Source organism: Amblyomma maculatum, chromosome 2 (genome assembly GCF_055883805.1).
Source record: "Amblyomma maculatum isolate TAMU_Amacu chromosome 2, ASM5588380v1, whole genome shotgun sequence".
NCBI classification, from domain to species: domain Eukaryota; kingdom Metazoa; phylum Arthropoda; class Arachnida; order Ixodida; family Ixodidae; genus Amblyomma; species Amblyomma maculatum.
Window position 1 is genome coordinate 161,193,615 of NC_139345.1, and position 72,089 is coordinate 161,265,703.

The window sequence follows — 72,089 nt, forward strand, 5'->3', positions numbered from 1 at the left end:
TTGGGAAGGCTGAATGAACGCTGGTGCTGAAGAACAGGGAGCACCCAGCTGGACCTGAGTCCGATGGTCAGTTTGAAGTGTCGACGGCAGGGCAGGAGTTGCAGCGAGCAACTCCGACGAAGCTACCTCTGCCAGCGTGGTAACGGCAGCACTAGGCCTAGCCTCCATGCCGACCTGAGCTGCACTCATGCATGTGTAGCATGCGCTGGAGTTCTCGCAACCTGACGCCGAGAGGACGTCTGGAGCTTCCTCGGAAGTAAAGGATCCCCTTCTCTGGAGAAAGGACAGGCACTTGCAATGACGGCAAGAATTTTCAGAGAAGCGATGAAGCCACCTTAGCAGGAGTTATAGGTATATATAGGAGTTATAGGTAAGAAGACACAATGTCCCCAGTACTATTCACAGCTTGCTTAGAGTAAGTATTCAGAGACTTGGAATGGTAGCAGTTAGGGATAAGGGTAGATGGAGAATACCTCAGTAATCTGCGATTTTCTGATGACATTGCCTTGCTAAGGAACTCGGGGGATGAACTGCAAGTGAAGATTGATGACCTAGACAGGAAAATTAGAAAGGTAGGCTTGAAAATCAATAGGTAGAAGACTAAGGTAATGTTCAACAGCGTCGGGAAGGAACAGCAGTTTACATTAGGTATAGAAGTACTGGAAGTAGTTGGCGAATATGTCTACTTAGGACAGGTAGTAACTGCAGATGCGGACCATGAAAAAGAAATAAGAAGAATAAGATTGTGATGGAGCGCATTTGGCAAGCACTCGCAGATTATGACCAGCAGCTTACCGGTATCACTGAAGAGGAAAGCATACAACAGTTGCATCTTACCTCTACCAACATATGAGGCTGAAACGTGGAGGCTAACCAAGAGGGCTCTAATTGAGTTGAGGACAACCCTGTGGGCTATAGAACGAAAAATGATAGGAGTAACATTAGGAGATAGGAAGCGTGCAGAGTGGATGAGAGAAATAACTCAAGTTACCGACATTTTAGTGAAAAGTAAGAAGAAGAAATGGACATGGGCAGGACATGTAGTGCAAAGCGAGGATAACCGATGGTCGCTTAGGGTAACCAACTGGATTCCAAGCGAGGGAAAGCGTAACAGGGGGCGGCAGAAAGCTAGGTGGGCGGATGAGGTTAAGAAGTTCACAGTGGTCAACTGGATGCAGCTAGCACAGAACCGGGTAATTTGGAGAAATATGGGAGAGGCCTTCGCCCTGCAGTGGTCATAGTCAGGCTGATGATGATGATGATGATGATGATGATGATGATGATGATGATGATATAGGAGCACATATTTTTTATGTCGATCTTTGAACCTGCTGCTGCTTAATAAAAAAGACCAATAGAAACTACTCAAATAAAAGAAAAAAATGAACTGTAGCAGTAGGCCAGAAACGTGAGCATTTAATTTGTAAAAGCTCTTCGCAGAGAAATGCAGCATTAAATATGCAATTTGTCTGTCCGCACGCTTCATGAAGATAAGGTAATGTAATTGCTAAAACTGAAAATTAGTTGGAAACCTATTAATTGCCATGTGGCATCTGCTGCGCCGAAAGTGAGCTCTATAAACTACATAGAAACCTTTAGTAGTACATATGCAAAGTGGAAATAAGAAAAGAACTTGCTCAAAAATCAACTCCAGAAATGAGAGCCTACCAGCAGAGAACCACTCCATATGTGTTTTATTTAACAACTGCACATGCTAATCAACCCAAAACGTATTTTCCGCTATTGACAATGTATGGGCTTGCTAGTGAGGTTCTGTCAACCGTTTGTGGAAAATGGCGTCTTGTAGCCGAGCCTTTCGAGCACATCCTGGCATTCCTGCTCGATTTTGGCTATTACATTTCCCGGCAGCTCCTTCATCCAACTGTGTGGAACGACAAGAGTGTTACGTTTTGTTGAGTAAAAATCGCTTATATCTTCCTTGGTCGCTTTTGTGTGGTTTTTCAAGTACTCAGCTACTGAGGGCGAGTAGTCTAGGCCAAGTTCGTCATAGAGTCGCATTGTCTCATTTACAGCGTCAGCCGCCAGGTCTTCGAAGCGGATACGGTGCGTTCGGTTTGGCGCCATTTGCACGGTCAACTGTTCGAAGGCGTCGAGGTCGGCCCGCATCTGTGCGCACACTTCGCCAGCGTCCGAACATGCTTTACTTTGGGTGCACCAATCAAGCTTACGACGAGAGTTGTACATGGCACGAGGGTCTCGCACCAAGTGAAGCACTCGAACATTTGGGGCGATTTCTGGGTTCCTCCTCAACCAGTCCGAAACCTGAAATAAGAGAAAAGGTAAGCCTGGTAGGGAAGTTCTGTGCATATTATCTCCACTGAATAAAGCAATCACTGCCACTTCACTGAAGACTATTGTCTCCGCAACTGAACTCAACAGTTCTGGTTGGGTTTCCACCAGGCCCACCTGGCCATTTTTGACCGTCTGGAACTAATAGTTACTGCATTAAATTATTGTAATACACACTAAAAAAAATTGGCTTCAATATATAGTTCTTGTTGTGAGTAAGAATAGGGCTTACGCTGGAGCCGCATAGTCGTCGCTTGGTGCTTGCATCTAGCTGGTCTCACAGATCTCGGGCTGCTGTTACACCTACTTGAGTTCCCAAATTTTTAGAACTCGACCCCATAACCTACATTTGGGACCGGTGCAGCGTACAATCGAGCCTTTCGTCCTCGAACTCCTCAGACACACGTTACCACATTCTGCGATGCAAGCGGCACAAGCGGGCACTTCCGTTACTTGTGCTGGCGAGACCCCGCCATCTTCAGCGGCACGTACCGAACACAATGACGTTGAGGACCGACTCATAACCTTTGAGTGGGTGGGGAAAGGAAGCTCAAAACCATGCTTTTCTATCTCAACGACGTAGCAAACCTGTGGTACCTGAACCATGAGGCTGACATTGTATCATAAGCTGTGTTCTCAAACAGCTTCTCTTCAGTTTTCGGCCATCCGGCGGTCGGTAAGGAAACTCCGCGCTGAACAGTGCGTGCGCGTGCGTTCTCAGTAGGTCGGCAAAAACTTACCAAGTTAAATGGAGGTCGACCTCTTCAAGCGCGTGAACTCACAGATGTCAGAGTCCGATAAGATAAAGCACATTCTTAAAGGCCCCGATAACGACGCATTTCAGATGTGGCTAGCTTAAGACCTGCGCACTACCGCAAACGTTGTATATTGTGTCAAGGTTTCTATGACTTACGCAAATAGAGGGCTCTAACTTGCGACCTCACCGGGTACTTGAGTCGCTTGTTGGCCTGACAGGTTCAAGTGAGCAGTCTGCATTCCTGCCGTAAATTAAAAGCTTCATACGGGAATAAGTTGCTAGAAAGCTCTCTTCTTCCCGTCATGAAAAGCCCTCACCGCATGTGGCCCCCCCAATCTGCACCAGATTATTTAAGAACAGGTGCTGAACCCATTCGCAAGACCCTCACGCTGCCGACCATCGTCTGCTTATGCTCTGCCTATACAACCCGCCTATGTTCAGCCTCCTGGTCCTGTTCGAGAAGCCGCATATTTTTTCGACCGCCTGCTCAACAGGCGAACACATGGAGCACGAGTGACAATCGTCCAACCTGCTACTTCCGCGGCTTGCCTGATCATGCAGAACGTAGTTGACATCGACCTATAGGCGTCCCTTAACCGACTTCCGAAAGCTCCAGCCACTGGAGACAGTGTCAGTACTCCCTTGCAGCTGGACCATCCCAAGCCATCTACTGTCGTCTAACCACGTCGAGTCTGGTCAACGTTTACGTTCCCTGCGTCGGGGCTCCATTTCTCCGGTGAGACGTCGTTCCTCGGCCACTTAAGAGGAAAACTAGGGGCTGCAATTCCTGAGGCGAGAACTGTGCTGTCATTGAAATTTAAAATACCAAGTATATATCTAGGCAATTTAGGTAAGTTTTCGTAGAGGGTGTTTCTGTGATGGCGCTTGTCGCCACCGGCGCTGCGGTCTCTGTGATGGATCCAGTGCTCTGCGACTCCCCTTTATGATCGGTAATACGGACTGCAAGCGCGCACCTGATTCAACCGTCAGAAGCGTGTACGGATCGACTCCTCATCTAAGATATATTTTAAGTACGGTCGAGTTAATCATTTCGCCGTCATAATGGCACGCGAGCATCTTAGGCTGTGATTTCGTATCGCTCTACGACTCGGTCATTGATTGTTATCGGGATCAAGTAGCACTTCTTGCGATGCTCAGTACCGTGGTGAATACTGAACTTTATGATTCCGCCGTTTCTGACAAAGCTCTTGTCGCCGACAACCTCTCCCCTGTGACTGCTTTCGCGATACAAGGACCGTGTTCATGTCTTCCCATATTTCTCTTTTCCGCCACTGTCTGCCCCCACTGCATGCCTTGCTCACCATATCCTCCAGCCCCACTTCACTGTGGGTATCGTACCCGTTTTTAAGCCTTTTCGCTTCGCGCGCAGCTATGCATTGACACCTTGCAGCTTTTTGATGTTGTTTTCAGCCCCTAAGACAACGGAAGATCCCCGCCTCTCGACATGGATGTACTACGCCCACCTACTCCTGCGTCGGCCTGTTGTCGACCGATCACTTCCTTCGGTCTGTTGATACCTTCCTTCCGCCACCTCAGTGATCACAGTTTCTAGCGCTCCTTGAGGAGTTCCTTCCCCATTAAATTGTCTCCAACCTGCACTGGGGCGCTCGTCGACTGTTGATCACCACCTTGACACCGACGCCTTTGCCCATATGCATTAGTTCATATCGTGTTACCGACACTTAGCGCCAAGTCTTTGAAGAACAGGTGAATCAAATGTTTTATAGTATAGCTATTCAGTCCCATGGGCGTAAATGGTAGCCCCCTTGAAAAAGAAGGATGAAGGATGTCTCCGTTGGATTTTTCGTTGAATACCGCAGCAATAAAAAGATCACGAGAAAAGACGTCTATCAACTGCCTCGTATTCATGACGCTTTTGACTGCCGCTAAGGCGCTCATCACTCAAATGCGATTTTGTTATTGGCACAGTTCACGTGCAGCTGAAGATTGGGCCAAAACCGCATTTATGGCCCCTGCCAGCCTCTACTAGGTAACTTTCATGCCTTTCGGTTTATGCAACGCTCCAGCATTTGTTGAGCAAATTATGGACAAAGTTTTTCGTAGCCGCAATGGGAAGACATGCCTGTGCAATTTGGAAGATATCATCTTTTCGTACAATTATGACACGCAGTTATGTCGCCTGAAGAACGTTTTCATATGCAGCACAAACGCCGGCCCGCAGCTGAGCTTAGAGAATGCACTTTTGCTCAATGTGAAGACAAAATTTTAGGTCGCGATGTTTTGAATGACGGTGCACGCCCTGATCCCACCACATATCGTGTCGTGAGAAAGAATTCTCCATTAAGGAACTATAAAGTTTTCTCGGGCTTTGCTGTTATTTTTGGAGGTTCATTCGCGATTTCGCTTCAATTCATGTCGCCCTCCCCACCCGCCAACGCAGTTGCTCTGCAGCTATACCGGTTGTTCGGCTTGGTCACCTGCATGAGACAAGGAGTACAACACCCTGCGTCGTTCGCTCATGGCCCCTACCATTTCGCGCCATTTCGATCCGGCGGCTCCGACTAAAGTTCACACACACGCCAGTGGTATAGGTCTCGGTGCAGTGTTTGCACGGCGCGAGCCTCGCATCAACGAATATGTGATTGCATATGCCAGCCGTGCACTTCCCAGAGATGAGCACAACTACAGTGTGTTCGAAAAAGCATGTCTTGCCATTTTTTGGGCCATATGCAAATTTCGCCCTTACGTGTATGATCGTCCTTTCGAGGTCGTTACGGACCACCAAACCCTTTATTGGCTTTCGTCGTGAAAAAAAAAAAACCCTTCCTGCCGCTTGGCCCTATGGAAGCCGTGTCTCCAAAAATATTACATCCACGTCGTCTGCGGTCCCGCCATAAGCATCAGGATGCGAATGCCATGTCTTGCTCTCCGTTCGCGGCCGAAATTGATAACCTCTGTGAAATCAAGATTCTGGCACCGTCTTCCGTCAATGATATGCCTTCTGAACAGCATGAGTATCCTGGAATTTTCGGTCTTTTGGGCTTTCTCTGCAAACCATCGGTGGTTACATCATCCCATTCCCTGCATCATTTTCACATTTTGAATTAGAAGACCACCTGCTTTAGCTACGAAATTACCATTCTGATGAACGAAATTTGTTTCTCGTCATTCCTCTACATCTGTTGGCCTAGATTCGCTGATGTTTTCGCACTGATTTGCAATGAAATCGCGAGGAAGGTTTCAAGACTTACGCATGCCTACACATTCAGTACTACTGGCATGGCATGTACAACTTTGTTTTGAAGTACTTGCGCTCATGTCTCGACTGCCAACGCTGTAAAACACCCACTCATGGTAAGCCTGAGGAGTTACAGCCTCTCACTTGTCCACCTCGCCCTTTCCCACGCATTGAAATTGATTTAAACAGGCCTTTCTCGAACACTGCCTCTGATGCCCTGATAAAAGATGGGCTGTTGCAATTTATTATGACGCGGAATGCTGAAACCGCCGAACTACCTGCTGCGACAGACAAGGATGTGGCATCATTATTTCTGCGGCGCGGTTCGTCCTTCAACCCGGCGCTCTTCCTGAGCTGCTTAACCAACGCGGCCTTGTCTTTTTGTCTGCTGTTATCCAAGCTATGCTCCGAAAGTGCTACGTCATTCATCCGCACTGAAGTTTACACGCGCTCTATGTATTTCGGCTTTAATCACACAATTCGGGTTATCTGTGCATACTTCCTTGTTTTTTTTTTGTGTGTGCAAGTGTTTTGCGTATTTTTTCCATTTTAGAGGTACCGTCCAGCGGGCGCGTGCGGAGAGCGGCGCCCGTACCCAAAGGGTACCTTTTTTTGTTTTGGGTTAGTGTGGAGGTTCGGCGGCGGGGTAGCTCGCGCTCCCGTCGTCCGCTTAACTAGATTTCTGAATGAGGGGACATGTGTCCGGTGTGAAGTATTCCTGCGTGTGCGCGTTGTCTGTTTATATATTTCTTGAGAGGCTGGGGCCTCGCGCATTGAAGAACGCTGAGCTACAATGTGTTTGACTTGGTAGTGCGCGAGGCTCCGAGTGCCGTCGGCGGACCCCTTCGGGCTCTCGTTGGGTGCCTGTACATTGTTGTTGACTTGGCCACGTTTAACGGACAGTCGTAAATCTCACGCGCGTCCTTGACAGTGATGCCGATGGTGGAACGACTGGAGTTTAGACGCTTTGAAGATCTCAGTCCCGGCTACGGATTCTGCGAACGTTTACGAACAATGGCAGTGGGACAGCAAGAACGGCTTCGTGGAAGCGAGAGAGTGCGCGAGAACCGCGAGCTGCAAAGGGTAGCCCGGCAGTTGCGGTCCGAGCGAGGGAGAAGACGGACGTTCTCCTGCACACTCGCTTGGGACAACGGACCATCCTGAGCCGAAGGGCGGCCCAACTCAGTGTTTCTCTTCTCTTTTCCTTTCGAGTGGGCTGTACCGTTCATCTGACTGACATTTTATTTCATTTAAAAAAGTTTCTGTTATTTCGACCAATTGGAGCAATTCCTTTCAACGAAGCAGGAACGAGAAGGAAAAAAGACTAAACTTGAAAGCTGAACGCTTAGACGTTTACTGGCGCAGCCGATGGAATTATTACCGTCTCCTGTCAGCCTTCGGAGATCACATAGCTTTCGAACGAAAAAATATCCGTGCCGACAGACAGCAGCTGAAGTGGAAGTCTACGTCGAAAGAAGACAGTAAGCAATGCAGCAGCATATTGTCCAACGCACCGCGCCAACAGTGTGTGTCGACGGTCCGACACATTGAACTCCAAGGTGCGAGCGGCGCAGCAGCGAAGACGTCTAGCATTGCGGCCAACGGATCGAGCCAGCGTTGTTTGCGCATCAAAGGACAGATTTCAGGGCACCAGCCAATATACCAGGCAATCGACAGTGATATCAACCGCTGATGGACTAGCAGTGGACTTTCTTGTGTGCCGAATGTCACATCGAGGTTTGGCAGCGAAGAGGAGCAAAGCCCTGTCGCAAGGAACGAAGTCTATACCGAATGTCGACCTGAGGGAGAGGCGCAGGAACTGAATGCCTTACGTGGTTGTTGTGGAAAGCAGGACGGCTGCTCCAGTGGTAAGGTCAGTGACACTTTTGCTAGTTTTCAGAACCAACTAGTGTTCAGGTGCTTTGAAGCGAGGTACGGCGCTTATACATCGCAGAAACCACAGAAATGAGAAGAGAGTGATAAAGATAGCATGGAGTTGAGAGTAGAGGCGGTAACATGGGCAGGCAAGAGTACGTGAACAAAGATAATGTTACATTAGGTGGCGCATGCACTGACATCTGCATAAGGACGGAAGAAGAAGAACCTCGTGAGTTTTTGGGAAGACGACGTTCAAGCAGTGTCGGTTGGTTCCCGGTGGACGCTGCTGTGTTTCTGTGAGCTGTCTGCGGTATCATCTTAGACTAATCTCTGGGCCTTACCTTGCTACGTATCAATATTAATAGGGGCAGTTAGGGAAGGCAGTGATGCCGCAGGTTCAGTTGTGCGACGGCTGGTGATTGAGAGCTGCAGAACACCACATTTCTCATCGAGCGAACGAGGTAGCTGGAGCTGCAAAGCACTTTATTGGATGGCTCGCTAACGGATGGGAGGCAAACGCGGGAAGAGAGGTCGGCGCATTTAGCTAAACGAGTAAAGAGTTTGCTGACTCCAATTCCGGCTGGAGCGAATCGAGGGCATATTCCGTCCTATGAGGGGCTCGGCAATGTTAATAGTCATTTAGTTTTGCCCTTGTGACTAAGAGAATCTCACACTTGTTCTGAAAGCTCTCTTCCGGAGAGCTCGATAATTACGGTAGGGTCAATTTGTCTGAGCTGCGACTGTTCCGAGGTGATTACCTAAGGCAGTTCCAAATTTCGCTGCCGGCTGAAGACGAGACCTGCTAACACTTCGCGTTGCGAATCGAAAACTGCCATGCTTTTACATGGCGGCGCGAGGAATCGAGACATTCGAGAACCCGATTGCTTTGCATATAGCAGATCGCATGAAGCAGGCGCTGAGCACTCAGATTCACAAGTATTAGAAACGAGAGGAAGGGGGCGGCTGGGTGACAGCACACGAATTAGCAAAATAGGTAGAGGCTTTCGAGGATTGCGAAGGTAAGGGGTCAGGAAGGCACCAAACATTTGCAGGCAGAATCCCCTCTGGCAAGCAAGAACAACCGACCTCGTATAAATCCGCCCTAGCTGCGAAAGAAATAAAAATTGTTGCGGCTCAGCTTGGTTAAGCCCTGGGAATTGCGACAATTGGTCCTGCTTATACATAGCCCAACCAGTTCAGCTAAACACTCAACCTACATCTGGTTGAGCCAAACGTAGCCAGGCGGTATTGCTCTCGCAATTCCATGGGCTTAACCAAGGTGAGCCACAGCAAACGTGGTACAATGTACGCGCTCCTTTTCGAGACGTTTCTCTCGTTCGTCTGAAGTTTCTTGAGCGTGTAGCAACCGCTTAGTTTCATTCCAACGTTCAGTACTGGAAAGACTTGAGTATTCACTATCGTCAAGTGCACTCATTAAACTGATTTCAGACTCCCTATAGCTAGAACACGTTCGACGAGCTGCATCATGTGCCAGGCGTTTAGAAAGTCGGTGTTCCCGTTGTTCAGCAGTTTCCGCAGCCCTTCGTTTATTCCTGGCCTCGCATTGGCGAGCACTCTTCTTCTTCTGCTTAATAGTCGATGGCATGGCCAAGCACGGCGCGTGTCCACCGCCGTGTTCTCCGACTAACCGAGCTGGGACCCCTTTACTCTGCAGCTGGTATGAAGTCACACCGACTGTAGCGCCACTGGAGAGCGGATGTGGCAGCTGACATCGGACGCCGGCGGACGTGCTTCGCATGGACTCCTGCGAATTTGATCGACGACGGAATATATTGAAGGCGAACGATTCTCAGACTTCAAGAGACGATCGCCTGAGCAACGGAGCTTCGGAGGGATACCGGGTTTTTGAGGGTAGGCCCATTTTCTGGTTTTTATCGCCATTTCTGTGCCGCCTCCTGGCAGCCGAGCGTTCTGCCTAGCGTTAGGCATAACATCACAGCGTAGTAGGGGACTCCCCGACGCACGCAAGACGCCGGCACTGGCCAAGAAGACTGACGACAAGGGACAAAAGCAGAATTGCGTCGACATGACGGCCCCAGAAGCTGAAGCAGAAAAGTCAGGTTTTGAAACCTGCTGGTATAGACGAGAAGGAAAAAGGTACGTGCCGGTACAAGATGGCAGCGATGAAGGGCGCAGAAGCAACCCAGCCTAATGAAATTCAGGCGCAAACAAGGGAAGAAGTTGGCGGAGAAAGCGGTGGAAAAGAAAATGATCGATTTACGGAAAGGCGCTATAGTTTGTTGAGACATGTAGCGCCACCTGGCTGCCGACAGGAGCTAACAATGAGGCGGTGCAAAGCTGACGCCGTGTATGTTGCGGGCGCTGTGTTCCTTCTGCGTTCGCGTTTTGTTATCACAGTGAGTGTGATTTAATCATTTAGTGACTTCAATGGTCTCGTGCGATGCTTCGACTACTATGGATGTGAACAAGACTAAACTTAAGCGCAGGAGCGGCGAGAGACTGCCACAATCGCGAAGGAAACCCAGGCGTACCGCCTGCTGGGGAGAACCTGAGGAGAATGATGAGAGAAGAGGATAGTGGCTGTGATAGAGTAATGTAACCGAAATTTGTTTTGTTATGGGGCTAATGGCGTATAGACGCCAAGGAGCTAAAATAAGGCGATTGTCTTTTGAGCGGAGGAAACGGTACTGACTGGGAGTCGCACGCTGGTTGGGGCACTCTCTTCAGTACGCGGTCCACGCTGTAAAATTTGCTGTGTACTGGTATATGCTGTGCAGGATCGAGTGGCATTGTCGTTTTAAAGGACGTAGGGTGGGGAAAGCAACAAAGCCGCGGCATCTAATTGCAGCCGCATCTATTCGGAGGCGAAATAAAAAAATGCTCGTGGATCTGTGAACCTGATTTCTGAAAATATGTTCACAGCTTCCAGTCACAGATTTGGATAAGTATATTTATCTGTAAATTAGTTCTTAAGGTGCTTAAAACGTCGAAGTGTGGAGGCCACTGATACCATACACGCGGAGCATGGAACTTCGTTCTATAGTTCCGCGCCGAACATTTCTTGCACCGACTGCTCAAGCTGCTCAAGAGTCTCTTATCCAAGACGATAAGCCGTTCCGTCACTAGTAGTAACAGTAAAAAATCTTAACTCTAATGACCCCTTTTACAGAAGCTTTGCTGTGGAGACCAGCATTTCCTGCCGGCGTTTCCCAAGCTTGAGGTACGGAGGTACAAAATGCATGCCAGTTTTCGTTGATGACGCACGCTACAACCGCACAACTTGCAATTGCCACGACATGCGTAGCGGGCGCCGCACTTGCCTCCTGTAACCTCCGCGGCACTGTCGAAAGGTGCACCACGAGCAAAAGTGTTCGTCATGGTATTAAAATTAAAGCGAAACCGCGAGGAAATTATTATACTGCTGTAATCAAACAGCAAGAGAAAAAAAATAAAATGGCTATCAATCTCTTCTCAGGTTCTCTCTGCACTTTCAGTGTTTTTGTATGAGGTGTGAACGCAATAGGTAAATGAAAAGCTGCGTTTACAACATTTCCTGTTCATTTAATCATTTATAATTCATCATCACATATCCGACTGATGCCCTGAGGCAATAAATTTTGTTACAAACGGAAAAAAAACTGCGTCTATTTCCGCAAAATTCAAAGCTGTGAGCGCGGGTGCTCTGTTGCGAGTGGCGCGCATTTCGCGGTGACGTCTACATCGTTCACTTACAAAACATAGCCATTTTCGAACAGGGGGTGTCCTTTCGTCCATATTGGTTTCCGGAAGTAGCTTTAAAGACATTCGATCGCCTTAAAATCGCAGAAAATGAGAGCCGAGATGCTTTCTGCCGTACAACGCGAACGCAACCCGACCGCGCCGGCCGCCTCAGATTCCTTGGCGCCACCGTTGGCGGCGCTGAACGCTGCGCTCCACTGGCGCCGCCTGGCCACTGTAGGTGGCCTATAAAGCTGCTACTAAGACCGAGAGGAGGGCATAACGGTGAGGTGGGGGAACGTGCAAGAAGCGGAAGTGGCCGACGCACTAGCACAAAAAGCAGGGGTGGGTCCGAAGGTACTTATGAAGGAAGAAGTGGTCTCGATAAACATGACGCAACAAACTATCCTTGTTGCACCAGCGAGCTAGGCTGTGAAGTACCAAGACGTCAAGAAACTGACAATCAGAGGCAAGACATTGGAAGTGGACAACCATGCTCCGGTGCCCGACGGCGTGGGCAAGGGAGTCATACACGAAATTCCTATGACCATGAGCATGGAGCTAATCAGGGAAACATTGGACTGCGACGCGAACACGCCGATATTAGGCGCATGGAGTTTCGGGGACTCCAGTTAGCTGCTGATTCTCTTCGAGGGAAGCGAGGTGCCAGAGCGGGTGAAGTGCCTGGGATCATTCAAGGAATGCTGGTTATACAAGAAGAAGCAGGATGTGTGCGTGGCATGCTGCCGAATGGGACACAGAGCCGACGTGTGCCAAGACCCAACGAAGATAAAGTGTCGTGGCTGTGGCAAGAAGCCGGAGCAGCGACACACGTGCACCCCCTTATGCCGGCTGTGCGGGGGAGCCCACATGCTGGGCGAGAGCAAGTGTAGGAAGATATATAGAAAGCCGTACGTGGCGACGACAGATGCGAATAGACGAGAAGATGGGAAAGACGGAGAAGCGCACCCCAAGAACGTACCCTAGGGAAGACCCATATCCGGGACCAATTCCAGCTCCGGGAAGCCCTCGAGGTTCTGGTCTGGGGAGGAACTTACGGATCAGAAGGAGTTTCCGAGCTTGCCCTTCAGGGAGGATCTGAGACTACCCAAGGCGGGAATGCAGAAATCGGTAAGCTTTGCGAGCAAGATCTTCCAGGCTAGCCCAGAAACAGTAGCGGTGAAAAATGAAAATGCAGAGTTGAAAGCGAAAACAGGGAAACACGCGGCAGAACTAAAAAGGCAAGGAACGGAAATTGCGGAGATGAGGAAAATTGTAGCAGAATTAGTAAACAACAATCCGAGGCCGGTAGTACATCTCTCGGAAGCGGTAGCTCAAAAACCGCCGGAGGCAAAATCGGTGACAGAAGATGCAGAGGAAAAAATGGACACCGAGGTGGCTAGACCCCTTCGATAAAACGAAAGGCAGGCGAGACCGACCCCCTTGTGACGCTTGAGAGGAAACTAACGAGTAAATTTGAAAGCAAAATTGATAGGCTAGAAAAGCAGATGCAGGAAGTGAATGTAAGGTTCAACGCTCTAGGAGACATTAAGGGATTTTTAATGGACCAGATTCTTGTGGCATTAAGTGGCCTCACCGATAGGATGGCGAAAATGGACCGCGTAGTTTTTAACAATAATGGACAGAAATCATAATGAAAGATAATGGCACCATTTGGCAATGAAATTGCCGAGGGTACCGACGTAAGCGAGCGCTATTACAGCAGCACATGGAACATGTAGACAAACCAATTGTTATAGAACTGCAGGAAACCGGAGGGAATCATGTCAGACTGGCCGGATACCAAAGCTTCTGTAGCGATAGAGGTGAAAAATGCAGAGTGGCAAAATGATTATAACAACACTAAAGCACGACGTGACCACGGGAGACATACAGAAGCGGGTATTAGAAATGATCACGGGACGCAAGAGAATAAAAACATATTCCTGCTTAATATCTACAGCAACCCGAGAGAGGGGAAAATGAAATTCGGAACGATATTTAGAAATGCCATCAAACTGGTCGGGCCGAGTACGTTGGTTATCGCGGGGGACTGTAATGCGGCACACCAGGAATGAGGGTATGCAAGGCAAGATCCGAAGGGTAGACTTCTCCTTGAGAAGTCCCAAAACCTCAGACTAACCTTGCATACCGACCTGTGTGCGCCTACTAGAGTAGGTAGCAGTGTAAACAGAGACACCGTGCCGGACCTCTCCTTCCGTAAAAATACTGGCAGAATACAATGGGTAAACACCATGGAATATCTGGGCAGCGAGCGCTTCATTGTAGCCACGAAGCTCGGAGGAGTCAAGCTGAGGAAACTAAAAAAACTCAAACTGGCGAGAATTGTGGAGTGGGACAAATTCCAGGCGATTCGCAGAGGCCACAAAGCTAAGGAAATTGAAGATATAGGAGACTGGGCAAACCTGCTGAGGGAAGATGCCAGGGACGTGGAAGCGGTAGCCGAGGGTAAGATGCACCAGAGATAATGGACAGCAAACTAATGAGCATGTGGAAGGAGAGGCTCGAGAAGAGACTGAAATCTCAAAAATGGAACAGAAACCTAAGGCATTCGTTAACCAGACACATGAAACAATTGGAAAGGTATGCGATCAAACTGAACGAGCAAACTTCGTACGGCAGGTGCGACGAGATGGAAAGGAGCATGAGTCTAGCAAAGACGTGGAATATACTCAGGCATCTCCTCGACACGAGCAAATCCAAAATGGTAGCGAGAGTCAACCAGGTGAAAGCGACACACGCATTCCTGGGGACGGACAAACAGCTGATGGACAAGCTCAGGGACATTTACCTAGGGGACGCGAGGGAAGTGCGAAAGGAAGAATATGGAGGAGCGGAAAATGAAGAGCTGGACGCGGATACTACGATAGCGCAGATCAGAGCACTTATTGCTGGGCTAAGAACTCGCTCGGCCCCTGGCCCGGATAAAATATCTAGTGACATGCTCAGGAACCTAGACAACGCCTCGATGGAGGCAATTGCACGATACATGAACAAAGTATGGAAGGAAGGTAAAATGCAGGAGGAATGGAAACAGACAGAGGTGGTTTTGATCCCCAAGCCGAGGAAGGAACCAAAATTGGAAAACCTAAGACTGATCTCGCTGACGTCGTGCGTGGGGAAAGTCATGAAGCACGTAGTGCAGACGGTGTTAACGAGATACATGGAAGATGGAAACATATGGCCGCACGAGATGGTGGGATTTAGACCTAAGCTCAGCGCGCAGGATGTAATGCTCAGACTAAAACATGACATTATAGAAAAGGAATGGTTAGATGCCAAGGTGATCCTAGGTCTTGACCTCACGAAGGCCTTCGACAACGTCCGACAAGAAGCGGTGCTCAGAGGTCTGGAGGAGGTAAACGTGGGCAAGGGAACATACGAGTATATTAAGGACTTCCTCCGAAATAGGAAGGCGGTGATTGAATTCCAGGATGCAGAGTCCCCCAGCATAAGGCTGGGCAGCAAAGATACCCCGCAAGGAGCCATACTGTCCCCTTTCCTATTTAACATAGCGATGAGAGGTCTCCCGGCCACGCTAAACAAGATCCCTGATATAAACTTCAGCATGTACGCCAACGACATAAATGTTTGGGTGAATAGCGGAAGCGACGCGGATATTGAGTGGAATTTGCAAAAGGCTGCAGACCTAGTGGTGAAGTATGCGGCCGAAAGAGGCCTGGCGTGTTCACCGCAAAAGTCAGTTCTTTTTGTATGTAATAGCATGGCAGGAACAAGAGAGAAGTAGAAATTAAAGTGGTGGTGGAAAACCTGGGAAGTGCCCAGGGTCAAAGAAATGAGGATTACTAGGCATGTTTATCAACAAGAAGGGCAACAATACCAACACCATAAAGAAATTAGCCACATATGCAGACCAAGTAGTAGGCATATTCAGGAGGGTAGCAGTGAAGTGGACACGACTAAAAGAAAGCAATCTCCTGAAAATGCCACAGGCGTACGTAATAAGTCGGATCTGCTACGCGACGCCGTACCTAAAAATGAACAGGACAGAAATTGAGAAGATAGAATACTGAGGAAATGCGTCAAGCAATCTCTGGGACTCTCCATATCCACGTCGACGGAGCGGCTTGAGAAAATGGGAGTTCACAACAGATGAGTTGAGCTGGCAGAGGGCGTGAGATTATCCCAATTGGAACGGCTCGGTCAGTCTGAAACGGGCAGAATAATACTCGAATCGGCAGGAATCCGGCCAGAACGTAGCACGCACAAGATGGTAAACATTCCGCCAGGAATCAGGATCAAGATACGCGTCTCACCTATGCCGCGAAACATGCACCCCCAGTACAACAAAGAAAGGCGAAAGCATAGGGCTAAGACCTGCGAGAGGAAGATGAGGAAGCGACCGGCAGACCAGCTGACTTATGTAGACGCGGCGTGTGGACAGCACGGGGTGGCTGTATCCGCAGTTGTCGACGGGGCAGGAGCATTAATGGTAGCGGCTACGAGCCGCACGAGAGATGCCAGCGCGGCGGAAGAGGTGGCGATAGCGCTCGCTTGCGTCGGTACCAAGGCCAGGACAATTTTATCTGACAGCAAAAATGTAGTGAGGAACCTTGGGAAAGGAATAATAATCTCGGAAGAGGCCAAACGCATCCTTGAGGCGAGGTCGATAGAACGTAATACATAAATAATATGGAAATGAGGCTGCACACGAGCTTGCCCAAGCTCTCTATCACCGGGCGGCCGTAGAGCAGCCCTCTCGCATAGACATGAAGGATAGCTTGATTTCATACAACGAGATCACGGAACATTATAAGCTGAGCAGGAGGGTCTATCCGACGCCCTATCGTTCCCTCGGAAACGAGAAGGCAATTGCGTGGAGAAGATTTCAAGGCGGCAATCATATAAGCCTCTTTGGGTATACGTGACAATTTCTAAAGAGGAAAAAGACCACTATTGCATAACATGCGGGGAGAAGGGCACTCTAGACCACGTAATTTGGCAATGTGCTGGCAGCCCGGGTGCCGAGCAAAATATAAATAGAGAAGCCTGGGAGACCTTGCTGCAGAGCGAGAACCGAGAACAATGTATCTTCACCAGACCTTAGTTTACGAGGCTCCTAAGTAGGACTCCCTTAGGCCTGCGTGTCGGGGGTCCAAAAGGAGTCCAATTTCTGCGGAAATAAAACGTTTTGATGATGATGATGCCATTGGTGAGCGGCGTGTTAGGCGCGGCGCGTGTGCACCACCGTGTTCTCCGACGAGCTGAGCTGGGGCCCCTTTTCTCTGCACCTGGTATGACGTCACACCCACAGTGGCGCCAGTGGTGACCGGCGCGCTAAGCGCGGCGCGTGTCCACTGCCGTGTCACACGAATGGCCAGCAGCGGGGAGCAGGGAGCCTCCTAAATCGGTGTAAATTAAAGTCTTAATCAATCAATTTGAAAATGCGCATAGCATTGCTTTCGCAATAAAACCAGGCTCGCCAAAATCCCCAGCATGCTTCATTTGCAATGGGTCACATTTTGCGCGTTCTTCTCCTGGTAACCCTAAAAACGTGTAGACGGGCGACACGCTCGTGAAACGCATGCCGGTAACAGCATTCCAACAGCACGATTGTGTGCCCTGCAGTACTTCAAAATTTTGACTCCCACTTCACTGGCCAGTGCCAGTACTGTGGGGAGGTGGCTGACACCAACCACATGGTAGGGGCCTGCCAATAGAACCCATCCCTTCCGCCCATTCCTAACCCTTCCCGGGAGGACTGGGAGGCGACCCTGCTCGGCTGCTGCGACCCTGCTCGGCTGCTGCGACCTATACAGGCCCAAAGGGCCTTAACGCGGCGTGGGCGGGCGGCGGCAACCGCCAATCGGGTCCCTGACTAGGGATTCCATCCAGTATTGTAAGGCCGAGGCCCCTAGGGCTCCGCGCCAAAGAAACCTCCTTCAAAATGTACAATGAGCATTTTTACCACCACCATGGCGTAGGAGCGGCGCGCGCCTCATGGGGCAATGCCACCGACTTTGTGTCGTGAGCCGCGCCACTGCAGACCGGAGTACTAGTACGCCTATTTAAGATTCGGTGACGTGGCTCTGAGAGCGCTAATCGACATAGGTAACGAAATAACGGCAATAAAAGATGGTGATCTACCTAGCAACCTGATGGATGAGGCGGCTGCTGTCACGCTCTTGGCTGCTTTTTGTGCCAAAGGGCAGGTAAAGCCCGTTCGGGCGCCGCTCAGCTTAGCAGCAGATCGGGGTTAGCACGTCACAGGAACCGCGCCGCTGTTGTGTGCCGTATTGAGGGAGGTAGCGTCCGGGGATGCCGACCGCATGTTCTCTACCGAGGCTTGGCAGAGGCTTGGCGCTCCAGTGTACCGTGTCGTTTTTTACGTCTAAGTTTTTTCAAGAGCTCAACGATGTTTGAATCTGGCAGAGGTTAAAGCACGTACGCAGTGGATGTTGTGAGGTGCCCGGCATGAGTGGGCAGGCGGATGTCGCCTTGGATGCAGGTAACTCGGAAGGAGATAAAACCTCCCACGTTGGTAAATGCCGAGAGAAACTCGATATCAGAGCATTTTATCGGTGCTTCAAACAAAAGATTCGGCGATAAACCGACAACGCGATTGGGGGTGGATGGCGGCAGGTTGAGGCCTGTGCATACCATTCAATGGGTCATATTTCACGGCGCTCTGGGCAACCAGAACAGTTACCGCCGTGTGTTGTTTCCGAGGGCAGGCAGATGGACGACTCGGGAAAATATTTTCATGTGGGTTGCGTTTGCGTGGTCCCGTCCTAAATGCCTTACATGCCGCGGCTGCCCTGAAGGATGTGAGCTAATGCAAGTTTTGACTGCCTTTATCTTAATTATCGTGAGCAGCAACTAGTGAGGTCACTGCAATAATCTTAGGAGGGGGCATGTAAAGTCGTCAACTGTGCATGCTTACTGGGGTTTTTCTTTTTTTTGTGTGTGTGTTTTGTGTTTCCTCCCATATCGAGGTGCCACGTGGGTGGAACGGCGCCCGTGCCCAAGGGAGAACCTTTTTCTTACTTTTGGCTACGGTATGGAAGTTCGGCGGTAGTGCAGCTCGCGCGCTCATCGCCCGCTTAAGTAGCTTTTTGCTTGAGGGGATGTCTGTCCAGTGTGAAGTGTTCCTGCGTGTGGGCGTTATCTGTTATAGATCTTTCTTGAGGGGTAGGGGCCTCGCGTGTTTAGCCTGTTTGTGCGCGAGGCTCCGAACGTCGTCGACGGACCCCGTCGGGCTCCCTTTGGGTGTCTGTACGTTATTTAGGGTGTCTGTACGTTATTTAGGGTGTCTGTACAGTGTCTGTACAATCTCTCGCGCGTCATCGACAGCGGCATGGCAGTGGCGGAGCGGCCGCAGGTGAGACGCTTCGGCGAACTCAATCCCGACTACGGATTTCCTGAAACTGTGAGGACGGTGGCTGTGATACACCATGGACAGTTTCGCGGAAAAGAGAGACTGCACGAGAACTGCGAGTGGCGGGGGTAGCCCGGAAGGTGCGGCCCTAGCTAGAGAGAATACGCACGTTCTCCTGCACACTCGCTTCGCGCAACGGACCACATAAGCCGAACGGCGACCCAACTCAGTGTGTCTCTTCAGTTTTCCTGTTGATTGTGCTGTACCGTTCATATGACTTTGCACCCCGCTTCAGCCGGTTTTTTAGTAGTGTGTATATTATTATCAAGTTTCGGGACAGCTGGGTATATTGTTGCGTGATAATTTCACCAAGTGGCGATACCACATGCGGTAGGGCTGGTCGTAGAAGATCTGGAAGTTTGTTGTTGCTCAGGTGAACAGGCAGAACTGGAGGTGGCGGTGACAGTATGATGTGGGATGGAGCTATAGGCCCAGAGTGCTCGTGTTCAGTGCAAAAGGGTGGTGTTTAGGTTAAGAGCATCACATCGTTACAGCCCCAGCTCATATACTGTGTTGAGCTGAGTATTCGTTTGAAGTGCCACGATCGGTGCGATGCGGTTTCGATACCATCTCTATTGACCGTCTCCAGACGATCTATTGAGCCATACTCAAGTGCTGGAACTGTGCGTGAAAAATGAGGCTTCGTTTTAGAACCTTTTTAACCAAATGTGCGACGTGGGTTTGAGTGGCACCGGATGTAGGAGCAATATGTCTGATTAGGCCCAAGACCTATATTGTCTGCTTTCTAACACGATTAAGCCAGGCGGTCAAGGTTCCCGACTGATAGATCGACAATCCAAGAAATTTCAATTTCAGGCTTTCTTGAAGTGGGGTTCCAGATAGGTGACACGGTTTTGCGTCGCTGCGATGGCGACATCAACGTTTGGCGACCGACGTAAAAGTAGTTTACTCATGAAAAGGCCTACACCGACATTAGCATAATTTTCACCAATATGCTTGAGGAATCGGCGGCCCTGGTTACCTCTTGCCTCTGCACTCTGGGAAAAAGGAAGTCAAGGAGAATGAGGAAGCGAATTCAGGATTATGATGTAATAGTAAATTAAATAATTTACGGTTGTACAATTTACCGAGGAGACCTCGAATGCACTTGGCAATAGACGTTTCACACTAAGTCTACCAAGGCTACAGGACCTCAATAGGTACGCTATGGAGTGTCACATGGGTCAGGAAAGTTCTCGGGTGTATGCTCCACAATATCGCCAAGTGAAGCACTAGCTAGGGCAAACACTTTTTTACTTAATACCTTAAATAACGACATTGGAAAGGCAAAATGTTGTTATTCCGGGAGAGGTTCAAGCGCGTGCAACGGCGGCAACGATTGCTGTCGCTACGCCAGATGACGCCACTTCTCCACATCGCGTTGCGCTGTCCGACTCTCCACGCCAACCACAAAGGGCGCCATTCTTCCGCAGGACATTGGGTTCTCCTCAGCCACACGCAATACATGACAGCGCCACTGGGAACGCCCGACGAAGAAGTAGTGGTATTGTGCTTACGCGCTATAATATTGAGCAGAGCTGCTGCGGCGGAGAAAATAAGGCTCGCCGAGTGGTGAAGCGCAGTTCGCCAGTTGTGACTGAGTCTCGGCCGTTTGTGTGGGTGTATGGACAAGCAATGGTGGATTACTTGCTTGGTGTACTTGCTGAGTTCAATGTTGTTCTCTCTATCGTTGCTTTATGGCTGTAATACCAATCCGGTTTTCGCCTGTTACAAAGGGATGAAGCAACACTAGCGTCACTGTGGCTGAAAATCCGTTATCTCGTGACCAATGAGCGCATGTGCACTGTCCGGTGAAAATTCTGCACTGAGTGAATCCGACGCTACTGCTTGAATGACTCATCAATTGACAACTGTGTTCACTTGAAGGCGTGGTCACCGCGGAAACTTTCTACGAGCATTGCTGCCGACCAACGCGAAAGCTGATGCCGAGAACGCGATCTCCATTGTTTATGGCAACAGAAAATGGGTCAACACGAGTGCATTCCTGCAGTAGGATAATAAATACGTAGCACTTTCATTTTTTTTCTGGTTGGAATTCACAGCTTATGCAAAACATGAATAATGAACAGGAACTGTGAATCTATTATTTTGGCGAAGTCTAATTTCTTTAAAATATTTTTTTCAAGTGAGAGAAGCCTTCAAAAAGAGCGAATTTTAGTGCCCGTCATTTGAGACAGAGAATTCTTGTAGAGAGAGTGGCAATCGGTCTTCGTAAATATACAGTGCATTCCCTGTTTCAAACATTCTTATTCTTCAAAATATATTTTTTGTTGCATTTACTAAAACCGGTTTAATAAGGGATGAGGAAAATACCCAGCATATGCAAGGATGATTCCTAACAACTACGCACAATCTTATCAGCTGCGCTCCAAAAACAATATCAATGGCGGCTACGCGTTGCTTAGTCAAACGGGTTTTTCTGTACCCCCGCAAGAAATACTGTATGTCATTGTGTTCACAGCTAAGATCAATCAGTCAATTAATCAAGCACCTTTCATTTTCTTTGAAAATGAGGAGTACAGGACTAAAACCTCGAAGTGCTTGCCGAGTTCCTGACCACTTTCAGGCCAGCAAACAGTAAGATAGCGGCTAGTTATACATCATCATCATCATCAGCCTGATTATACCCACTGCAGGGCGAAGGCCTCTCCCATATTTCTCCACATAACCCGGTTCTGTGCTAGCTGCATCCACTTGACCCCTGCGAACTTCTTAATCTCATCCGCCCACCTAACTTTCTGCCGCCCCCTGCTACGCTTTCCTTCCCTTGGAATCCAGTTTGTTACCCTCAGCGACCATTGGTTATGCTCTCTTCGCACATGTCCTGCCCATGTCCATTTCTTCTTCTTAATTTCCACTAGAATGTCGGTAAATTGAGTTATTTCTCTGACCCACTCTGCACGCTTCCTATCCCTTAATGTTACCCCTTACCATTTTTCGTTCCATAGCCCTCTGGGTTGTCCTTAACTTAAGTAGAACTCTCTTGGTTAGCCTCCACGCTTCAGACCCATAGGTGAGTACAGGCAAGATGCAACTGTTGTATACTTTCCTCTTGAGCGATACCGGTAAGCTGCTAGTCATAATTTGCGAGTGCTTGCCAAATGCGCTCCATCCCAATCTTATTCTTCTTGTTATTTCCTTTTCATGGTCCGGATCTGCGGTTACAACCTGTCATAAGTAGACATATTCGCCTACTACTTCCAGCATTTCGCTACCTAATGTAAACTGCTGTTCCTTCCCGAGGCTGTTGAACATTACCTTAGTCTTCTGCATATTGATTTTCAAGCCTACCTTTCTACTTTTTTTGTCTAGGTCATCAATCATTATTTGAAGTTCATCCCCCGAGTTGCTTAGCAAGGCAATGTCATCAGCAAATCGCAGATTGCTGAGGTATTCTCCATCATCCCTTATCCCTAACTGCTCCCATTCCAAGTCTCTGAATACTTCCTCTAAACAAGCTGTGAATAGTACTGGGGAGATTGTATCTCCTTGCCTAACACCTTTCTTTATGGGAATTTTGTTACTTTCTTTATGCAGAACTATGGTTGCTGTGCAGCCACTATATATATCTTCCAGCACTTTCACATACGGCTCGTTTACCCCCTGATTTCGCAATGCCTGGATCATCGCCGACGTTTCAACTGAGTCAAATGCTTTTTCGTAATCAATGAATGCTATGTGTAAGGGCTGGTTATATTCCGAGCATTTTTCTATCACCTGATTGATGGTATGGATATGATCGATAGTAGAGTACCGTTTCCGAAACCCTGCTTGATCCTTTGCTTGATTGCTGTCTAAGGTTGTCCTGATTCTATTAGCGATTACCTTAGTAAATACCTTATACGTAACAGACAGTAAGCTGATTGGTGTGTAATTTTTAAGGTCCTTAGAGTCCCCTTTCTTGTGAATGAGGATAATGTTTGCATTCTTCCATGGTTCCGGTACCGTCGATGACACCAGGCACTGCGTAAACAGTGTGGCCAGTCTTTCTAGTACGATATCCCCCCCGTCCTTGAGCAAATCTGTAGTTATCTGATCCTCTCCAGCTGATTTCCCCCTTTTCATAGTTTCTAGTGCTTACTTGACCTCGTCCTTCGTCACTGGTGGAATGTCTGACTGTTTTTCCCTACTGCTAATCTCCTTACGGTCCTAACTACTTTGGCTACTGTAGAGATCTGTATAGAACTCCTCGGCTACTTTACCTATCTTGACCATATTGGTGATGACGTTGCCCGCCTTGTCCCTTATCGCATACATCTGGTTTTTGCCTATGCTCAATTTCTTCTTTACCGCTTTAAGGCTTCCCCCGTTCTTTACAGCATGCTCAATTTTCTCCATGTTATACTTCCTTATATTGGCCACCTTGCGCTTATTTATTAGCTTTGATATCTCGGCCAATTCGATCTGGTCTGTTGGATTAGAAGATTTCATACTCTGGCGTTTCTGAATCAAATCTTTCGTCTCCTTAGACAGCTTACCGGTATCCTCTCTAACTATCCTACCGCCTACTTTTACCGCGCACTCAGTAATGATATCGCTGAAATTATTGTTCCTTGCCTCTAGGGTTATGTCGCCATCCTCAGTTAGAGCTGTATACCTATTCTGCAGCGAGATCCTGAGCTCTTCTGCCCTCCCCCTCACCGCTAATTCGTTGATGGGTTTCTTTCTTACTAATCTATTGCGTTCCTTCTTCAGATTTAGGCTAATTCGGGACCTCACCATCCTGTGGTCACTGCATCGCACTTTCCCGGTTACCTCTACATCCTGCACAATGGCGGGGGTTGAACACATTATGAAGTCGATTTCATTTTTAGTCTCTCCGTTAGGACTTTTCCATGTCCATTTCCGGTTCTTCCGATTGCTGAAGAAGGTATTCATGATTCGTAAGTTATTGCGCTCTGCAAACTCAACTAGTAACTCCCCCCTGCTATTCCTAGAACCAATGCCATAGTTACCCACTGCCTTGTCTGCTGCCTGTTTTTTCCCTACCTTGGCATTGAAGTCGCCCATTAGTACAGTATACTGCGTCTTTACTTTCCGCATTGCCGATTCTACATCTTCATAGAAGCTTTCAACTGCCTGGTCATCATAACTACATGTAGGTGCATAGGCCTGTACAACCTTCAGTTTATACCGCTTATTAAGCCTAATTGCGATGCCTGCCACCCTCTCATTAATACTATAGAATTCATCGATATTACCCGCTATATACTTATTGACAAGGAAACCTACTCCTAGTTGTCGCCTCTCTGGTAAACCTCGATAACACAGTACATGCCCATCCTTCAGTACAGTATAGGCCTCATTCGGCCTCCTAACCTCACTAAGCCCTATGACATCCCATTCCATGCCCTCTAGTTCCTCTAACAGCACTGCTAAGCTAGCTTCACTAGCTAGGGTTCTAACGTTAAACGTTGCCAGGGTCATTTTCCAATGGCGGCCTGTCCAGCGGAGCCAGGCTTTCTTAACACCCCCTGCTGCGTCACAGGTCTGACCGCCGCCGTGGTCAGTTGTTCCGCAGCCGCTGGTGACTGAGGGCCGGGGTTTTATGGAGCTTATCATAGGAGGTTGTGGCCAATTACTGCACCAGGGTGGCCAGCTCCTGTTCTGGTGAGGGAGTGCGTTTGCCGGAGGTGTTCACCGGCATCAGGTCGCACCCCAAACCTGTGTATGCAATTCCATCAACACGCGGATTTTTTTTTTCCGTTGGAACGGAAAAAATTTCGCGGCACCGGGATTTGAACCCCGGTCCTCTTGCATGCGAGGCGGATGTTCTACAGCTACGCCACCGCTGCACCATGTATAGTTATACATGGAAGTTACCAAATATAGAAAAGTATCACAGAATTCAAGAATACATTCTGAAAGTGGAAAAAAAGCAAAATACCAGTTCAAATCAATAATAGTGTAAAAACAAGCTTTCCAGAAGAACGGGAATAAAATGGAAAACCTATTTTAGCCCTGCAAAAAAAAAAGAGAAGTTGGTAAAGCGTTTGATGATATTTTTTGGGTTGCGCGTACGATCGAACACAGTCATATGTCGCATAAATATTGCGGATCATAAGATGTCCGGGGGGGTGGGACAGAACCCCATTTGTTTGTATCTGCTTTGTTGTTGGGTTGGACTGCCTATAGTTTTGAAAGACGAATTGGATCATTCCGATAACATTTAACAAAACCTTTATAACAGATCATCAACCTGTAATTGCAAAGACAAAGTACAGAACGAATATCATAAATTAAAAAAAAGAGGCTCCGTGGAGAAAGTATAATGAACGTTAGCAATATGAAACACGGCTCGTTTCTCCATTGAATGTAGCCTAAGAAAATTGGCCACACTTGTGTGCCCCAAACCACGCAGCATTACTGCATGAGAGATAATACTAAGGCAATAAGATACACATTAGCAGGAAACAAGCTCGCATACGAGTGATGGCATCAATGGCAGGTAACAGTATGTTCATTCCAGGTAAGACCCTGTGAAAAATATACTCCAAGACTATTCACAGACTTTATTATTTCGAACTGTTAAGAACGCAAAAACATATTCACCTCTTTTGTCAGCGCTCTACCTCTGGGCGTATACAAACTTATTTTTTTGTTTTTTTTTTGGTGCTTATTTCCAAACCGTTAACCTGAGCCCAGACCTATAAATTAGCCAGTGTCTTGCAAGCCTTGGTTTCACTATGTGTGCGCAAGCTGCCTGTAATAAACACTGCCGCGTCATCAGCACATGAAATAACTGAAGAGTTATCTGTCCAGTGCACAACCCCATTTATGTGGATCGAAAAATAAATGTGAGAAGGGAGTGAGCCGCGTCGTCTCTTGATATGCCGTGTTTAATGCAAACGTGGCGTATGGGAGGATTTGTTCCCAGTGCTTATGGTCTACATCCACGAACGCCGGCTAACTAATGGATAAGTACTGCCCCGTGGCCAACATGTACGTCGACTGCGGCGTCTTCATCAAAATGGACGATTATTGGGCCCTGTGTTGGTGACTTCAGATCTCTTGGAAAGCTTATTCGGGGTCGCCTCCCCACAGTAACGGTATATCTTTTCAGGTTAGCGCTAACAACGGTTAAGCTATCTTGGCGAAATTTTGGTCGAAGTGCGAGACGACATTTTGAAGGAGCTCTCGAGCGACGGTTTTCTCCTCGAGCACCAGCGGGAAGTTGCCATCCGCGATGCACTCGTAGTCGTGAAACTGGCCGTGCCTCACAGGAAGCAGCACACTACATCATGCTGACACACTCACGTCATCATGACCTATACGAAAAACGGTGACCTCCGAGTCTTCTTTTTCTTTTCGCCTCACAGCCCGTTTTGTCGAGAACGTCACCCGCGCTCCTTTAAAGTCAATAACAGCGCCGTTGGTCTGCAGGAAGTCTAGGCCAAGCATCAAGTCCTTCGAACACTCGGGAAGTACCACAAATTCACTGTCACATGCAAAACCACGGACGCCGACCCCATCTGATCACTTACCAGCAGGGGTAATCAATTAAGTGACTCCCCGCCGTACGAATGCTAGGGCCAGACCAGTGTGCCAAGCTTTCTTCAATTCTCGGAAGAGACTATGGCTCATTAGTGAAACATCGGCACCAGTGTCGAGTAACGCAGTGACCTCAGCTCCATCAATCGTTACAGGCCGGAGGTAGCGCTTTCGATGCTGCCATTCTCGGTCCCAGCAAAACCTCTTGGAATTGGCGTGACGATTACGGAGGATCTTCAGATTTCCCGACATCAGTGACCCTGCCTCCGAATGCCGCTGGTATTAGTTTTCGCGTCGAAAGCTGTGGGAGCGGCGTTGGGGATATTTGTGACTTGAAGAAGAATAGTTCGTCGGGGACGAAGACCGATGTTCTTGGTAGCCGGATGTGGTGGGATAATGTCGTGGAAAAAAGTGGCTTGCGAACGGTCTCAGTAGGCCTTTCGTCATTCCGACGACAGGGTTCGTCCGGAGCTAAACCCCACTGGCCGACGGCGCTATACGGGCAAGCCCGGCAGAGATGACCTGCTTCACCACAGAGGGGCTAATGATTCGGGGCCCGTCATACATGAATAAACGTGGTAGCTGGTAAGTTGGTGGAGTGGAGTAACGTGGAGGACCCTGCGTCTCCATTGCTGAAACTGCGGTGTTGATATCATAGTCCGGCGTGGGAGCCTTACGTAAAACAGACATGTATGTTAGTCTTGCGTAAAAATGGTAGGAAACATCAGGCACTTGTTATGCTGCCATACGCACCTCGTCCCGGACAACTTCGGTCAGTGATTGAAAATATGTGTTTCAAAGCATCCAAAGGGCTTGCAGTTCCTTTCACACGAATGAACTGATGAGGTTGCGTAGCACGTCCAAGTCACCGCCTATATGCACAGACAGTGCATCGGACCCAATGATGTTGATATCACGTTTGTGTTCGCGGGCTCGGTGTCACAGTGTTGTCAACATGGCAGCAGCCTAATTTGAAATTCCACCACAGGGCGCGGTAGGTTGCGCACCAGTCCCGCGAAAACCTTTTGCTTTACGCCCTGCATCAGGCGGCAAAGCTTTCGCTTTCATCATGCGTGGTCTTTGCACTTGGAAAACGTGTCATGTTCTCAAAGAACATACGCACGCTCTCGTTCTGGCGCTGGCGGCGCGAGTGTACCGCAGCTTCTGCTCCCTCCCCGCGGTCGCCAATCGGGAAAGTGGCCTTCATGTCACGAGAGAAGGCTTCCCAGGATGGAAACGAAGCCTCGTGGTTAAACCATGTACGAGGTGACCCTTCAAGAGCAAAGTAGGCGTTGCTGAGGTTATGGTCATCACTCCATTCATTCTCAAACCAGTCCTCGGTGTCCTCGAACACTTCGCCATGAAAGGATGGTGGTGTTCGCGGCTGATGACAGAGGATGTGCGCGAGAAGCATGTACTCAGATGTCAATTCAATTGGTTCTAAGGCCGTCTGAGGCTGCGGCATCCTGGTGGTGGACGGAAGGGTCGGACTCCTGGGGCTATCCACGTAGGCCGCGGCCGAGGTGCTGATGAACCGGAGCAAGCTCTGTAGTGACAGGTAGATTATGCAGGATTGGTATTGCACCCAGCATCTCCATCAGATTTGTAGCGTACGCTTACACACACCAAGGAAAGTCTGGCACCGATGAACATCAGAAAAAAGTCAGGTCAGCAAGAAATGTAGGAAATGTTCTTACGTCGTCCTTCTAAGTCGCCCGTGTCAGTCTCCGTCGTATTGTATAAAAGGCAGGTGTCAATATTACGTTAACGTATGGATAAAGATAGTGCAGAAGAGGGGCTTATTGGGGCTGTTCGGAGGACTGGTGATGGCGACCGGTGACGCAAGACGGTCGTATTGCGAAGCATAATCTCGTCCGATCAAAACAGCCTGAGCTTCCAGTGCGCGCGCCAGCTGATCACAAGGAACCCAGCAGCCTTCATCGTCATTTCGTCGGCGCTGTATCATCATCTCCTTTACAATTGCCCGGCGGAAAGAGGGAGCCATACTGGCGACTTAAGGCGGGGGACGACAAGGGGATCGTAGTATAGCTTAAGTCGACTGACGTGAGCAACTTCTCGCCTGTGGCGACGGTGGTCCGAAGAAGGCGTTGGCGGCTCCTCGACTTAGTTATCTGGAGATGTACGCTCCAAAACACGGTAAGGGATCATATACTTTGCTGAGAATTTCGGATCAGCAGGAACACAGAGCCAAACGAGGGTGTTGGTAGGAAAGTCAGGAGCGGGCTTGCCGTTATCGTTCTCATGTCGGCGAAGGTCTTGAATGTCCGATGTGAATGAGTGAGCCAGCTAACGGCACTACACAGCATTACGGGCAACAGCAGAAAGTGAAGTGTACTCTGTACTGACGGGGAGGTAGAAAGTATGGTGTCCAGTAGACAGGAAGGCTCACGACCGCACAGGAGAAAGAATGGGGAAATTCCAGTAATGAGACGCTGTGTTATAGGCATAGGTGACGTACGGAAGCACCTGTTTGCAATTAGAATGCCAGAAGAAACGTACCTAGGGAGCACGTCACGAAGATCTCGGTTAAACCTTTCTCTTAGGCCGTTGATTTGATGGTGGCAAGCTGTGGTGATTCGATGTATTGTTTGGGAAACTTCCAAAAGCTCGTGGACCACTTTTGATAGAAAGACGCAGCCACGGCCGCTGAGAAGTTCACGAGGAGCCCTGTGACATAGAACGATGTGCGCAGGATGAAGGAGACGGCCTCACGAGCTTAGCCGTAGGCAGGGCTGCAGTCCCTGCGTAGCAAGTGAGGTGATCTATGGCGAGGATTATCGAGTGGTTGCTTGATTATCGAGTGGCGGAAAAAGTCGAACAGCCCCCGCCAGTAGTACCGCTGGTGGAGACGATCGTATGTCTCCAACAAGCCAGCATGTGCGTTTTGCAGGTCAGCATGGAGATGGGCACTAATATCTGTGCGAAGATGGCGTGGAATGACCACGAGCCATTTGTGACAATCCTAGAGATAGCTTCTGCGATACAGCAGACCACCTCGGGTCATAAAATGGAAGGTTGGCGAAGAAGGTTTCGCGGGAACGAAGACGTTGAGGACGCGGTGAGGACGTTTAGGAGCGAAGATTTCCAGGGATCATGGTGTTGTTCAAAATGCCCGTTCTGGGAAGTAAAGGCTGCAACGGAGGGTTTGAATATCGGGTCCGAGAATGCAGGAGTGTTTGCGTCCCGATCGATGAATGACGTCAAGGTACAATTCATGCAGGCGAAGAGCCCAGCGGCCGAGGCGTCCAGAAAGGTCTTTCAGAGAAGCCGACCAGCAGAGGGCATGGTGGTCGGTGATTATGTGCCGCGGCGGCCATATAAGTAGGGGCAAAACTTTGTTAAAGCCCACACGAATGCAAGACACTCCTTTTTCGTGATGGTGTAGTTACATTCGGTTTTAGGTAGTGCTCGACTAGAGTAAGCAACTGCATATTCAGAAAAGCCGAGTTTGCATTGAGCGAGGACAGCACCGAGGCCGATGCCACTGGCATCAGTGTGCATCTCTTGTGGAGCGGATGGACCGTTATAGCGGAGAATGGGCGGCGAAGTGAGCAGACGTCGGAGCGTAGTGAAAGCATCGTCGCAGATTAGGGTGCAAGTAGAAAAGTCGGCGGGGCCATTCATTCAGCAATTTTTTAAGGGGTGCTATGATGGTAGCGAAATTGCGGAGAAAACGGCGAAAATGTAAGCACAGGCCGACGAAGCTGCGCCGATCTTTAGGAGAAAGCAGTTTCGGGAATTCGCTTACCTCCTGTAGTTTTTCCGGGTCGGGCAGGACGCCGTCTTTGGACAAGACATGACCTTGTATCGTCAGCTTGCGGGCGCCTTAACGACATTCGTTCAGGTTAAGTTGGAGACCCGCGCCAGTGAGAAGCTCAATATTTTCTATAAGCGCACGAGGTGCATCGGAAAATCGAGAGAGAAAACGACGATATCATCGAAATAAAAAAGACAAATGTTCCACTTGAGGCCGCGTAAGATGTTGTCCATTATTCGCTCAAACGTAGCAGGAGCATTGCAAAGACCAAACGGCATCACGGTGAACTCATATAGGCCATCAGGTGTAACAAAGGCTGTCTTGGGTCGGCCAGATTCAGCCATTGGGACTTGCCAATAGCTATAACGCATGTCCAGGGACGAAAAGAATACAGTTCCTTGTAAACAATCGATGCCCTCGACAATGTGGGGTAGTGTACATACGTTTTTAATGACGGCGGTAGTACATTAAACATCTTATGGAGTCATCCTTCTTTTTCACAAGCACCGCGGGAGACGACCACGGACTAGGCGAAGGCTGAATTACACCACGTTGCAGCATGTCGTCGAATTGCTCAGCAATGACACAGCGCTCCGTAGGCGAAACCCGGTAAGGGCGCTTGCGAATAGGGGCATGACTGTTGGTGTCGATGTGGTGAACGACTGCTGTCTCACTGCCTAAGGAAGTTGTCTAAACGTCAAACGAACGAAACTCGTTGAGGAGAGCACACAGTTTCTCGTGGTGAGTCGAGGTGAGGTCACTGGCCACAGATGATTGAAAAGGTCCCAACTTGGTGTATCGGAAGAAGCAGTAATCGGCTTTAGGGAGGCTACGTCAGCACTATGTGGTAAATATGCATTAACATTAAACGGCGAGATGAGGTTAGCAACTTCAATATGGCCAAGGCATTCGCCACAAACTAGCGGGACCACAGCGTTTGAGGAATTCGCAGCAACAATGTCGGCAGGACTGCGGTGAATATCGATGATAGCAAAGGGAAGAAGGAGGTGGCGGCGGGAAGTGAACACGGGAGAAGGCGCAAAAAGAACAGTCGCGTCGAAAGAAAAGGGCACACACACGGCAACAATCAAAGCACAGTTGGGCGGAATGTGGGTGTCGTCGGCGATAAGTTTGGCGCACGAAAAAGACGGCGCATCGTCAAGAACCGCATCACAGAGCGCAGAGAAGGCGTCGGGGACACGGGCGTGTCAATAGCAGCATTGTGGTGGGAAAGATAATCCCAGCCAAGAATTAGGTCGTGCGGGCATGAGGCAAGCACTGAAAACTCTACCATGTATGAGACTTCCGCAATAACTACACGTGCTGTGCAAGCCGCAGACGAAATTGGATCGGCGCTGGTGGTGCGAAGAGAGAGTCCAGAAAGCGGGGAGGTGGCTTTATGAGCCTGGTGGCAAAAATGTTTGCTAATGACGGAGAGAGTGGCCCCTATATTGACGAGCGCAAGTTGCACGAACACAAGTCAAAAAGTACTTCGAAAACGTTCGGCGGAGAGTGACGAGGGCTTGTGGTAGGCGAAATGTGCAGATTTCGTGCCCAGGAACTGAGCCTGCTAGTTATCCGAGTCTTGTGTCACGCTGAGACGCTGCTACGAGTTTGGGGCTGCCCTGAAGATGTCACCGAAGGTGGGCGCAAGGTATCTTACTGATAACTGTAGTCAGCCTTAGTGCGCTCAGGAGCAGAACGCAGAGTACGACGGCACATATGGATGACGTGGCCTGGAATACCGCAGGCATAGCAGATATGCCGGTTTTCATTCGTGCGTCAAGGATTGTAGGGACTCGTCGTTGATCGCAACCGTTGAGCGACAGTCGGTGGCGTCATAGTCGGCACATACGCAAGTGACTGTGGTGGTGGTGGGCGGGCAGTAACTTCCGCATACGTGGGTGGCATCTGTACCGGCACAGGCAGAGGCAGCACGACAACAGGGGGGCTGTAACCTAATGGTGCAGCAAGAGGTGTGGGTTGCAGTGGTACAGGGTCGACATGACGTGTCACAGGCGCTGGTTGGCCAAAACTGCGAAGTGCATCGGCAACCTCCTGCGCAATGGTGTGTCGGATCGTATAGGTAAATAGCTAGGCTTTAGAGAACGGGCGTGGGCCAGACAAGAGCCCAAGCTGTCGGGCGACCTCACCTCGAATGGAATCTTTGATGTGAGCCAAAAGGTCGCTGCTCACAGCCATGCCAGAGGTGGACGCAGCAGGTGCGGGAGGGAGACAAGTGCAGAGTCACTGCTTGAGCAACTCCTCGAAATTTTTACAAAGGTTATAGATCGAGGAAGCCGTGGTTGGGCTCTTTGCCCACAGTATGTGAAATGCGTTGGCATGAATGCCCTTTATTAGGTTATTTAATGTAGTTAGCCTCATGCATAGACGGGGGACACGCTTGCATCAATAAACGACGTCTTTAGTGTAGCTTTTGGAGACTTCAACGTCATGCTGACCTCGCAAGTGCAAGGCTTGTTCATCGCGTAGTTTTCGCACTGTGGGACGACCGAAAATGTGCGTGAACATTGCAAAGGTAGCCCAAGATGGTATGTCGGCCTCATGATTTCGATACCATAGGTTAGCAGCGTCACTCAGGTAGAAGATGACGTTGTTGATCTTCATGCGGTTATCCCTGTTGTTAAGACGATTCACCCACTCGTACGAGGCCAACCAATCTTCAACGTCCTGGTCGCCCTGCCCGCTGAAAACTGCGGAGTCTTGCTGCAGAATGGCATCGGAGCATGAGATGGACTTCGATGGGGTTGCCACTGGCTGTTGGCCTACTTAGTTTGACGTCATAGGTATCATATGGCTGTGGAGCTCCACGGTAATTGTGTACGAGTCATACTCCAGCCCGTTCCACCAAATGAAGAAGGGTTTATTGTGGTTTGTTCGGACAACTGGAAACAGGGAACGTTGACGCAAAACGATCGTATTTCGAAGCAGAATCTCGTCCGTACAAAGCAGCCCGAGCTTCCAGTGCACGCACCAGCTGATCGGCCTGGAACCCAGCAGCCGTCATAGTCATTTTTGTTGGCGCTGTATCATCTTTTTTACAGTGCCTATAATATCTAGCATATTCTTTACAGGGCGAATCTAGATAACGTCGGCATCCAGTGGCTTGCTGTTTATGTAGTACTGATATAGAAAAATGTTCAAGTGAGCTAGTTGGAGTAAGGAAAAGCGATTCTTTATTCCAATTTACTGGTTAGAAACTCCAATTATCGTTCTGGCTGAGATCATCGCATAGCATATGGGGGAGTTCTATGGTTAAAACTGCATGAAATTCTTGCGGAATTGCGTTTCCGGAACGTTGATGTTCATCATGATGCAAAATATCTGGAATGCTAAACTAGAGGTAGGACGAAATAATGTATTCAAGTTGCGCCAAATTACACCACTTCTTTAATTGTCAGGGTGAATAAATGTAAGTAAAAATAAAAATCGTCTGATTCCCTAAGGTTATTTGTCACGCTGCTCCTAAATTATTTAACCTCCGTAAAGCACTCTATCCCGAAATTTCACAAATCGTGCATAGACGCATATTATTTTTGATGCAATGATAAGTCGGTGAACACGATAGAAATACATTTTCACGCCGATATCACGCTCACAGTTCAGTTCAGTTCAGTCGTTCAGTCGTGTCCGACTCTTCGTGACCCTATTGACCATGTCACGCCACGCTTTCCGGTCTCTCACTATCTTTCTAACATCACATAACTTGATCTGCAGTGCCTCGAGGATGCCATCTAACCATCGCGTTCGCTGCCTACCCCTTCTCCGGCGACCCTCAACCTTTCCCAACATCAAATCTTTCTCCAGCGACTAATCTCTTCTCATCAGATGACCAAAGTAGCTGAGCTTTAACTTTAGAAGTTGACCCTCCAATGAGAAGTCAGGGTTTATGGTCGACAATATTGACTGATTTGATCATCTGGCAGTCCAAGGAACTCTCAAGAGTCTTCGCCAGCACCACAATTCAAACGCGTCAATTCTTCGGAGGTCAGCCTTTTTCACAGTCCAACTCTCGCATCCATACATCACAACTGGAAAGACCATAGCACGAGTTATACGGATCTTGGTTGGCAGACTAATGTCTCTGCTCTTTACTAGGCGGTCAAGGCTAACCATTGCTCTCTTTCCCAGAAACAGGCGTCTCCTAATTTCATGGCTGCAGTCTCCTTCCGATTTAATCTTGGAGCCCAAGGAGAGAAAATCTGTCACAGCTTCCACTTCTTGTCCCTTGATGCTCCAGGACTTGATAGCGCAAGACGCCATTATCTTTGTCTTTTTAATGTTCAGTTTAAGCCCAAGTAAAACGTAATAGTGATCGTTGAAGAAAACTAGTGACCCGTCCGCACAATGCTGCTTGCCTGAGTTCGGCACGATGTCAACCTCATTTTTTGTTCCTGCCGTCGCCGTCCCCCTGTCATATATACTCGTTGTTCCTTTTTTACGTCAACTGATTTATGTTTGAATCATGCTGCCTTTAACTCGCGCATTGCATGCCCCGGCTGGTTGCGCACATAAAGCCCCTCAAATATGTTCGCAATCTGACGCAGTGGGTTTAACTTTGTTAATAACCAAATAGGCATATCCTTACTTAAAGGACAAGAAAAGCAAAGCGCCTTCACCAGATGCCACTTGAAGCACAATAAACTTCCCCACAGTTAGTCGATGCGGCTAGCTATTAGGAATAACAACTGTGAAACCAGGTTTTATAAATACAAACCTCGCCTGTTAGAAGCGTATCTGACAGTCGCAAGGTTGGTGACGTCTCCCAAAGGAACTGCACTGCTTGGTCGCATGTACCAGACTCTATTATCTTCCAACTTAGCCTCAGTGGTGATGCAATAGTATTCCATCTCAACTATCGCTGCGGAGTCCAGAACCCGGAGTACATGCTAATGAATATGAGAGTACACAAAATTATGTCGGCGAAACTTTATAATATCACTTTAGTACCATTATAGCACATTTATTTGAGCACCAAAAATGAAGCGCATTAGGCAATATTAAGTGATTTGCTCCTTTAACTGCTTTTTCAAAAGTTCATCTAGACACGTCAGAAAGAAGTACAGAATAACAGTTACCTGAGTGATAGAAAGTCTTGTAAATTTGAACACCAGAGTGCGTGCCCGTGAGCACAGGGCTGATATATGACCTGGGGAGGAGCACGTCTCTCCGCCTCCACAGAGATCGGCCAAGAAGCGGTTGAACTTGACGTAAATGTTCTCGAACCACACCGTGTAGAATGGTACGTTCTGTATTCGGCACCTGGCAAGCGCATCCAGGAGCATGAATGCGTGGCGCTCCCTTCCTCTCCGCAGGCGGCCAGCGGGGATGAACATTATAAGCGGCTCGAAGTGGAGAAATGTCCGGGGCCCTGACGAAAGCAGCTCGGCCAGGAAAGACGAGCCCGTCCTGTAGTAGGCCATGAGTACAACTATTTTGACCTCGGCGCGAGGCACAACAGCATAGTTTTTCAGGGCGGCTTGAAAAGCAGCTGGAACTTTCCCCTCAACAGTCGAGTCGAAAAAGGTTTCTTCCGAGATCACGCTGTTAGTTGAGGAGGGCGCAAAAGCAGCTTTCATCTTCGGCGGAGCTTTTTGTTTGCTTTTGTGTGACTCGGGCCCGCTTTGTTGACCTGACCAAGGAAAGAAGAAAAAGAAATAAAAACAAGCCGCGGGCTTCCGTCGGGAGTTAGACTACAGTTTGTGTCTTTTTATGACTGCTCTTAACATTAAAAACTGAGTTAAAGCATGAAAACCCGAATGCCTTATAGCACACTCACAATAATGGACTGTGAGGAATAGTCATATTTGTTATATCAGGAACTAGGATGCAGGGAGAATTATACTCATACTCACCAGAATATTCCGTGCCCAAATAGGATCGGATGTTGTATATGTATAGCATCAGTAAGCACAGTCCTGGTATGAGATAAGACACAGCTTTCCAATTTGATATTACAGATCTGAAAAGTTAAATTGACAGCAGATATCCAGGTATTTAGTAACAATCGTGCGCGGTAAAATTGCACTGTTTCGGAGTAATCTCTACACAATAAGTGGCCGCTCGCACAATCACGCATCAATACCTTTTTTCTTCGACAGACAAGAATGGAGTGCGCTAATATTAGTAGCACATTCAATCACCAAAAGAGAAAAAGTACTCTTCGTTGATAACGTTCTCGAACTGAAGAGATCAAAACACAAAACAATGGTAACGAATGCCTGCTATTGCTTATTCGATGCAGTCATCTGCAGAACTTGTGAAAGTGGGTTCGCCGAGCATGTGCCCCTTAGATTTAGGTTTCTTCCGCGCAACATTTCTTTCTGACTTTTAAAAAGTTCACTTTCACGCACTGCAAGAGCGAAAATGAAGAGGGAAAGTGATAAGGTGGTGGTGTTCATGACAAAGAGCATGCAATACGAAAGCCAAAAATTTTACCGATGCAAAAGTGGGTATAGCGAAACACTAATACGCACGCTCACACTACTAAAAACGAAAACATAAATGCCGCACCATTTATTGCTTAATCCTTCTGTAATTATGCCAGAATTCAAAATTGCAGTACAGAATGAAGGGCTGCAGCTTGTTCGTTGTTGGGTTCCAGCTAATATATGCAAGAAAAAATATAACGAGAAGACGTTTGCGTCGACCATGAGCCCACTGTTAATGACGTATACGGTAATTTACGTCCGTTTATTTATTTATATAGTTATGCATTTATTTTTAGATACTATCAGTTCCCAATAGGAGTTTTCCAAAGCAACTCAGGTTATGAGAGACGCCGTAGTGGAGGACTCTGGAAATTTCGACCACCTGGGGTTCTTTAACGTGCGCTGACATCGCACAGCACACGGACGCCTTGCTTTTCGCCTCCACCGAAAAGCTGCAGCCGAGGCCGGGATTCGATTCCGCGTCCTTGGGAACAGTAGTGGAGCGTCGTAGCCACTGCGCCACCCCGGCGGGGCGCATACTATAATTATGGCAGCACAAAGATTACACATCGATGAATATAGAAGAATCAAAATGAGAAGAGTTCAACACTGCTGAACCGAATGTGGAGCTAAAGCATCAGCTGCTGGTGACCGAGCGTTCCTCTTCTTCTTCTTCCTCTTCTTGCATTGGGTCCACGCGCCACGGACCAAGCGACGAACGGTTAGACCTGGCGTAGTATTGCTTTCGCAACAAAATATTTAGCAAATAATAAACAGTGCCATAGGCAGCACATCTGGTAGGAAATAGGGTTGGGTTGGGTTGTGGGGTTTAACGTCCCAAAGCAACTCAGGCTATGAGAGACGCCGTAGTGGAGGACTCCGGAAATTTAGGCAGTTATATATATAAATAATATAGTAATAGTGTAGTGTAGCTTTCTTGTACAGTGATGTAAGTGGCCTGTTATATTTGGTTAGACATGGTTTACTCATTGCATAGTATAGTACTTCTATATGGGTTACAAATCTGGGCAATTATAAGCTATTAGTGATGCGTGGGTTGAAACCATTTCATTACGTAATTGTGCGTGGAAACACGAATCTCTAAAACACTGGGTGCGGAAAGCATATTCCTTGACAGTTTGTGAGTGCTTATGCCGGGAAGGTCTGCATGCTTTTAAATATATTATCACGTAGTAGGGACAAGGCCATAAGCACAAAATAGAAGAAAAGGCGTAATAGCACTGAGATCAAATCTTTATTGGGCTGACCTACGCCTGCAAAAGGTCTGATCGGCGGCGACGACAACAACAGAAGTGCTCGTCGTTCATCGAACAAAGAATGCCCGTTTCGTTCGCCAGCGCTCAATTTAAAAGCGGTGTAGAAACATCTAGATAAAAGTGCCAACAGCGACTAGCATAACCGAGAACATTGTAGAAATACAAGCGCGTGGCGGGAATCCTCAGAGATACATCTCGAATCATCAGCCACAACAAGGAAATGATAAAGCCTGGTTTCGCGACAATGAGCATGTACAAACGAAGAATACAGATGTGATCCGCGCACTAGATTCACAACAATAAGAGCGCATGCTGGCGGCTGCGAAAAAAGAACAAATAAATAATGGAATGGTTCTCGGAATTAGCACCCTTTTAAAAAGGTATCGCCCCGATGCTTAGAAAGTAAAAAAATGAAATGTAAGCAAAATATCCGAAAATAAAATCACTAGGGCCCGATATGGACTATTTCTGGACGCACCCTGAGCCGCTGAAATGCAGTCGTGCCGTCGTGGATGACCTCATAATGGAGCTGCCTGATGCGCCGAAGGATATTTGTGGCCCGCAGTAGCGCCTCAAGAGCTTTTAACTCAGTCCGCGACGACGTATCGGCATCCAAACCCAAATTTGATCTCCTGGTTTGTACTCCGCATCTCGTCGTCTGAAGCTGCAGCGCCGGGCATCGGTGCATTCCTGGTCTTCGACGCGCATCCAGGCGAGTCATCGGGCTTCCTCTGCACGCTGCAGGTAGGCGGCGAAGTGGAGGTTACCTTCTGTCACGTGCTGAAGCATCGCGTCGAGCGTAGTTGTGGGGTTCCTGCCGTACACAAGCATGAACGAGTGTGATGTCTCCTGAGTGGCTCTGTTATACGTGAAGATCACGTACGTCAGGATTGTGTCCCAGGTCTTGTGTTCGGCGTCGACGTACATAGCAATCACGTGCGCAATCATTTTGTTAAGGCGCTCCATAAGTTCACTGGTCTGGGGATGATACTCTGATATACGTCTGTGACTTGAATTACTGTATCGGCATGATGGCCTGCGTAAACTCTGCCGTAAATGATTTACCCATGTCCGTGATGAGTACTTCGGGGGTGCTATGTCGCAGCAGAACGCATTCGACGAAGAACTTGGATACTTCTGCCGCGGTACCACTAGGTAGGGCTTCGGAATGCTGGGTAAGATAGGCAGTGGCCACGATGATCCACTTGTTACCTGCAGAGGTTTGTAAGGGGCCGAGGATGTAAAAAAAAAACCGTCCCAATTTTCTGAAATGGCCTATTCGGGGTTGGTATGGTGTTTAGTAGCTCGGCAGGTCTGACCGGGGGCGTCTTACGTCGCTGACACTCACGGCATGCTTTTGTAGCGAGAGTCTCGCCATTTCACCGTGTCTGTCCGTGCCTGTCCGAAGAGGGAAGAAAGCAGCAGCAGAAGTCATGAGAGGCGGTAGCGGGCAGCTGACATGGGCGAGCACTAACTGGACGTAGAGCTTCCTGACATTACGTTTGGAAGGAGCTGCCAGCTTGGGTCTTTCTTTTCATGTGAGGGCGATATCACAATCAGCCTGCCGAAACATTTGCATTCACACTATCTCCAGGCCACGTAGGCAGGTTCATACGGCTCGGCTAAAGCGAGGATTGATATGTTGGCTAGTAGCTTACGCTATCGCGTGATCGCAAAGATGGGAGTAACGTCAGAGAGAAACAGGTGGCGTAGTGGACGGCTTCGGACCTTCGCGCTATAGAGGCTTTCACCTCATCTCACTTTAGTGCTCAAAATGTTCCCTATGGCATAAATAAAGCTGAAACCATAGAGTAAACTACAATGTGCAAAAGCCATGTCTTTACTTTCAGGCCAAACCTAAGTGTATCCATGCAGGTGACTCTTGCGTAATTCCAGGTTTAACAATAAGCTAAACCACGACTAATTTTTACGTAATGAGCAACTTGGCAGGCAACTGAGGCCAGTATTACTCCGTGATTCGCTGCAGTGTGCACGAAAACCCAAGATGCCCTGTTGTCGGTTCATCGTGAAACGCCTACAGAAATTCCTGCCGGAGGTTTTTAGGCGCAAAAGATGTTGCGCGGTCCTGCTGGGTGAAATGTTCTTCTCGACGAGGACGTTATTGCTTAACGAGACCGAAGACAAATAACGCCTGAACACAGCAGGAGGGGAAATGGTCATTCCTTCCAGGTAACCGGCTAGGTCTTTCAAGTCTTGGTCCGAGCGCTGCTTCTGCGCAAAACCGCTGGTGTTTACCTGTCCCAGAAAGGAGTCGTCGTCATCGTCTTTCGGGGAGCGTCGACGGAAGCGCGGGACACGCAGTCTGCGTCGGAATGCTTTCGGCCCGGCTTATAGACTACGGTCACGTCAATGTCTTGAAGACATAGGCTCCATCAGGCAAGTCGGCCGGGGGGGGGGTCTTTCAAATTGGCGAGCCAACATTGCGCATAGTGATCGCTCTTACTACCTTGAATGTCGACAGTATACATATAAATGGACGGAACTTGGACGTGGCTGAAATTATCGTGAGGCACGTCTTTTCGGTGGTCGAGGAATTCGGTTCGGCTGTTGAGAGGCCTTCTAGACTAAGCGATAACGTTTCCCATACCGGCGCTGTTGTGAATAAGGACTGCGCTTATGCCCACGCTTCTTGTGTGGGTATGAATGTGCTTGGGCGTTTTTATCAAATTGCCCGAGAACAGGAGAAGACTGCAGGCGGTGCTTAAGCCCCTCGAAGGCGTCCGCTTGTGGTGATCTTCATTAAAATGGAGCGTCTGTTTTTGTAAGTTGCGTCAAAGGTTCGGCGATATGCGAAAATTGACAAATTGTCGGTAATACGCGCACAGCCAAAGGAATAAGGGCAATGCTTTCTTATCACCGGTCTGTGGAAACTGTGCAATCACAGCGGTTGTCTGTGGGTTTGGACGAATTCCCTCCTTACTGACGATATGAACCAGAAACCACAGCTCGTCGTAGGCGAAGTGACACTTCTCTGCTTTCAACGTTAGCCCTGACTATACCCAGACGTCTTGATTGCGTCGCGCACTATCCGCAGCCTTTTCAGGTGGTCCTTAAACTTCGCGGAGAAGACAACGATGTCATCTAAGTAGACCAGATAAATCGGCCCCTTCAAGTCAGCCAGTACAATATCCATTACTCGCTGGAACGTGGCTGGTGCGGAGCAAAGGCCAAAGGGACCTTGAACTGGAATGGGCCGTCTGATATGATGAACGCTGTCTTCTAATGGTCTCTATCGTTTACCTCAATTTGCAAGTCCGGCTCTTCAAGTCTATTGAACAGAAATACTTTAGCGTTGCAGAAACGATCTAGAGTGTCATCGATGGGAGGTAGGGGGCTGACACCCTTTTTCGTTGCATTGTTCAAGTGGCGGTAATCGACACCGAAGCGAAGTGTGCCGTTTTTCTTCTTCACCAAAACGACTGGTACCGCCAGGGGATGTTCAATAGCCGGATCACATCATCACGAAGCATTGCCCCAACTTATCGCGTATGGACTGGCGTCCTTTCTCTTGCTACCCTTAAGGTGGCAGGGACAAGGCTGAGCTCTATTTTCTATTATCTCTATTATCTATGTTTAGTGTATTTTGTACTTATTAGAAGAGAAGTTTTAGTTGTTCTAGTTTGGCGCAGTTTTGTAAAGTATGAATAAACGAATTTTTCAGTAAATGAGAGGACAACTTTGTGGTTCTATATTTATTAAAAATATATCGAATTGCCTTTTGCTGTACTCCTTCGAGTTTGTTAATAAGTTGCTGTATATAAAGGAAGCAAATTGTGTTACCGTATTCAAGAACTGGTCGTATAAATGTGTTATATGCTAATAAGTTTGATTCTGATGGCACTTCGTGACGTCATCTCCTCAAGAAGAACAACCGCTTTAAACTGGAAGATTCAATGGTGTTAATATGTGCTTCCCATCTTAGGTCATGTGAGAGGATTAAGTCTAAGTACTTATGTTGAATAACTTCGTGTAGCGGTATGTTATTTATGCTATACGTAAAGGCGGACATTTGTTTTTACGTGTTATAATTAAGAAGGCTGTTTTTGTTATGTTTAGTTCCATTTCCCAACCCTCGTAACAAGTTACCACATCCTGAAGGGCGTTGTTTATGTGATCGTGGTCCTTGTAGAGTTAATTTCACCGTAAATAACGCTGACATCGGCCAAAACTTTTTATTTGAACTCTTAAGTTAGTAGGTAAATCATTGATAAATATCAGGATTAAAATTGGTGCAAGGGCAAATCCTTGGGGTGCTCACGATGTAACCAATGCAGGGGAGGAAATTTCATGTCAAGTTTAACATACTCAGATCGGTTAGATAAGTAGTCCTGGATCCAGTTGACAATGAACCCGTTGCCTAAAGTTGTTCTGAGTTTGCTTACTAGTTTTTTGAGTTACTCTATCGAACACCTTAGGAACGTCTAATGCAATTAGGTCAATTTGTTTTTGATCATCAATGCTTTGGGTCAAATCTTGTGTTAATTTCAGTAATTGGGTGATGGTGAGCCGTCCTCTCCGGAACCCACGTTGGAAAGTTGTCAGTGTGCGCTATTGGTCACGGTTGCTAGTGATATGTTTTAGTACCATCTGTTCTAACAATTTTCATACCATGCATGTTAACGAGATTGGTCTCTAATTCGAAACATAACCTTTGCTGCCTTTTCTGTTTACAAGAATTACTTTCGCAATTTACCATTTTTTAGGAAAGCAACATGTATATAGGAATTCGGAAACATTAAATGCAAGCATTTGGCGTTTATTTCTGCATATATGTGAAGGAAAGTCTTAGGAATATTATCAGGGCCACTTGCTGTTCTCGTATCAATAACAGGTTCAGCTCTTTAGCCTCAGTTATCGTTGACAGTTCTAATTGTCTCTGAAAGATATGATCAATCTTCGGAATCTACAATGAACACGGATTGAAAATATGCTTATAAAGCGTTGGCGAACTATCAGCTTCGGCCTCGCGAATTGGAAGTGTTTTCTTGCTTTTAGGGGTTAAGGTACCTCGAGAATTGTCCAGATGAAAGTTTCATGAAGTTCTTCATGAAAGTATTTTTCAGTCGTTTTACTGTCTGTTTCGAGAGAATAACATCACGTGCTATTCATGGGTTACGTCTATATGTTCGCTTGGTTTTTGTTGGCACATTCTTGTTTATACAGTGGGATACAATGGCCTTGAAGCTTTGATATAATGTATCTATATCTGTGCCTGGACAATTACAATGTTCTTCAAATTATTCATATTACATAAATAGGTATGCTTGAATCATCAGCACTTGCAAAGTCTAAGTTGCTTTAGAAATGGAATGAATTGTGACTTTAATTGCAGTAGGGCATTACGCCAGTTTATGATCTGATATGCCATCTACGGCAGCTAGGTTAGTGTCGTCATTGAAAACGGATAAAATAAAATATAAATAATTGGTTCACTGGAAGGGAGAGGCGCAGTATCTGTCGCACTTGTGTCTGTGGACACCTGAACCGCGCCGTAAAGAAAGGGAGGAAGGTGGGAGTTAAAGTGGAAAGAGAGAAAGAAGAGCCATAGTGGAGGGCTACGGAGTAATTTCGACCACCTGGAAATCCTTAACGTGCGCTGACATCGTACAGCACACGGACGCCTCTTCGTTTCGCATCCATCGAAACGCAGCCGCCGAGGATTGCTGAGAAAGATGAGATCAAGAATGTTTGATGCAATACCTCGAACACGTGTGGTTTCGTTGACAACTTGCAGCAAGTCAAAACAGCAACAACAACAACAACAACAATATTATTAATAATAATAATAATAATAACTCCTATGTCTGTGCCTGTGTTACCTGCGCTAGTCTGTTTATTTATGCTGAGCCGCGCAGTATGGAAAGGGAGGAAGGGGGGAGTGAGGGTGAATAAAGAGAAAGAGGAGCCATAGTGGAGGGCTCCGCAGTAATTTCGACCACCAGGGGATCTTTGCGCTGACATCGCACAGCACACTGACGACACTTCGTTTCGCCTCCATCGAAACGCAGCCGCCGTGGTCGGGATCGAACCCAGGAACTCCGGCACAGTAGTCGGGCGTCTTACCAATGCAGCACCGCGGCGGGGCGTAAAATCAAAGCATAATATCAAAAGCAATTTCCGAACAATAAGAGTGGTAGAACATAGATCTCCAGTTTATATCTTGAAGATTAAAGTTTCCATGAAGGATAAGCCTGGCTTTATACACATGATTCTGCATATATTCGCATAGTGATACCACTGCACGTTCGTCTGTCGAAGTGCTGTGGTATACGCAACCAACAGTGATGGCGGTCGTTTCAAAAATCAATTTAGAAATAAGTGCGTAATACCTTCGACTTCCGGGAAGACCACGAAAGGAAGTTTTTTATTTACTAGTATAAAAAAACCTCCTCCGCGTGCTAAGTAGCTTGTAGGTGAAATTTCATCGTCACAGATATCTACAGGGAGCCACGTTTTCGAAATCGCCAAAAAATCAGGTTCGAGGCCTACCACAAGCGATTCTAGTGTTTCTACGCGCGTTAGTGTTCGCAGATGTTCTTGATTTAGTTTCGGGGCTGCCAGGGGGGTATGTTTGGTCCAGGATTTTGATGGTTTTTCTTCGTTTTTATTCTCGCTTGTGTGTCTTGAAGGACACTCAGCATTTATTTTCTTCATCCCGTTGGGAAACTCCCCGTTAATGCGCATTTTACCAAAGACTAGAGCAAGCTTTGGACCACAATTTTTCATTTGTCTCGCTTGTGTGTCTTGAAGGACACTCAGCATTTATTTTCTTCATCCCATTGGGAAACTTCCCCGTTAATGCGCATTTTACCAAAGACTAGAGCAAGCTTTGGACCACAATTTTTCATTTGTTTTACATTATTCCACAGCTTTTCCTTATACTGCGTACTCGGACAGAGAAGTCCTCACAGATCGAGTAATCAGAATTTTTACGTTTACTACAGTTCACTAGTCCCAGCGTCTTTTCCCAATAATGAAGACGTTTTAGTATTACAGGCCTGGTTTTCTCAGCTGCAGGTGTGCCCAACCTATGCATGCGTTCTACACCAACAAGTTTATATCAAGGATTCCCTTAGAAATGTTTTCATACACGTCTGTTCTAAGGTGTCGTTATTTTCTTCCGGATCTTCAGGATACTAATAGGTTACATCTTCTCGAGCGGTTTCCCAGATCATCCAGTTTTAGCTCTGAAGTGGAAACAACTTTCTGCAGACTGGCGACCTGATTTGTGCATTGCGATTAATTTTTGTCAAAGGCTGCCATGTTTTCTAACTTCGCCTCAAAAGTTGTCAACCGCTCCTCTTTGAAGCTTTTTATATTGCCAGCAATTGCTTCCAGTTGTTTGGAAATATGAGGCAGCTCAGAACCGGGAGTTGTCTCAATATCCCCCCCCTTCCAGTAGCAGTAGTTCTGCAACGTGTGCTGCCATATGACATACGGAACGACACATAAACCTTGGGCACGGCATCACAGGAAGGAACGGATCATCTGAGCGAAGGCATTCTTACTGGCATGATGTAGACAAAAATATCATGTAATGGCATACCGCTGTTGCTGCCGTGTTCAATGAAGCCCGTGATGGTCGAGCCTTGCTGAATGGGTCGCATATCGCCATCTGGGCTGAGGTGGAGATTCCTTCGATTCAGAGTGTCACTATCGGTCGCCCTTAGAAGCTGAAGTAGCCACTGACCACCATCGTCACGGGCTTGAAGTAGCATAAGTAGTATATCTCCCGCGTTGTTGTGGGCTCTGTTATGGGGCTACGATAGCCTTGTGCCATTGGTATCACCAGTGTAGCGGCGAGGATCTGCACGATATAGACTTAAAGATTGAGCTTCCGCATGCCACTGTTGCTGCCTTGCCCAAACACAATGGAACACTTTAACATGTATCCATTTTAATAGAATAACCATATATTATACTGTTTAGGATCGAAACATAGATAAATCACAGATTATTCAGCGATATATTATGATATGCTCTCTAATCAGGTCATCTCATTTTTGCTCCAAATTACCTAGGATCAGTTAGGCACGCGCCGTAACTTCGGCGTTAAGCAATGATGAAGGGTGTACTTCCAGGCGTTCAAGTTGGATGGTAATCATAGCTTCTTTTCTATCTCATGCAGAATTACCGTTGATATAGCTATGTAAAAAAAGAAAGACATGGTCGCAAACCCAACGACAAGATTATAGCACATCGGTGCTATCTAAAATTGGCATGTACAAGCACATTTCAAGGCTACAAAAATACAAGTCGTCGAACGTTCAGCGGCCTCGGAGGCAGCTACAGCAGCAATATGTTAAGTCATTGTTTGTTCCTTCTCCAATACCTGGGATGGGTCCCTGGACCGCTCTTCCTCACCAACCCTGTCTGACCTGACGTGACCCCCCAAACGACCGCCGTTGCACCTTTGGCGTGTAGCGAGCGCGTGGATGCAGGATTTCGTCCTCATCAGGACTTTTCCGTTGTAATCGTGTGTTAAAATTAATATAAGTGTGCCTGAATGTTCAAAAATCGGCAAGGTCTTCAATCGCTTACCAATCACCGTGGTCTGCGGGCCTACGACGTCTCATATTGAAAGCTGTAAAGGTTTGGGACACGGAATTCCTCTCCAGTTGGCTCGGTGGCTGCGACAGCTGCACAGTGGTAAGCTGTTGCTCGTGGCTCATGCATGTATGTTACCTTCCGGATTCTCATTGTGCTCTATCTGACCAACGTTTCTTGCTGCTGCTACCGTCCAAACGGAGTGTTGCTTTTTGTTTACATGTGTTGTTTCGGTTACATAATTTTTTGCTCAGTCCTAACTTTGAGCTAAGCCCAACGCCACCCCTCAACACCTTGCAAAAATGGATCCTCGGCCATGCCAGCTAAATGCAATCAATCCTTTGATAGGCAGATAATGGGCTCCAGAAGTTGTTCTGCTGCTTATATGCCTGGTAGCGTAGGTGTTTTGCGCACCAATACAACTGAGGTATCTTAAAAGGAAACTGTTTCCATGTTTTCGCAATTGCAGATCCGCTAATTGTACGAATCCCCTGCGACCTCTAGAGAAATAGATGCGTGAGCAGCGGTACCTTCTCCTCAACCACCAACGCTTTCTAAGTGCGACTGAAAATGAACAGACACCTGCTCGAGTTGTTCACTTGAGCGGACATGTGAACGGTGTGCTGGCTTTTGCTTCGCTCCCGCTTTTTGCTGTTTTGTGCGCACCGATACAATTTATTTTTGTGCTTTTTATGTCGCACCGCTGACCTTCGGATTATGTCTGCATTGATATGACGGCCCTCAAGGATATGCTCGAAACTCGGTCCTGTGTATGTTTAGGCGGGAAATTCGATTGCAATATTTTTACATTTTATGTCTTAATCGCGTCGAGCCAGCAGTCATGAGCGCTTGAGGAGGCTGCGAAACAAGGGACGTATTAGATCAAGACTACTGTTTGAAGGACTCGTAGCATTTCTCATTTCAGTGATTATACGCCTAAGGTAGAACGACTCATTGTTAGTGCATTGTCAGCGAACTACCTCCGTTAAATTTCACCGAGCTGAGCTAGCGGGGTCTGTGTAGTGTCCTCATATATCTGAACCACCGACGTTTGCTGTTGCCAGCGAGACAGCTTTTTGGCATTCTTATTCAATTAAGCAATCTCAGAGGTGATTCTCTTTTCTGTCTTCGTGCGTATATATGTAACATCCGCAGTCATTCGGGACCTTCTTGCCTGATTGCCTAACTGGATTCAGGCACTTGATGGATCATATTGATCTTAACCGATCGCTTTTTTGAAGGCCGCAGTTTCCGGGAGAAAAATGTATTTTTCCATGCATGTTACCCGAAGTGCATTTTATCTCGGCGGGCGTTCCTGTAGCGTGTTCTTCTGGCTTTCAAGTAAAAACTGTTACGCACAAAGGTGGTCAAAAACTCAATTACCTATTTATTCACAATAGTTTGAAGTTGACTTTTTAAGGAGTGAATTGTTATTGTGAATTGCGATTCACTGTCACGAATGAAAATGATGGTGACTTGGTTTTCTGTCAAACAAAGTTGCCCTTTTCCGTGTTGACTCATTTCGTTCGAGAGTTAGGCATCGCTGATTTGCTCTGAAACAGCAAGTCCACAGTGCAGAGCATAACATTGGGGCACGCGTTTTAGCTATAAAACAGTTGTTACGTCTTAGCGACGACAAAATTGTTACGTGGTGACAAGCAAAGAGGATAGCACAACATGGCGATAAGGTGAAGGATAATTTAATGGTTGGCCAAGCGCGAGGGCTTCTCTCGCGCCACTGCTGATCTTCGTCTTTGTAACAATATGAAAACATTTGTTCCATTTCTTACCTCATGCCCCTGGTGCATTTACTGAGGTGGCTGCTCATAACTTGAGTGAAAACTACCTATCGTGTAAATACGATCCTTAAATCAAGAGAATTGACTTCTCAGAGTCCAATGATGTTTCGACAGCTCATGAGTCCTCTGGTAGTGTAGAATTTATCACATAATTCCTGCAGCTTAACTGCGCTCCGGGACTATGCCTAGTGCCTTCGGTGGCACGCTTGCGGAGGTACCTTCGTCGGCGTCGCCTGTCTCGGCGGCATTACCGACCGCACAATTATTGATACCCGAGCCTGGGCCCCAATTCCTTGTTCCTGCTCCTGGTCCATCGGCTACAGCACAAATCTTGCCGTCTAAAAATGCACATTAGCCCGTGAGTGATCTGTCCCCAGGGCGGAGGCCAGGAATGGCTAGCCAGCTTCCATTTGGTGATGCAGTTCCCACCATTGTGCATGAACAGTCGAGTACGCCAATGGACATATCTTCAGCGCTACCATCTGAACGAGCAGCACAGCGTGGTGCTCAGAAGCGTCATTCAGAAGATATTGCACCGCGATCACCTTCCGCAAACAATAGTTCACAAGGCAAGCGTTCCTGTACAACGACTGATCACCCGGTATTTTCGACACCCGGATCACCATCCTATAACGTGGCCATAAAGGCTCTGACAACCAAGTGCCTTACTGAGATACCGATGAGAGTTATTCAGACGAACCTGAACGCATGTCTTGGAACCAAGGGTATCCGTGGTTTCACGGCCAGGAAGAAGTCGAATACCGTTTCTGTGTGGCTCCCGAGTTTGGCTGCTGTTGAGTGTCTTCACACACTTAAGTGTATTTCAGCAACAAGCGAAGTCTTAGTTCAAGTCCAGGTTTATCTTGTTAATGATTTCCGATCTACAACGATGTACTGCGTACAACGTAGATGTTGACGAGGACCAGGCTGCACTTCAGCGTGAGCTTCACTGCCCTACTAATCGTGTGATTGAAGCTCGTCGCATGGGAAATGGGCGTTCTTTCATCGTCACCTTGCAAGACCCCATGACTCCCCCAACTCGCCTATGTTAATATGGCTGCAATCTACGCCCTCGACTTTATAAAACGAGTGTTGTCTACTGTTATAGCTGTTTTCAATCTGGACATATGCATAAGTCCTGTCCTTTTACAGCACCAGATGAAGCTATGTCAGAAGAAACAATATCTTACAGATGCGGACTTTGCAAAGCTAATGACTCTGAGGTCACCTCTCCAACTTGCCTAACAAAACGGAAAACAACTCAAATGATCTGTCGTGGGATACATGGCCAATGGTCACAACATGTTACTTAATGTCTTGGTTTATCATCTCTTGTGTATGTATTGTGTTTGTGTATAATTATGCAGCGCCGGAGGCCGTCGGAATCATATAGCCAACCAGCCTGCTCGCAAGTACTACTAGCATGTTACTTCACCACCAATTAAGACATGCAACAGATTTGAGGCTCCCTAGTTGGACGACGATGAATGGGCACAGTTATCAGAGACAAAACATTCAGCAATCTCTACGCCGCCAAAGGCTTACAGCGCTAATGTGAGTGCACACCGTCATCACAGAGTACAAACCTGAAGGACATGCCGGAACATCCGCATGATGATGTGAAGGCAGTTGACGATCAAACTGAAAGATTTTTAGCGGAGATCTATAAGCTCCGCCAACATCGTTAAGTGCTTGCTCGTCGTAGGCGAGCAACAGAATCCAAGACCGCGAATATCAATGCTGCCTTGCCAACGATTATGTCCCATACTCCCGTGCCATTCACTGATTCCCAAAAGTCTTCTGCTGCCCTGCCTGATAACTCTTCTACATCATTACTGAGGTTTATGGTCACTCAGTTATCTAACCTGACATCTGTGATTTTGCGACATCTGGACACGTAATCAAGATGGCGACTAAACTATATCGCGGTGTGCTTCAATGAAATTTTAGAGGGCTCTGCATGAAGGTTGGAGAGCTCAAATCCCGTCTTCGCATGAACAAGCGTCATATACGGGCCATGATACTGCAGGAGACCCGCGTTGCCACCCATTCCTGGTTTCAGTATACATGTCTCCTTCCTTGAGCGACCGACGTGTGAGCACGGATAGTCCTCCGGGAAAGGTGGCTGTGTATGTTGACACGCGATTTCCTCAGGTCCTGAAAAACTCTGAAAAACTGGTGTACACCATATCAGGAGGTAGTTGCAGTGGCAGTAAAATTTAGTAAGGCAACTGTTGTAGTTGTGTCAGTCTATGTCAGACCTGGCAGTGGCTCTCCCGCATAAACATGGGATGGTTACTGAACGTTAGGCAACAATACCCGGGATGTCCAGTTTTAGTTGGTGGTAACTCCTATGCGCTTCACCCGGACTGGGGATGCGTACCCCACCTTCGGGATGCCTTTACGGATGCATTGTTTATTCTCCTGAACCATCCAGATACACCAATGAGGAATGTGCTTCTTACTCGGAGTAGAACATATTCTCCAGGTCATACGTGGCGGTCAGGACCCGGCACTCCCTCGTGGCATTTAAGAGCCGGACTCTTGGGGGAGTGACCATCATCCTATCGTCATCGGCCTTTATCCGTCACAGGGCCGACGATTACGCTGCAAGTGTTCTGGTGTCCACTGGGACAATTTCCGCAGCTGATTTATGACGACCGAGAACACAAGAAACGGCGTCGTCACTTCGCGACCGAGTTATGGAACACGACGCACGCTTGCCACATGGTTCCATTATAATTTACGTCGACGCAAGCACCCAAGCCTGCGAAGTGATAACAGCAGTTTACTTTCCTAGCAAGTCTTCAATGAACAAGACGTAAACATTTCAATTACCAGAACTACCATCTTCTTTTTGTGCGGAACTGCTTGCAGTGAAAGAGGCGCTTCGCTCTGTGGCCGACATTCCCATGCTTCGCACGGCCCGTATTGTCATACATACTGATGCCCTGCAGGTGATAAAGCTAGTAGTAGACCGGAAATCTGCCAAAACATACACAGTCAAGCGACTCGAATACGAAATCCAATTCTTATTGAATGAACTCCGCGTGACTTTTGAAGTGCTCAAAGCCATGCGGATTCTGCGACCTGCCTTTCAAACTCAACCTCGACATCACCAAACCTTATAAAACTGGACAATGCTACCCTGCTTTTAACAAGAAAGGAGCACCTCCGGCGCCGTACACGTGCCCTTATACCTCCGTGTACGGTAAGCTTACCCCGCGGTCTAACCAGTGCAGGGACGTAGTGCTTCGAAGAATTAGAGTTGGGGTGGCCCTAACATCAGCAGTGATCGAAAGTGGCCACAATTTCGGTATTTATATCCACACCCTTGGTGCCCCGTATGCACCCTCGCCCCACCTCTAGAAATATAGAATCTGACATCCATAACCTGCTGTGGCTATGCCCATCCAGCGTTGAAGCCGACGCGGATCCAGCACCTGATGCAAGCTGCACTTTCCCCCATAATCTGCAGTCATATGCCGTTTGGACGCTGGGACTGTATCATCGTTCACGTCTCAATTTCTTTGCATCAGCCAACCTTTCTTCATTTATTTGGCCACACCCTTTATCCATCATGACATTCCTTTTATGCCCTGAGACAATAAACTTTGCAAAAAAAAAAAGAACCGTTGTGTTTTTCGTGCGGAATTCATGAGAAAGTTTCCAATGGCGAAGTGTCCAGCCTAAACGTTTCGCCATAAATTTCCTGCTTGCGTGTGCTTTCAGTATATTTTTCCTCAGTTTCTGTATACCAATTATTTTATTTTGTGTTAAGAATTCTACTTGGAATGGACAAAAATTTTGTATTTCTGTGCCCAAAAACTGCATGCTGAGCAAAGAAATGTAATTATTCTCTGCGGCATTTTATGTTTTACATTTTTTACATTTAACATTTACATATTTTTCATTTAAACATGTCTGAAGACATGTTTAAATAAAAGCGCTTTTTAAACGGTTTCTAAGGTTATTTCCTCTGTCTCATAGTATATTTTTGTAATTTTTTAGAGCCGGGCAGTACACACAGTAAAGGTGGGTTGACGGTTAATATTGTTACGGGGATGTACTTAATGTAACGGCACTGCGATGAGCTGAACTTGACGCTCAGACTTCAGTAGCTGTGCAGTACCCACTTTGTCAGCATCGGCCTCTTTCTCAACGCATCGTCGTGCCCGCGTTCCTCGGTCGTCGTCTTTGTCAGTGAGCACATCACTTTGGTCCCGTGTTTCCCCGTAACACTACCCCTCTCGGCAAAAGGCAACGTCCCGGTGCGTATTAGGCGTTGCGGTATAGAGGGGGAGTAATATGGCTTCAGGCGGGCGACATGTGCGATTTCGGAAGTGGGTGTAGCAGTCGGTGACCGGGTGGAGCGGTGCAATCTCATAGATCACGTCGGTCACTGGGCGTAGCACACGGTAAGGACCTGTGTAGTGGGGCAGAATTTTTTGACACAGCCCCACACGCACGGAAGCCAGAGCAACACCAGAGATGCGGGAGGCGAGTGCACATTGCGGTGGTGGGCGTCGTAGCGGCGTTTTTGAGCTTCTTGAGAGATGGTGAGATTGTGACGAGCAATCTGGCGAGCAGCGTCGGCTCGGGCGATGGTATCGCGGGCATAGGTTGTGGCGGGGCCAGCGGCGGGAAGCAAAGTGTCGAAGGGCAGTAAGGGGTCTCTTCCAAAGAAGAAGATAGAATGGATAGTACCCAGCAGTGTCATGACGCGAAGAGATATCTGCAAAGGTGATAAATGGCAGACTAATATCCCAGTAGCGATGACTGTCGGATACGTACATTGCGAGCATGTCGGTGAGTGTGCGGTTATTACGCTCTGTAAGGCCGTTCGTCTGAGGGTGATACGCAGTGGTGAACTTATGCCGAACGGAGCAAGAACGAAGTATTTCCTCATTAACTCGGGAAAGGAAACAGCGGCCACGGTCGGTAAGTAGTTGACGGGGAGCACCATGGTGAAGTATGACGTCGTACAAATGGAAGTCAGCAACGTCTGTGGCGCAGCTGGTTGGAATGGCGCGAGTGATCACGTACCGCGTGGCATAATAGGTGGCCATAGCGATCCATTTGTTTCCTGACAAGTACTCGGGGAAGGGCCCTAGGAGGTCAAGGCCAACACGAGAAAATGGCTCAGTCGGGATAGCAATCGGCTGCAGGTGTCCAGGTGGTAAAACAGGGGGTTTCTTCCGGCATTGACAGAGGTCGCAAGCGTCTACATGCCGTTGGACAGAGCGGTAGAGTCCAGGCCAGAAGAAACGCCGGCGCACGCGGTCGTATGTGCGTGAGAAGGCCAAGATGACCAGCTGTAGGGGCGTTGTGCATTTGTTCGAGAACGGCAGAGCGTAGGTGTTGGGAAACGACCAGCAAGTGCTCAGTGCCATACTCATGAAGGAAGAACAGGGCGAGGGAAGAGTCACAGCTGTGTGTGCGGTGCGGAGGCGGTCGATAAGAGAACTGAGGGTTGGGTGCAAGCGCTGTTCGTCGGCTATGTGGGAAAAGTCCGATATAGAGAAGACACAGGTGTCCGACATGATCAGTAGACGAAGGGGGATCGACGGGATAACGGGACAGACAGTCTACATCCTGGTGGAGCCGACCGGATTTGTATACAACAGAAAAGGTATACTCCTGCAAGCGCAGTGCCCAGCGGGCGAGGCGGCCAGCAGGATCCTTGAGTGAAGAGAGCCAACATAAGGCGTGGTGGCGATCGTTAAAACAGTGAAGGGTCGGCCAAACAAGTAGGGTCTGAATTTTCCAACGGCCTAAACGAGAGCCAGGGACTCCCATTCCGTAATAGAATAGTTCTGTTCCACTGATGACAGGAGACGACTGGCGTAGGCAATCACACAGCGTTGGCCGCGTTGTCGCTGTGCAAGAATCGCACCAATCCCGTGACCACTGACGTCGGTGCGAAGTTCTGTCTGGGCAGACGGGTTGAAATGGGCCAACACAGGAGGATTGGTGAAAACAGCAATGAGGGTGGAGAATGAATTAGCCGGCTCTGGTCCCCATGCGAAAGGAACGCCTTTCTTCAGCAGATTGGTGAGAGGACGAGCAACAGCGGCAAAGTTTGGGACGAACCGGCGAAAATAAGAGCACAGTCCTATAAAGCTGCGGACATCACGGGGTGAACGGGAAGATGGAAAAGCGCTGACAGCGCGATCTTTGTTGGGATCGGGTTGCACGCGGTGGCATTCACCAAATTTCCAAGCACTTTAAGTTTCCGGCGACCAAACCTGCACTTCTTTGAGTTCAGTTGAAGCCCGGCGTGGCGGAAAAATTGCCAAGATGGTAGAAAGGCGACGAAGATGGCTTTCGAACGAGGGCGAGAAACCAATCACGTCATCCAAGTAACATAGACAAGTCATCCATTTAAAGCCGCGGAGTAAGGAGTATATAATTGGTTCAAATGTAGCAGAGGCATTTCAAAGTCCAAAAGGCATAACCTTAAATTGGTAAAGTCCATCGGGTGTGACAAAGCTGTCTTCTCCCGGTCTTGTTCGTCAACAGAGATCTGCCAGTAGCCGCTACGAAGGTCGATGGAGGAAAAGTAGCGGGCCCCATGTAAACAGTCCAAGGTATCGTCTATTCGCGGCAGCGGGTAAACATCTTTCCTTGTAATCTTGTTCAGATGTCGATAGTCGACGCAAAAGCGCCAACTGTTTTCTGTCTTTCTAACGAGCCCGACAGGAGATGCACAGGGGCTGTTCGAAGGTTCTATGATATCGTTGCCCAACATCTTGTCGGCCTCCTGCTGGACGACTTGGCGCTGGGAAAGGGACACACGATAAGGCATCCGATGTACAGGGTTTGCATCGCCGGTGTCAATGCGGTGAGTCGCAACTGATGTTTGGCCCAGAGAGCCGGCAGAAAAGTCAAAAATGTCGGAGAAGGATAACAAAAGGTTGTGCAGGTACTGAGCATGTTCGGGGCTGAGGTCAGAGGCAATCATTGCGGAAATTGGGTCGGTAATTGTGGTGGGGAGTACGGGTGTTGGAAGGACGCTTGAATGTGGGCCAGGAGTGAGTGCACAAATGGTACAGTCTGTGAGAGGGGACAAGGTAGCAAGGGATATTCCTTCGGGCAGACCTTGGGGTGACAGACTGAAGTTCAGGATAGGAAGGTAGGTGCTGTTCTGTGTAACGCGTACGATGAGATGAGGAAGAACGACGTTGCGGTCAGGAAAGACCTCGGTGATAGGGCAAGCAACATAGTCACCGTCAGGCACATGCGGGAAAGGTGACAGAGATAGGTAAGCAGCAGAGTCAGGGGGCAGGCGAGCGAACTCGGTGGAGCGAAGGTGGGATGTAGATGGAGGATTTTCTGAGCATACAGGTAGGTCCAAACGAAGAAGGCCGCTGGAAGCAGTCGATAAGGGCAGAGTGGGCCGTTAAAAAGTCACGGCCGAGGATCACATTGTGAGGGCACTGGTTGAGGACGGTGAACAAAACAGGGATGTGATGACCGGCAAGGGTGACTCGGGCAGTGCACAGCCCACTGACGGGAGCAGTACTGCCATCGGCAACACGAACGGTTTGCGAAGCGGCGGGGGGGGGGGGGTCTTTACTTTCTTGAGGGGGCGGTAAAACGATGAGCTCATGATCGAGACTTGGGAACCAGCGTCAATGAGGGAAGAGATGGGAACGCCATCCACGAACAGGGAGAGGAGGTTACAGGGCGAAGAAATGGGCAGTAGAGGATTTCCAGATCGGGGTACCAATGCACCGTGACCTACGAGAGCTGCATTGGCTAGTTTCCCGTGAAGTGGCCGGCAGAGGACGGCGAGGAACTGCGGCTAGGAAGATGGAAACGGGAACGGCGGGCTGGCGGGGAAGAAGAGCGACTGGACACAGGAGGAGGCGGAGTGGTATCGGTGCGGGGCGGCTCATAACAAGGCGTGAAACGGCGGTGACTGTAATCGGAGTAGCGTTCAACGTAAGGAAAACGTCGAGGTGGTGATGTAAAGCGGCTGCGGCAGTGGCGAGAGATGTGGCCAATACGCGAGCACATGAAACAGATCAGCCTGTCATCAGGGGTGCGCCACTCATCAGGATTGCGGTATCGGTAGCGTGGCGTATAGGTATTGCGGGGCGTAGCGGTAGCGACCATGGGAGGGACGGGGCTCAAACTGTGGTGTTCCGCGGTGTGGCTATAGGGGACGCCCAAGTTGGCAACCTCTTGACGAACGACAGCTTGAATAAGGGATGTCGTCGCTAGTTTTCTGTCCGAGAAGGGCGGGTTGGATGCAGCAGGAGCGAGTGCTTCCAGTTCACGACGCACGATGCGGGTCACATTTTCAGTGTTGGAAGGTTGCCATAGGGTCGGCAGATCCTCGCACTTAGAGATAGGGGCAGTGTTGGGGAGCCGATTGAGGCGATGTGCAATGCATCTGTATTTGGCCTGCTCGAAATGTCGACAAACCTGTAGAACGGAGTCAACCGTAAAACAGTCCTGACTGAGTAGAAGATTGAAGGCATCGTCGGCTATGCCTTTGAGGACCCGTCCCACCTTATCAGGTTCTGTCGTGTCTTTATCAACTTTTCAGCAGAGGGCCAGAACGTCTTGCATATACGTAATATAAGGCTCGGTAGATGTCTAGGCACGTGTGGCGAGGTCCCTCTCGGTGGCAAGTTGACGGCCAACCGGTTTTCCGAACAGGTTACGGAGTTTTTGTTTGCAAACATCCCAGGAGGATGTATCTCCTTCATGTGTTTCGAACCACACGCGTGTCGTGCCAGTAAGGTAGAAGATGACAATGGCCAGCATCAGCGTGGCGTCCCACCGGTTGTGCTGGCTAACGCGCTCATAAAACAAAAGCCAGTCCTCGACATCGACCTCATCTGTACCGCAGAATGGGCCAGGGTCACGGGAGTGGGCTACGACGAGTTGGAGTTGCGGAGGTAGATGGAGCCGCCTCGGTTGTCATCGTGATGGTTCAGTGGTGACGGCCACTGCGGAGAGCTAGCGTCAGATTGTGTCGAACCCGCGACCTTTACCAAGATGTTACGGGGATGTACTTAATGTAACGGCACTGCGATGGGCTGAACTCGACGCTAAGCCGTCCTCTTTCTCAACGCTTTGTCGTGCCCGCGTTCCTCGGTCGTCGTCTTTGTCAGTGAGCACATTACTTTGGTCCCGCCTTTCCCGGTAACAATATTGACGGTTTTGACAGCAGTCTTTGCCATTGCTGTTAGATTCGATTAAAGTTTATAACCACCAAGAATAGACTGCCGCCATGAGTCTCGTTTTGTTTCCTCTGGATACAGTGATACGCTGCGCGTGGCTTCGACGTCCTGTGTATGTGTGATATCACTACGCAGTAAAGCCGACATTCAGAAGAATGTAAAGGTAGCGATCAGATGCGCTTTTCTTTTGACGGTTTGCTCCCGTTTGTTGTGGCACTACTTAGTGATACCGCGTATCGCGGCAGCTGGTATTGCGTAATCTGCTACACTTCGTTGCCGGTGCCTTTTGATATGTTCCACTTGCGTCGTTTGCTGTGGCAGGCGCACCAAAGACCACAACGGCCTTACTAGAAGGAATTCGGAATCTCGGCGCCACAATTACCTTTAGATAAAGCCTGCAGAAGAAGCTTTCTGACAACAGGTGGCGAAGATCTGACGAGCGAGCACAAGGAAGGCATCGAACGGAAGGCGCTGTGGTGACATCCTCACGTCCGACGGCGTCACGGGTCAAGGCCATTCCACACGATGGAAGTTCTCGCCGCAGCAGAGTGCATTGTTAGCTGCACTTCAGCAGAATGGCACGCCGCGCTCGTTGCAGAGCGGCAGCGGCAGACTTCAATGATTTGGTCGTACGCGCCCAGTCGCAGCGGTTGTTGCGAACGAGGCAGCCGCCAGCCAATAAAATTCCGACATGTGACATCACTGGAAACGACGCAGCGGAAACCGTCGAAACTGCATCAGAGGTAATTTTCGCTCGGTTTGGACGCGCTGCTGCTGCCGTGCTCGGTATGAACTTATCACCGGGTAAAACTTCGATTCCTGTTTTCGGTTGAGCTTACGCCCAAGGTATGCCGGCATGTGGCTTATTCACTGTTTTTCGGGTTGTTATTTTGATCATTCAGTTTTATTTTCATCAATATTTTCTGCGCTTTGGCATCGTGTGAAGCATCAGAAATCAGAAATGAGCGCGCGGCAAGAAATATGGCCACCGCAAGGAATGTCCACGCACAATAAGTGTGGTTTTGTGTAAAAAATGTACAGGTAAAGTGCTTTCGGTGCGATGGGCGCCTATAAAATGGCGATGACATCATTGATGTATTGAAGTTTTTATACTTCTGTGAGTAATACCTACAAGTAAAGTTTCAGTTCCTAGCGCGCACTGCATAGGACACAACCACAACAACATACAAATCTGAATAGGGAAATACCTCCCACAAATAGCGGCCGCCATTTTGGAAGGTTCATGGGACGTCACAGGAGCACAGAAAGGACATTTAAGAAAGGACATTTCCCTTTTTCTGCCATGGACTATATACATAGTGGTCGTCCCTCATTCAATATAGGGCTTGATGAACATGTTACTGCCCAAAAACGATAAAGAGTAATGCATGTTTTCTTCGGGATAGCTAAGGCGCTGTGAGAGTCAGGGGGCTGCATGGTTTGTTTCATTAGCTTATCGACGCACTGATTTACTGCATTACACCGGCGACGACGCCAGCACGACCAACGGCCACCAATGGTAGGTTGAGCTTTTTGGCTCTGCGACGCACGACGGGAAAGATCAGCAGACGGTGGCCCGATATGTTTTGGTCAGATCGGAGGCCGAGTGAGAACTTGACGCCCGATGAGTTAATAACGGCCTGAATGATTGCACGTGTCTGTAGCGTAACAGTGTTAGAAAAAGAGAAACGAGCAGTTACACTTCATAAGTTCACTCTTATCCATAATGACCTTGTCCAGAAACCTCAGTCAGCGCCGAACTGCCAATTCGTTCCGCGACGAGTAGGCCTAATGCTAGTCTGCAGGGTTCAGGTCTGTTATTTCAGCGATTAAGGAACGCGTATTTATAATCTTTAGCGGTTAGCTATGGTCATCGAATGCAGGTTTATCAATGTGACCCCAATTCGACGACTGCGTACTTCATAAAACGCGTGTGATTGAGCGGGAGGCGTCGATTTGATTCTGTGACCCTTTTCTGGCGAGCAATGTTGAGGGCAGCCGGCAGTGTCGTCGTCCCTCAACACGTAGCATCCTCGCCGCTTCTTGCAGCACTGTTTTAGTGGTGTAGTTGGCAAACAAATGAGTGTAACTCGTGTGAGAAGGAGAGAATTTTCTGCATTGCTAGATCTGTTTGCATTTTATGCTATGCGAACGAGCCGCATACATCCCCTTATATACAAAACCTATATGTAAATAAACATGCTGGACCGCAGCGTCTGGGGCTCGCACTCCTAATAGTAAATGGTGCATTTCTACATTGAAGTTCTCAGGATTCATTTGCTGGACAAGGGCGAGAAAAATGCAAGGCTATGTCGGGAGCCGGTCACAGGTGCGCGCGAGTGGCTGCGGAGAAGGCGAGACGGAGACGACGGCGCCTGGCCGGCTGTTACTATCACAAGGTGTGCACTTGCGCCCAGTTATGCTTATTTGTCTTCGCCTCTTAGTTTTTGGATCGGCGGCGGGCAATATCTTCGCGTTGCTGTGCTGTGCTATGACACCGCACAGCACACGTATGCTTCTTCATTTCGCCTCCATCGAAACGCAGCCACCGCAGTTGGGTTCGAACCCGGGTACTCCGGTACAGTAGTCTGGCGTCTTACCACTGCACCACCTCGCATTGTTTTCTGACATGGTATTTACTACACGTGGTTATGTACAGAAAAGGTTATGTACGAAGACTACAAAGCACTCACCCGTTGTTGAGCTGCACAACAGAAAACACAATTCAAAGGCAGGCAAAGATAAACACCTTATCACCAGTGGGAACCAATCAGGTTGAAAGTCATTTTCATTATAAATGTCCTTCAGTTGCCCCATAATTTTGCTAATATTGTAGCATGCGTTGACGACAAAGAAGCGCAGAAGTGTGAGAGGAAAAAGAAGTGTGCTAACCTCGAGCCTGAACTCAGACGCTGTTCGTAGAACTTTTGCCACGCCTTGGACCTCGGACGCAACTGTAAGGGTCGCTGTTTACGCGTCATCTGGTGGAGGTGCGGGGTACGATTTTCATGAGCCGGACGCCCCCTACAAGCCCAGGACGCACTCCTAAGGTGGAGACCCCAGTACACCAGAGCAGCCGCCGACTGCAAGGTCTGCCTCCCGAGTGTGGTCCTCTCCCTGACCACAGACCAACAAGGAGCGTTTCTGTCAGCGCGATGAATCCCCCGGTATCGACAACTCCTGTCCTGCTCAACCACCAGCGGGATCCACCACATTTCCACGGCCTGCCCCATGAGGACGCTGAAGACTGGCTGGAGCAGTTCGACCGGGTGGCTGCCTTCAACGGCTGGAACGCTGACTCGAAGCTTCGCCATGTCTACTTCGCACTGGAGGATTCTGCGAGGACATGGTTCGAAAATCAAGAAGCCGGACTCCGAACGTGGGACACATTCAAGGCAGAATTCTTGCGTATGTTTACCAACACGCTTCGCAAGGAAAAAGCGCAACTGCTTTTAAATAGCCGTATACAACATCCGAATGAAACTGTTACGGCCTACGCCGAAGAGATGAAGCGACTCTTTCGACGCGCGGACCCAACCATGTCGGAAGAGAAAAAAGTGCGCCTTTTGATGCAAGGTGTTAAAGAGCAGTTATTTGCAGGCCTGGTGCGAAGTCCACCAACAACTGTCGCCGAATTCATAAGTGAGGCGTCTACCATCGAGAAGGCACTTGACATGCGCGCCCGGCAATACCAGCGCCCTACAGTGTCTATGAACGCCGCGAGTGCAGGTGAAGCCATACAGTTTTCGTCAGAATCGTTGCGAGATACGATCCGGGCGATAGTCCGGGAAGAGGTGGCCAAATACCTGCGGATTCCTCCACAGCCACAGGTTGCCACAGTTTCCGATATCATCCGTGAGGAAGTACAACAGGCGCTGGGTGTCCCCGCACCCGTCACCATGGCCGCACCCGTCACCGGGCCCGCACCCGTCGCCGCGCCCGAACCCGTCGTAGCTACACCGCTGCCCCAGACCCTGAGCTACGCCGCGGTCACCAGCCGCTACCTGCCGCCTTCGACAGCATCCTATGAGCCTCGCGCACCGGTCGCCCATGTGTCTTCACGGCCGAGCGTACGCCGCCGAAGGACCGATATCTGGCGGACGCCCGATCACCAACCGTTGTGCTACCATTGCGGCGAAGCTGGACACCTGTGTCGCCGCTGCCCCTACAGGGAACTCGGCCTCCGTGGGTTTTCTTTTGATGCTCGTCGTCCGTTGCCTGGCCAGCAGCCACGCGAAATCGCAGAATACATTTCGCGTTCCAACACAGGCCCAAGCCGCCTCCGATCGCCGTCGCCTCGCCGTTACAGCTCTCCTGGACGCCAGGAGCAACTCCAAAGTCCCCATAGGGGAAACTAGATGCAGCAACCTCTGGAGGTGCGGCTGCTACAGTGCGGAAATTTCAAGATCCTCCACAGACCCACGACAGTTCTTCACTGCAAACTACAGTTCGTTACATACGGCCACCAGCAGAATCGACGCCGCTACGAAATTCCGCTGATCCTCAACGTAACCACGACGCCAACATTCGCCCCACCACTCCTTCAGAGCATCGAAGTCGAGACCGAACCCCACGAAGCTGTCGCCGCCCGACACAACAAACTGCCGACCTGCATATCTCCGTTGATGGCGTAGACGTCACTGCTCTAGTCGACACTGGCGCTGATTATTCAATTCTAAGTGCACACTTCGCCAAAGCTCTCAGAAAGGTCACAACATCATGGGGTGGCCCGCAAATACGCACAGCTGGCGGACATTTAATTATGCCCACGGGAGTGTGCACGTCCGGGATCACTGTACAAGGGCAAACCTTTCTGGCGACGTTCATCGTATTGGCTCAGTGTCCCCGTGACGTCATCCTCGGTATGGACTTTCTAACCAAAAATGGCGCCATTATCGATCTGCAGAATAAGTCCGTAAGATTTTCAGTTGAGAATGCTATCGCATCCAACAGCATGCTCCCCGCTGCACTCCACATTATTGATGACCAGGTTAGTGTGCCCCCACGTTCAAGCATCATGGTCTCCGTGGGTTCCCTCCCAATGCAAGATACAGAAGGTGTCGTCGAGACAAAACAGAAACTGCTTATTGAAAGAGGCATCGCCGTTGCCAGGGCAGTTGTTTTTGTTGAAAATGGCAAAGTTGATGTTCTTCTCACGAACTTCAGCAATGAACATCAACATCTGAACAGAGGGACAACTGTCGCATATCTCGACGCCATAACTGAAACTAGTTATGAATGCAATTTCACCAGCGCTTCAGCAACAGAACCCTCCGACAACACTGAACCTCTGTACGATATAAACCCGGCCTTACCTCGAAAGTATCAAGAGAAACTACGGCACCTGCTCCGTCGCTACTCTAATGCATTTGCCAGATCATCACGCGTCGGTCGAACCCACCTTGCAAAGCACCGCGTCATTACAGACGAAGCTGTTCGACCACTCCGCCAGTCGCCTTATCGAGTTTCCCCTAAATAACGTACTGCCATCCGAGACCAAGTGAAGGAAATGCTCGATAACGATTTCATTCGCCCTTCCCGCAGCCCCTGGGCTGCACCTGTGTTACTTGTGAAGAAAAAAGATGGCACGCTTCGTTTCTGCGTAGACTATCGCCGACTGAACAACGTTACGAAAAAAGATGTTTACCCTTTGCCCAGAATAGATGACGCCTTAGATCGTCTGTGCAACACAAGATACTTCTCCTCCATGGATCTCAAGTCTGGATACTGGCAGATAGAGGTCGATGAGAGGGACCGCGAAAAGACTGCTTTCATTACACCTGACGGGCTATACGAGTTCCAGGTCATGCCCTTCGGCCTTTGCTCCGCGCCCGCAACCTTTCAGAGACTCATGGACAGCGTTCTTGGAGATCTGAAGTGGACGACATGTCTTGTATACTTGGACGACGTAATTGTATTTGCCCCGAATTTCGAGGAGCACCTCCGACGCCTAGACGCAGTACTAGACGCCATCCAAACGTCGGGCCTCACTCTGAAAGCCGAAAAATGCCATTTTGCTTATGAAGAGCTGAAGTTTTTGGGCCATGTCGTGAACCAAGCGGGAGTTCTGCCGGATCCTGAAAAAACTGTTGCCATCGCCAATTTTCCGACGCCGCGGGACCAGAAAGAGGTGCGACGCTTTCTTGGGCTATGTGCATATTATCGACGTTTCGTGAAAAACTTTTCTAAAATAGCCGCCCCCCTTACACTTCTTACTAAGGCTGATATGCCGTTCACATGGGGCGACCAGCAAATGGACGCATTTCAGGAGCTTCAACATCGCCTGCAGTCACCTCCAGTTCTAGCACATTTCGATGAAACCACAGACACCGAACTCCACACGGATGCAAGCAATGTCGGTTTGGGCGCTGTCCTAGTACAGATACGGAACAGTGAACAACGTGTGATCGCCTACGCTAGTCGGGCTTTGTCTAGGGCTGAGACAAACTACTCTGCCACTGAAAAGGAATGCCTGGCCATCGTGTGGTCTATTTCGAAGTTTCGACCATACCTGTACGGCAGACCCTTCAAAGTGGTGACCTACCATCACGCGCTTTGTTGGCTGACAAGCCTTAAAGACCCTTCTGCGCGTCTCGCCAGGTGGAGCCTACGACTTCAAGAATACGACATCACTGTAACCTACAAGCCAGGTCGTAAGCATTTAGACGCTGACTGCCTGTCTCGTGCTCCTGTACAACCAGCTTCGGACGCCTCAGGTGACGACGACGCATTTCTGAGTGCAATTACTTCAGACAATTTTGCCGATGACCAACGGAATAATCCCGAACTTCGCCAGGTAATCGACTTTCTTCAAGGTGCCGGCAGCATGGTCCCTAGTCCTTTCCGTCGTACTTTGTCTTCTCTGTGTCTCCGTGATGGCGTTCTCGTCAAGAAGAATTTTACAGCCAACAGTCGCCAATACCTCCTCGTTGTACCAGCAAGCTTAAGGGATGAGATTTTTCAAGCCTGCCACGACGAACCCACATCCGGCCACCTGGGAGTCACTCGGACGATATCCAGAATTAAAGAACGGTATTACTGGCCTCGTTTGTCAAGCGATGTAACGCATTATGTTCGAACTTGCCGTGACTGCCAACGTCGAAAGGTTCCGCCTCTGAGGCCAGCCGGTCTTTTAAAGCCCATTACGCCACCGTCCAGACCATTCCAGCTAATAGGGATGGACTTGCTCGGACCGTTCCCTACTTCCACCTGTGGGAACAGGTGTATTATAGCAGCTACTGACTACCTGACCCGCTACGCAGAAACCGCTGCTCTTCCTTGTGCTACCGCTTTTGAAGTTGCGAAATTTTTTGTTCTTCAAATTGTCCTGAGACATGGCGCACCAGAAGTACTCATTACCGACAGAGGAGCTGCATTTTCAGCAGAGCTCATCCAGCATATCCTTGTTCTTAGTCGCACCAATCATCGTCGCACGACTGCATACCACCCGCAAACCAACGGCCTGACAGAACGTTTGAACAAGACCATTGCCGATATGTTGTCAATGTATGTGGACGTCCATCACAAGACATGGGACGAAGTATTGCCGTATGTAACATTTGCATACAATACCGCCGTTCAGGAAGCTACCAACATGACTCCATTCAGCCTAGTTAACGGCCGACAAGTGACGACCACGCTCGACGCCATGCTGCCCCACATAGACGAAAGTCCAAATGATGATGTCGCCTCTTTCCTACAGCGTGCCGAAGAGGCCCGTCAACTTGCACGGGTGCGAATACAGCAGCAGCAAAGCCGAGATGCACAACGCTACAACCTGCGGCGGGGGACTGCAGACTATCTGCCAGGTGACCTTGTCTGGGTTTGGTACCCCATTCGACGACGCGGACTCAGCGAAAAACTCTTGCGCCGTTATTTCGGCCCCTACCGCGTTCTTCGACGCGTTAGTGAACTGGACTATGAAGTCGTTCCGCACGAGGAACCAGAGCCCCGGCGTCCCAAGCGTTCTGAAGTGGTCCACGTGGTCCGCTTGAAGCCTTTCCATGCCAGATAGCAGCCCCTTTTACTCTGTCCCTCTTTCAATCTAGCATCGGGACGATGCTTTTCGCACAGGGGGGGGGGGCTAATGTAGCATGCGTTGACGACAAAGAAGCGCAGAAGTGTGAGAGGAAAAAGAAGTGTGCTAACCTCGAGCCTGAACTCAGATGCTGTTCGTAGAACTTTTGCCACGCCTTGGACCTCGGACGCAACTGTAAGGGTCGCTGTTTACGCGACAATATGGAGTCTAGTCGGAACAAAAGGTCCAGCGTAGCAATCCAACATGCGTGTCTTCCACAAGATATGAAGTCCAATAGGAAAAACGTGTCATATTGTTCGTAATCAAACTGTGTAAAAGCAAAAATACCGCAAACTGTATGAATTTAGAACAAAGTCTTTCTTTATAGTTATTTGTAGCACGTCCCAGAACAGAATTGCGTCCTTGCAACTATTGAAACAGTGCTCAATTGTTTCAGGCACATCATACAGACGGCCGTTTAAAGAAGATACAAAAATATTTCTCCTATGGAGCCATATGTTAACAGGTAGAGCTTCGGTAAGTAATTAAAAAAAATGTTTTCGTGCAAGGAGAACTCTGCCTTTTACGCACCCTCTTTAACACATCATGAGCCTTAAGACCAAGTATAAAGAACGATACAGCGGTGGTGGAAAACGCTTTGCTATCAATTCCTTAAAACAGAATGTAAGTACTCATTCGAGAATCATACTGTCAAAAACCACCCCGAAGCATAAGCTTCCTGCGTAAATCCTAGTAACTGTGACGATGAGTAAAATCTGAAGAAACCGCTAAGTCGGGAAGCAGATTCATGAAGTTAACTTGTAGGAATTCTCTAATAATCGGATGTGAACAATCACGAAAAAAGAAGAAACGGGTCACTAACTGCCTTACATACAGATGCACTAAGCCGAGCCCCCTGCACAAACAGGTGTGAATAAGTTATCACGTTGAATCGGTTCAAAATTTGATGACCAAATAAAAGTCGCATATTCGGTGAAAACGCTCGATGTAATGTCTAGCACAGTGGAGGATCTGCAGCACGTAATAAAGTTTTGTCGCCAAAAACATGTTGCAGGCATGAGGCCTACCGAAGACTGACAGCCGATAGCGGACAAATGTATTAGCATAACGCTGGACGACTGGAACTCGCTATTTCCAGTAATTTGCACTTGACTTAAATGCATGCAGTGGAACGCCAGGACATTTAGGGGCACACACGACTATTCCACTCCTGCATATAGGGGCGGTGTTGAGCACCACGAACCAAACCAAAGGCCGGAACTCTTGGAGTGATTGATCTGAGCACCAGAAACAATGCCAAATTGTTCTATGCTGGATATAACTTTTTCTATGCTTGGTTTGTCAGTGCAGAAAAACGCAAGATAATCCGCATATGCAAGCACTTTAACCTCATTTCCAAGGAGGGACGCCATGTATACTACTGTTATGTAAAACACTAAGACAAAGTGGCTCCAAGTAAAGAGCAAAAAGCAGCGGATACATCGAAAGCCTTGCTTCGAAGAGGAGTTGATTGGTACGGGGCTTGATAGGTGGCGATTTACACTCAGGCGAGTCGAACAATTCCTATGGCAAAGTTGCACACTTTTCAGTACTACAAAACCAACATTCGCTCGCTCCAGAAGAGAAAACAGGAATGAATGACGAACTCGATAAAATGCTTTTGCGAGGTCGACCGGAAGTAATCCAACCTGATCATGAGAGCAGGAGCGCGATTCAAGGATTGTGCGCGCAATATGTACATTACTTTAAATGGCGCGGCCCCTCTAGCTGCACGTCTGGTGGGGGCCAATGAGAACCGACATTGGGAGCTGTAGGCGATTTGATAAGAATTTGACGAAAATCTTGTAATCCACATTTGCCAGTGTGTCTTCAACATTTGCCGTACACTGAACGCAATTTTTCTTCATCAGTGCTCTTTGGAATTAGGGCTGTGTGGTATTTTGTAAAGTCCCGGGAAGGGCTTCTCATCACGATGACTTCTAGCAGTTTAGGACCAAGAACAGTTTTAAAAGCTTTGTAAAATTCAGAGGAAATGCCATCAGGACCACGCGAGAGGTAACTGGTCAATGGGCATTTCTGCCTCCTGCTGCGTGAAAGAGCTACTAATTACAGAACAACCTTTTGATAAAACGATCACCAGGCATGTGAAACGCAAGATAATGTCAGAATTTCTCACAGGAGGAGTGGCACTAAACAACATCCAAGTAATCCACGAATGCGAACGTAAACTTTTTCGTACCCGTAACAAAGGTGCTATTACGCATTAATCCCGGAATACGCTTTGCAGTCGCATGATGACGCTCATCAAGCAAAGCTTGCCGCGTAGGGCGTTTGCAATGCAAAGCACGCTTGACACGAGATGAAATTAGGGCACCTCTGTATCGTTCCGCATCATGCCTTTTTAATTCACTTTTGACACTAGCAATATCATCCGCATATGAGCCAAGGGATGCAAATTCTAGTTGATACAGCTAGGTTATACAAGTGTTAGTTGAGAGCCTGCTCCTGATGTTTCCTGTAGAAAGATTTGAGCCAAATTTAATTGCTATCGAAGGTACTTCCTTCTTGAGTATTTCCCAAGCGGCGAACAATGGTAGACTTCCGAAAAAAAAACATTATTGGAGCTGTGAGCGTACACGAATGATAAATTATTGGTCAAATATTTACTAGCGATGAGCTTAGCTTCCAAAGTTCCCACTGTGGCTTAAACGTTGAATGGTCCTTGCTACCGAGCCGGGCCACTGTCATGCAATCATCCTAAAACGAAACCGATAGTTTCGCATACAAGCCCGCGGGAAACTAATGTACAAGATGCATAGATCCGGTTTAGACGAGCATGAGAAGGCCCTTAAATGTGGGTGACGGATTTAAAAGCCCGGCAAGAAACCGCTATATCAACCAGTCCTGCATCTTCTTAAACACGGAACAAAAGTTCGCCCCTTCTTTCACTTCGTGCGTCTGGCCTAGAACAATATATGGGGCTGCAAACACAGTTGAATTCGCCCATTATCACAAGATGTCGGTCACAGGGAAGTAAGCTGGCTATGTGTTGAAAGAAACTTATGCGCTGAGTCACAGTATTGAAAGCATAAACGTTGTTTATCCGCCATGGCTTCCTAAATAATAGAAGATCGCAGCATATAAACCGGCCTTCGGCGTCGAAATTAAAAGTTAGGACAGAACAAGGCAGTGCCTTTCGCAGAAACAGAAAATAACCTGCCAACAGGCCCACAGCGTCCTCCTCACTGGACTTGGAGGCACATGATGCACGGCGTTTCAAGAATGGCTCGTCGGCAGCAGAGAGCCCGTCAGTCACAAGAACCGGGCACTGTTCTGGACGTTGTTGCACAGCAACGGCCACAGGGGCACAATATCCGTGGAAGCACTCGCTGGGTGTTCAGGAACAAGTGGTGGTTCGTCGGTGGTTGGTAACTTGTTAGAAGCTTGACACAACATGTCGTCCAAGGCCTGAGATGCTGCGTTGTTTACATTACCCTCAGACGCATGAGCAGTATTTTCTTCCTTAGTAGCCTGTGGAGTGGCGCTTGAAGATTCGGCCACAACGCCGGCAGGAAGGTCGCCAGACGCATTTTTATCTCAGAGGCATCCATGATGTGCTCTCGTAATGCATCGTCAGGAGGCCGGACTCGGTGCCTAAGCTTGTCTGCGTATGTAACCACAGACTCCTCCGCTGTGTGGCCGAAACGCTGGCAACCTTCGCAAAATGGCAGACGGCAGTGCCGATGAATGTGTCCTATACGGTTGCAGCGGAGGCAAAGAGGTGGTCCGCCAGGTATCAAAACGAGGCTCTGCCCACCACACACAGTTAGCTAGTGTGGATCGTCATCAACGCTAACCCCTTCGGCAAGAGTCAAAGTCACATCCCGGCTGAGCGTCTTCATCTGTTCCATGTCGGCAACTTTCCAGTTTTCCCTCGAAATCAAGGTGACTGCCATAGGCTTGTAGGGCCTCACGAATAAAGGAGTCATCCAAGCATTCAGGCAACCGGAGACGTTCCGCCTTTGCGCCCTTCGGTTTCGGATGCACAAGGACACAGCGACTGTTATTAACTAATAAATCTCCATATAAGACTAGTTTTCCTTTAGAGTGCACCGACTTACATGTAACCCATCCAGACATGAGACATTTGAAATTGTCCGATAGAGCTTATTTCTGCCAAATGCACTACGTTCCGAAGGGCGTCTCTGAAGTCTTGGGCGCAGAAGGGCGGCCAGCGAGGTCAGCATGAAGAAAAACAGAGTCGACGACAAGGTTATCAGCAGGGAAACGGGGAAGGACAACATGGTATTCATTACTGCTGGCATTAACCTGAGAAGTACATAGGCCAGAGGCCGATTGAACCTCCGTAGCGGAGAGCTTCGTGAAACGCTACCACACGGTATGGCGTCTTCGTCGTTCTCTCCGACAGGGCAAAGGGTTGGTCTATTTCTATATTCTCTGCAGTGCAGCGTTCGAGGAAACGCCAAATAAAAGTCACCGCACGAGCGCCTGGATTGAACGCCTGGCGGGGTGAGCTCCGTATATGCGTGAATTGCCTGGTGACAATATCTATAGTCTGAAGGCCTCCGCCTTATCTCAGGGGGCTTGGGAGCCGCACACCGAGCGACGAATGACCACAAAAGAAGGCTGCCTCAGGAACAAAAGCACTTTAATTATGTTAGAAAAGAATAAACAGAAGAAAGCAACTGGGTTAGGGTGTATCAAGGTATAGATGCAGAAGACGAGCCTACGGGTTCTGCGAACGTTGCACCGGCGAGTCAACAAAATATCCGTGTTCTCGAAAATAAGAAGAAACACCGCTGGCGGATACACATGCGGCACGTTAAAGCACGCGTGAGCGAAAAAAATTTGGAGGACGCTTAAGCTTCGCCTTCAAGAGTGGAACGCGATAGCGTTATTGCACCTCGTCGAGAAATTTATTAAACGCAAGGGTATTGGGGCATCCTCCCACCGGTACCCGCGCGGCCCGAAGGGGAGAAGCGGGTGAGCGAAGGTAGTAATCTAAAGGAAGGACAGACGCTTGATTCTGCAACCCGTGAGGGTGCACGGCGAAACGTCAGGGGCTAGTGGCGCGCCACGTGTCGGGGCAGCGTTGCACATTGCGAGGAGGGGTTCTTCTGTCTTTGCCGCAAGATGGCTCTGCATGTGCGCAAAGCGCAGAAGAAATGTAGCGGAAACCTATTTCGCTACTCGTGTAACTGCGACTTCTGTAAGTAACATGCTCATAATTACCGATATACACCGCAGTATAACGTTCTACGGCAAGTTTCTAAGGCAACACCGCATTCACTAGAAGCGCTTTTGTACCGCTTTCAAGCATCGAACTCGTGGCTTCCACTTCCGGCCGCGCTAGCGAGCGGACGTGCTTATCATGTGCTCCAACGGAGCGGTGTCAGCGGCCGTTTCTGGCCGCGGTAACAGGGTTTCTGCTTCATCGAATGATGAGTACCGTGTTGTTTTACCTAGTCTGCCTTCAGGGCGTTTGGTTTTGAATACCGTGTTTATGCATGCTGATGTGAGAGCCCGGCCCTACCGAGTGGAAGACTTCAGGGATACGCTGGCCCGTTTGAAACTGCTCCCCGAGGTTTCGGCCTTGGGGGCGTATCAAATGAATCACGTTTGGGCAGTCACGTTAAAGTGTGCTGAAGGTGCACAGAGGTTGCTCGAGAATGCCGAAGTACAAGTGAAGAGTCATCGCTGCGTACTCATCGACCCATCGAATCAAGACATCCGGTTGAAGTTGCACTGGTTGCTCCCCACCGTACCTGATGACTACGTACGGGCAGCTTTGCTCGCATACGGAAGACCGACTGAAGTGGTGAAGGAGCGCTGGAGGGTCAACGGCGTTTCGGACAAAGTTTCAAAGACACGAACCGTGACGCTGAAACTCAAGGCGGGGGTGAAGCCGGAGGACATACCACATCAGCTGAGAATTGCCGGTGAGCTGGCCCTTGTGGTAGTGCCGGGTAGGGCACCACTCTGCCTGCGCTGCCAGAGCACCGGTCATATTCGTCGAGACTGCGAAGTACCGCGCTGCGTGCTGTGTCGTCGTTTTGGCCACGACGAGACGGAGTGCGTGCGCACCTACGCCAGCGTCGCAGGGCCCATGGGGAGTGACGATAACTCGGACCTCCTAATGGACGAGGCTGATGCTGAAGCAACA

At 48.7% G+C, this 72,089-nt stretch overlaps 2 protein-coding genes across 2 annotated transcripts in view; one reads left to right on the forward strand and one right to left on the reverse strand.

Moving 5' to 3' along the window:
- Positions 1-1,776: 1,776 nt before the first annotated feature.
- On the reverse strand, positions 1,777-36,174 carry LOC146200312 (carbohydrate sulfotransferase 5-like). Its single transcript, XM_084592326.1, has 2 exons — positions 35,674-36,174; positions 1,777-2,283 (listed from the first exon to the last, which is right to left on the reverse strand). Exons 1-2 carry the CDS (start codon positions 36,172-36,174, stop codon positions 1,777-1,779), a joined length of 1,008 nt encoding a protein of 335 aa, XP_084448452.1.
- Positions 36,175-71,278: 35,104 nt separating this feature from the next.
- Positions 71,279-72,089, forward strand: part of LOC146200313 (uncharacterized) — a 1,272-nt gene continuing 461 nt past the window's right edge. The window contains exon 1 of the mRNA XM_084592327.1: positions 71,279-72,089. This exon is cut by the window's right edge and continues 461 nt beyond it. Within this exon, the coding sequence (XP_084448453.1) occupies positions 71,298-72,089 (792 nt within the window). The 5' untranslated portion in view covers positions 71,279-71,297.

Excerpts from the sequence above, each read along its gene's own strand:
- LOC146200312 (XM_084592326.1), bottom strand. The coding sequence starts at position 36,174 with ATGAAAGCTGCTTTTGCGCCCTCCTCAACTAACAGCGTGATCTCGGAA. Across the intron at positions 2,284-35,673 it reads CAAGACTTTCTATCACTCAG|GTTTCGGACTGGTTGAGGAG; the intron begins GTAACTGTTATT and ends CTCTTATTTCAG.